The sequence below is a fragment of the Humulus lupulus genome, chromosome 1 (assembly GCF_963169125.1).
Source record: "Humulus lupulus chromosome 1, drHumLupu1.1, whole genome shotgun sequence".
Classification (NCBI taxonomy): domain Eukaryota; kingdom Viridiplantae; phylum Streptophyta; class Magnoliopsida; order Rosales; family Cannabaceae; genus Humulus; species Humulus lupulus.
This window is the reverse complement of record NC_084793.1, coordinates 87,006,931-87,079,019: the sequence shown is the minus strand read 5'-3', so window position 1 is coordinate 87,079,019 and position 72,089 is coordinate 87,006,931. Positions and strand designations below refer to the sequence as shown.

The following is a 72,089-nucleotide window of genomic DNA, read 5'->3' as shown; positions in this document are numbered from 1 at the left end:
TTACGACTCTAGAGTCGGGAGGAAGGTTATGTTGGTGACCAATTACCATGCACCTGTCCTGATCAAACTTATGAAAGAACCACTATCAGCTAGCCCTGGTGACCCTATCGTCACATGGCTAGGAGGGAGCTGTACCCGTTATTGTGACTTTTGGCTGTTGTCACCTGTCTGCTTGGACTGTTGATCCTGAACAATTATTATGACTATTGTTGATATTATATCATGCTTTATTGTGTTTTCTTGCTGGGCCTTGGCTCATGGGTGCTATGTGGTGCAGGTAAAGGAAAAGAGAAGCTCACCCAACCTTGAGTGGAGAGCTTGGGCGATGTTGTGTACATACTGGGCCGCTTGACCACCACGGTCAATGAGTTCTCAGAGGGACTAGGGGTTTACCCTACTTTTGCCGCTTAGGTCGGCGGGAATTGTAAATTTGAAACTGTAGCGACCCTTTTGTATTACGAATTACTTGTAAACATTTTGAAAGGCTCATGAGCAGTTTATTTACTTAATGAAATGTATCCTTTCCTTTTTACTGGTCTTTCACCTTAACCTAATAATAACACTTAGATCACGTTTTTAACCAAAGGACTCGGGTAGCGAGTCAAATTTCTGGTAAACTGTTCACCGTAACTGTTCTGGGGTAGCCAGGGCGTTACAAAAAATTACAAACATAACTAGGAAAATTTGGAGGAGAACCCCCAAATTGTTCCTCTAAAATACATAGAAAATTAACCAAAAATAAGAAGAAGAAGAAGAAGAAGATAAAGAGAATGGAGTGGTCTTGAAATATGGTAAGTGTGTAGTGTAACCTCCTCTATAATGGTCTTCCAATCCCTTATTCATAGCAAAAAATAAAGAGTTAAAATAATCAATTTAAATTAATTAAATTTTAAATGAAGAATAATATGGCATAATTAGTGTATAAAGATGTCTTAAGCCATGTGAAGGTGAATTTTGGGGTGTAATGATAGATTTTGTAGTGAAATTAGTAGAAAAGTTTGGTAAAAAATGGCATTTTTCGACATTGTGGGACAAGGAAACATTGTTGGGCTCAAGAAAATTGGAGGCATGCATGGGTTTGGCAGCTGTTGACAGGCCTAGGAGCTGTTGTGCTTAGGCGTGGTTGGCCTGGTGGGAAGCAGCTGGCCTAGGAGCTGGGGCAGGCGCATGGGCCGAAGGCTGGGCAGGCCTAGGCGGGCTGGTGGGCGTAGGCCCAGGTGGCAGCTGGCTGAAGGGAGGCTAAGGCGGGGTCAGTGGGTGCCGGTCGTGGGTGCAAGTCAGGCGTCAGGCGCAGCTGGAGGCGCTGGCTGCGCCGGCTAGGCAGCTGGGGTATTGGCCTGGGCTTGTGGGCTTCAGCTCCTTGAGCTGAAGCTTTTCAGAAATACCATTTTTTTTTCTCTTTCTTTTCCTTGAAAATGTTACTTTATTTTCTACATTTTTCTTGTTTTTCAAGAGACCAAAAATACAACATATTTCCTATAAAATAAACATCAATTAAATTAAACTAAATATTTTCAATAATAAAATATACAACATAAGTTCCATGAAAATACTAATTAAAACTTAATTTACTTTAACAATTAAGCTCAATAAAAGTGCAATGTTTTTACTTCTAACTTAACAACATTAATTTAAAATAATTAAACTACAACATATTACAATAAAATATCTATAAAAACATATAAAAATCTAAAAAAATTACAATAAGACTAATAAATTCAAAAATTACTTAAAAACTTAATAAATTACTTAAAAATTCAAAGACTAAGCAACAATTAGCATAAAAAAAAGTGGTAAAATAACTCTATTTTGTAGAGTTATCACACCCCCAAACTAAAAGTTTTGCTAGTCCTCAAGCAAAAGAAAATTAAAACACTCAATTTTTTTTTATTGGTGATATCTTAAGTATTTCCTCAAAATTGCATAACGAAAATAGTTCCAAAAAATTATGAATACAGATTAAGCTTATCAAACAATCAATCTTGATTTCTAAAAAGATTTAAGCAATATTATTTTTCATATAAACTTATAAGAAATAGAAGTGTTCTATTATGAAAAATATTTATAAAAAAATCTTAGAAAACTTGGGCCAATAATTAAAAACAAAGCTTAAGAGCTATTCATATTTTTAAGAGAACTACAATTAAACTTAGTTAAGGTTTTTAGTTGGACATGAAAAATATCACCAACTTTTTTTTTTAACATTTTATAACAAATGAAAAACACACATAAACAAAAAGAAAAGCACTTTAAACAAAAAGAAAAACACACACACACACACTACCCCCAAACTCAAATGAAACATTATCCACAATGAGTAATAAAAATGGAAAAAGTTAAGAACTACTCCCTTCGATGTATGCTTCCTTGATTTGGCTCATTTGTTTTCTTCTCTTCTTTTTTTCTTTTTGGGCAAGAAGTTTTCTTCAAGCTTTTGAAAAACATGAAACAAAAACACACAACAAAAGTGAAATATAAAATGAAACATGAAAAGTATGGGTTGCCTCCCATAAAGCGCTTTAGTTTATAGTCTTTAACATGACTATATATTTTTTTCTTCTAACCTACACCCAATCAATGGTGTAGAATTTCATTTGTAGGATGAGTTATGAGTTTAATGCAAATTCTATAAATAATAATTGATAACATCACACCTACACAAAAATTAGAAATATGCAATTTTGATAAAATATCAATGAAATGAGAAAATTGCACATCTACGTCACACTCCTTTTCATTTTGAGTAAATATACAAAATTTTTCAATTATGGGTTCTTGAGATATAATAATATCTTTTTCATTTTCCTCATGAGCCTCGAAAATTATTTCATCCAACTCTTTTGTTTCATTTGGCAGTTGGATGTTTATTACAAGTTCTTCAACAAATTCATTTTCTTTTTCACCTTTAATTTGACTGTGTTGGATTGAGAATTAGTTGGTTGGGATGAACTTGTTTTTCCGACTCTATCATAACAATTGCAAGTTGCTCTATTAGTGTCTCAATTTATGAGATTGACTGAGACAGGAATTGTAGGATTTGGTGGGTTGATTGCATGAACTGTTGTAGGGTATCCTTTAAAGATGGGTTCATTTCTTGTTGGATGGGATATGACAGATCGAATTGGGCATGACTTTGATTAGGCATGTTGAACTCATGCCCTTGATTCATTGGAGACTGGGTATGACTCCATGAAAGTTTGGATAGTAGGCGGGGGCAAATGGGCTATCAAAGGATTCCCCATATGAATGCATATCATTGGTTTCTCCATAATTTAAATTTACCTATGCATAATAGTAGTACTCAAAATTCCAACTATAATTAAAATTATCCATATGGTAAAAACTCAATGACGACTTCAAGAAATCTTTTTTGATATGAAAGACCAGTCAATACTGTAACCATAGAGCATAATAAGAGTTTCAAGAATTTTTTTTTTAATTTTTATTTTAAGTATTTTTTCACATTTACACAATAATATGATAAGACAAATAAAATAGGACAAAATATATAATGTTAGTTAAAATTGAACAAGAGTTGGGAGGCATAGCATGCCATCAACCATAACAAAAATAAAGTAAAAACTAGGAGGCAAAAATTTCCATCAACTAGTAAATATGCAGAAAAATATAATAACAAAATTAAATAAAGCAAATTACCACAAAAGTTAGAAGGCACAAGTGTCGTCAACTAACAAAAATATAGCAAAAATAAAAATATTACAAAAAAATTTAAAAAAATAAAGAATAAATTAGGAGGCATAACTATCGTCAACTAAAAAAATAGAAAGCATAAATATAAATAGATATATATATAAGTAAATTTTTTTAATGGGTTGTAGAACCGTCCAAAATTTTCTTCTTATCTTTTTTTTTTAGTTTTATATTTATATATATATGTATATGTATATTATAGTGCAAAAATTAAAATAACTAGTAGAATAATTCACTAATCTTGAAAAAAAATTCGTTTCTTTTCTTGCAACTCCCTGGCAACGGCGGCAAAAACTTGATGGACCCAAAAAAGGTATGTTTTAATTATTTATAACTCGCAAGTGTACGAATCATATATGAAGTATATTGTTCGTGTAAGCACGAGGTCAAACCCAAATGAGTTGTCTAAAATAAAAAAGAAACTATTTTAAACCAAAATTAAATAAATTCTAACCTAGCTCCAAAGATTGATAATATTTAATGTAAAGAAAATAAAATAAAAGATTGAAAATAAAGATATTTAAGAGAAGAAAAATAAACAAGGTAGAATTGTAAACAAGTTGTAATAGGAAGATTATTAAGATAATAGGATCCACAAAATATAAGCTTAATAATATTTATAATTATATTGGTTCCCAAGTTTTATTAATAGTCAAAATTAATCAAACTATCATTTCTTCAAACGAGATTTTCTATTTAAGCTCAAGTTATCATATAAATATAGGATTTATCTACACTTTTAAAATTATACTTTCAAAGTATTTAGTGTGAATCAATCTAATGAAACAAAAAAAAAAATCAAAGAACATTACTTATAAGGCAAAATATAATATTTTTATTCTAAGCTTGCATGTAACGTCCTGTAAAATCTCTTAACATAATTTGTGGTAAAACATACTCATTTTCTAAAATAAGGTAACCGAAAAACCCATATAAAAAAAACTTTTCAAAACATGCACTAGTTTGGAAGTATGTGAATACTTAAAATATCATTCAACAAGCCCAAAATAAAATATTAGTTATCATATGGGTTCAAATCCCCAAAACATAAATTCCCAAAAGGTTGGTCCACATGTACATCCTCACAGATAAGGTCCAGCGCCCACTGATCCACTTTGCCATTGAGCTTACCTACAACTCGAAACAACTAGGTAAGCGAAACACTTAGTAAGAAAAACTTAACAAACATAACCACATAAACAGAGTAAGAACTTAACTGTAGAGTCCAAGAACTTTACTTAGCTAATTGTTAGTAGTATTGTAGTATGTTTAGTGTTATCTTTGTTACTATGGATTTTTGGTTCAGACCGGGAGTTATTTGGACACTCATAGTAGTACTTATAGATTTTCTAAGTTTAACCTATAGTTTAGGAATATTAAGTATAACCTAAGGTTTGATTAATGTGACTGATATTAAGGATTATATTATTATATTATAAGGTTTAGACATCAACCAATAGGATTTTAAGCACATGTTATGAATGGTAATTAAGGATTAAGTATTTTTGAGGATTAAATTAAATAAGGGTAAAGTTTGAATGTATTAGGGTCAGTCAGCAGCCTTGAGTACGTTGAGGGCTTAGTCAAGGCTGTTTACTCCATTCAAACTTAGCTAAAAATGTGTAAATTCGTGTTTAAATATTCAGCGTATGCCGATATATCGCAGCTATAGGGGGCGATATATCGCAGCATGTAGATACGGAAAACACGAATCGATGCACGGTCGCCTCGGGAACAAAGGTCCAGGCGATATATCGCCTATAGGGGGCGATATATCGCCTCCACCAGCATGTTTTCAAATACTTTTGAATTCTTTTCCTTTCAGCCATTCAAACTCCTTCAACAGTCCAGCATCTTTTGAACGAGTCTTCAGCCTCTGCTGAACGATTATTCAAATGATTTTCACCTAAAAAGCCATTATTTTTATTCAAGTAAAATCAAGATATTTTCATTCCCAAACTCTATAAATAGGACCTAGTACCCAGCCATTATTCACCATTTGCTCTAAGTTCAGAAGCTGCTAGTGTTAAGTGAGTGTGAGAGTGTAAACACCTGGTTTGGGGAAAAACTATAAGCTTAAACATCATAAGCTTATCAAACACTTTGGGAAGTGAGTTCTATAGTATTTCGGTGGAGGTTAGATTGATCTTGCAAATATTTGAGGTAACCAAAACTCTAGTTCCTTTCTGTATTATGTTTCCTTTCTCTTAGTCTTCTACTCAATTTCCTAACCTCATTCTTATTTTGGTTAGGGAATCCAAGCTCTTAAGCATATAAGTCGGTAAGTATGTTTTCTATGGTTTAGTCTTTCCATCTCTTTCATTTCATCTCCTTTCTTTAGACTTACTCTTGTTCATTATGGTTTTAGGAGTGTTCCAAAAGTCCCAACTCAGTCCATAATCCCGGTAACTTTGGTAAGGAAAATAGGCTAGAATCAATATGTTATGTGCTTATGTATCTATATGTTTTATGTTATTAAAAGTGTTATGATATGTATGCATGTTGTAGGCTTGGGCATATGACCCATATGACTAACAAGAACCCAAATGGGTTATGGGCATATGACCTACTTAGCTAGTAGGACCCCACTAATCCCATGGGCATATTCTTGTTTAGTCTATGGGACCCCAAGTAATAATGGCCATTATAATAAGTGTATGTTATATGTATTATGTTAAGTCTTTATGTTTTTATGAAATTATGTATGTGACTTTGTCTTAGATTTTCCTTGCTGGGCATTAGGCTCACTCCTTTCTGTTTATGTGCAGGAAAATAAGCTTAGAGGCGGTAAGATTCGTGGCGCTTGGAGGATGTGTATCGATGATGAATGGAGTCAAGGGGCCGAGCGTTATTCGATTCGAGGACGTAGTTTCGGTTTTATGTCTTTTATATGTATTTTCCGCACTAATTATGTAATGTTTTATTATTTTAAATTATGTTTTTGTTTTAAAGACAATTGGATCCCATGTCCTTTTTGGTATTTACTTTGTAAGTAACTCTTATTTTTATAAGTTACTTAATAAAATTATGGTATTTTCGCAAATGTAAGTTCTTTAAGGATTTTATGTATAGTTTCGTTTATGGTCCAAATAGTCTAGATTACTGGGTCATTACATTAACTAACTATAACTAGGCAGATAATCAATGAAGAATAGGATTCTGATGAAACCGAACCCTAACATAAAATTTTAGAACGTGCGAATGTCCTGGCAAACTTATGGTCATGCCTTATAACCAAAATTTGTATCATGAAAGTACAATAGCACACAAAAAATCCCAGAGCATACATACAGTCTTAACTCGTAACATACATACTTACTTACTCAGTCGTATAATAACATACATACTTACTTAGTGTTCTGGAGGAACCTTCAACATAGCATATTGTAACATATCTTAGCATAGTATAACATTTCTTAGTACATCTTAACATATTATACCATAGCGTCAATGAGTGTAAACTAGTTACAGCGGTTACCCAGACTCCTGGAAGAATTCGGCATACTTTCTTAATCATAGAGATTTGATTCCAGAATCAACTTACTTGCGTGTCATAGAGTTTAACACGGCTCTTATGTCACGAGTGTTAAGTTGAACTTCTTACATATTGTGGTGGCCAACCGACCTTAATCACATAGTCATCGATGGTGAACCAGATTCTCACTTAGTTCCTCGATGGCTAGCCGGAGTTCATAGTTGTCGCAATAGCTAGCCGGATGGCTTACCTTAGTCATGAGTATGCGAACCCTCTAGGACCACGGTCTTGAGTAAACCTTCTAATACTAGTTCAAATTATTAGCTTATAACTTAGTTATCTAAACTAGTCATTTATGTGTTGTAGCCAAACATATCATAATTTGTCTTACCCGGATTCCTTAGCACTTGCTTGTGGAAACCTTCTATACAGAAGTGAGCCTTCACGCTTAGATAACACTGTAGTGAAATCACAAAGTGATTTGGATTAAACTATGTCATATTCTTATAGTTAATATTCCATGATAGCTACATTAGATAAAGTTCTCTTAGAGGCTCTATACTGCCATTTCTCTTATACACTTACAGTGTATAAGACCTCAGTCTGCTATAAATGAAATTACAGTTTCCTGAGAAAAATTGTCCTTACCGCAACATGCACTCCGTGTTGGGCATTTTAATATTCTATCTCTACAAGACTCTCTCAATTGTATTATGCGTATTTTGGTTACTTATAAAAGAAGTTTTCAATGACTCTTAATCTTAGAAAATCACCCACTTTCTACTCAAGTACGGAGTTTACCATTTTCCATTCTTTACCCAAAAATATTGTGTTTCGACCTTGTACAAATTATTATCCATTAATGACAATACTTTTTTATTTATGGTTTTATAAAACCTAACTCCTATTTTTACCATCTTTAAATCCATACCCTAGGATCTCTATTATGCCATTTTCAAAAAGAAAGGGTAATTAGACCCCGAGTTTAGATAATGGGAAAAATGAATTCTCAATAACCTTAAACTATGTTATTGAAATTGGGTTTTGATCATTGGTGGGTCCAATTAATTATGCATTCGGTTACATCGGTGAAATATTGGATACAGGCAGGAGGGTGCTCAATGGGTCCTATTATTCCTACTCGCGGGATTCGGCAAGGGGATCCATTATCCCCCTATTTATTTATTCTTTGTGCCGAAGGTTTATCTGCCCTTATTAATAATTTTGTTCGTAAACAATTGATACATGGGTGTCGTGTTGCTAGAGGCGCACCCAGTATATCCCATATGTTTTTTGCAGATGATAGCTATTTGTATTGTCGTGCGATGGACAATGAAGCTATTCAAGTCTTAAACCTCCTCAAGTGTTTTGAAGGTGCCTCAGGCCAAAAGATCAATCTCTCTAAATCCTCTATCTTTTTCAGCAAAAATACCAAGGAGGATGTAAAGCTTCAGATTTGTTCCATCTTGGGCATGACGGAGGCCGATCCTCATTGTCTATATTTGGGATTGCCTAACACGATGAGTCGTTCTAAATCTGCTGTGCTTAGTTTTCTCAAAGATAAATTGAGGAAAAGGATAGAAAATTGGAACGGGAGATTTTTATCTCGGGCAGAGAAAGAAATTCTTATAAAAACAATAGCTCAAGCGATTTTGAATTACGCTATGAGTGTCTTTTTGCTGCCTAAAGGAATGTGCCATGAGTTGGAGCAGCTAATGTGTAATTACTACTGGAAGTCAAACTCCAAGCAAAGCAGGGGAATAAATTGAATGAGATGGGATCGCTTATGTGAACCAAAAAAATTTGGCGGTCTGGCTTTCGACGGTTACATGATTTCAATATTGCTCTATTAGGAAAGCAAGGGTGGAAACTCCACGTTCGGAAAGATTCGTTGGTCAGCTGTGTGTTTAAAGCTCGCTACTATCCTAAGAGTTCCTTCCTTGGAGCGGAATTGGGGAATAATCCTAGTTTCATCTGGAGAAGTATTATTGAAGCTCAAGAATTGATTCGAAAGGGTGGTTCAATGGCTGTTGGTTCAGGAGCAAACATTAGTATTCTTGGTGACCCTTGGATTCCGGATCATGATCAACCCTTTGTTCTATCTGTACATCCAGGTCTACAGGGGAAATCTGTAAACAGTTTGATGCAATCTGAGGTAAAAGCATGGGATGCAGATGTAATCAAGGACATGTTTACGATACGTGAACAAAACTTAATACTGAATATCCCCTTGTTTGAATCTATCATGGAAGATTGTTGGCATTGGAAGGGTGAGCATTCGGGAATCTATTCAGTAAAGAGTGCATATCGAATTCTTCAAGAGTTGAAAGGGGTGGTTCACAGAGACAATAACTCTGGTTTATGGAGGGATTTATGGAACCTAAAAATTCCACCTAAAGTGAAGGACTTTATCGGGAGGGCTGTTTCTAATTGCCTCCCAACTCGGTTCCAACTTGGCCATCGCAAGATAACCCTCCCTTCTTCTTTATGTCCAAGATGCCTGCGCTATGCGGAAACCATTCCCCACTGTCTGGTGGGCTGCTCTTTTGCCATGGCTTGCTGGCGATTTGCCGGACTACCAGTTGTTGCAATCGGGGACAATTCTTTTGGTGGGTGGCTGCAAGACCGTTTTCAAGTTTGGGGGGACGATATGAGACATAGGGCGATTATGGTGAGATGGGCATTATGGCAGGTTAGAAATGAGAAAGTTTGGAAGAATACAAGTAGGTCTGTGAAAGAAGTTATCATGTTGGCTAGAAGTAATTTTGATCAATGGAGATCTGCTCAGGATAAAACTTTCATCCCCTCTCTGTTTTTTATTCATAAAGGGGAAGGGGATGAGCATTGGTCCGCACCAGAGGGAAACAAAATCAAAATCAACGTGGATGCAGGTGTCTTTCCTGATCTCAACAAGTTTGGCTATGGTTGGGTGGTTAGGGATGCATCAGCTACTCTTATTAGTACTCATACAGCTAGCAAAGTAGGAAGTATTGACCCTATTCTCATTGAGGTGATTGGAGTAAGGGAGGTTCTGAGTTGTATTAAAGCTACTGAGCTCACCAATGTAGTTGTAGAGACAGATAGTTTAGTCACAGTTCAGGCCTGCAGAAGTCAGGTTAAGATGCACTCTATGTTTGGTTTCTGTATTGATGAGTGTAGGGCACTAGTCTCTAGTTTACATAATGTTTCTTTATGTTTTGTTAAGCGATCCGCCAACCGTGTTTCTCACCATTTGGCTCGAGCCTCATGTTTGAATGCTGGTTGCAGTTATTCGTTAGCTGCGGCACCAAATAATTTGATTGATGTAATTTTGCTTGATATGATTTAATGAAATTGCTGATTACCATTCAAAAAAAAAAAAAAAACCTTAAACTAATTTGGGATTTGTTAGATATACAAAACTTTAACTATTTTTTAAAATAACTTAATTTCCAATTCCAAACCTAACTTTTTCACCATTCATTTTAACATGATAAAAATCCGGCTTTTAAGCTCATATTCAATGTTAGGTTCTCTAGAAATTTTCAAGATTGGATCAAGATGCCAAAAAGTTCAAAACTTCTGTTTGAAAACACTTTTTTTTATATATTTTTAAAAGTGTAAACTCAAGCACTCATCTAGAACTATGCGAACATACAAATTATTTCTACAAATAGAGTTATTAGGGTACAATATAACCCGTTGGAAGTCAGACCACGAAAACTTGGCAGCATGCATTTTTACACATTCTAACAAAACTAAATAGAACTAGCAAAACCTTAGCCACATGCATGCATGCAAATCAACAAATCAACCAAGCTAACCTTCAACCATAAAAAAAACTCAAAAAACCAACAAAACAACCTGTACAACCAGATCTATATCAATAGCCAAAAATACTCAAGAACCAACCAAAAATCTACCTTTGATGGTTCTAGCTTGGAGATAAGGTTCCTTTAGCCTGTCAAACTTCCTCCTTGTGTTCTATACACTCAAACTGAGCCCTAAGGTTCCACGTGTATTATTTTTTTAAAATAAATTAATAAATGTTGAGTAGAAGATGGAGATAAGTGGGAAATTGCCAAAACTCTAAAATCTTTACAATTGTTCTCACTAAAACATCAACAAGCTTCAAATTTTTGAGATCCTCGTAGAACCACCACTCTCGAATCCTATAACACAAGATCAAAGCCATGCATGGTTATTAGATCACATGCATGCAACATAATCCCTTGGGGTTTCATGTTTCAAGAGAAAGAGAGGAGAAAATTGGAGTAGGGTTCGAAACTTACCCTTCTTAGTGTGCTCTTGAGCTCCTCCCTCCTTCAATGGGGAAAGAGTGTCCTTGGCTCATGGAGAGAAAATGGAAACAAATGGATAGTAGATGGGGCTAGGGCTCGGTTTTATGGGAGAGGAAATAGAAGAGGTGTTTTTGTTTTCTTGAGAGAAAAGGAAATTTTACAAAAAAAAAAAAATTGATTAGCTCTGTAAGAGTGGAATGATTAGGGTTAAGCCAATGAGTGAGTGAGGCTCTTACACTTCCTAGGGTAGGTGTCCTAGGCTCTTGAGAACCCTAGGCACAGCCTTGACCCCCCCCCCCCCCCTTTTCTCTCTCTCCTCCCTTGGAAAAGACCTTAATGTCATTGCTCCTTTTAACTCACTTCTAATGCACTCAAAGGCCCTTTGGTAATTTCACTATCCAAATTTAACCAAATTTTTACCCTATATTTTTTAAATATCTTCAAGCTAAAATAAATTTTGTCACATAACACATAATTTTGGTAATTTTATCAAATTGACCAAAATGCCCTTAGAGGCTCGAGCAAGAAATTATCATTCTTAAGCCCGGTTGATTGAGATTCAAACCTCTATCAATTTTTCTTAAACTTATTGGCTCGGCTATAAAGTCCCAGCACCTGACAAAATTAATATTTAATGCCATAGTATTTCCTATTTAAATAAATCTGAGATTTTTACCCGATTTGGGTTTTTGACTTGGTCCACGACCAAAGCTCTTGGTTTCTAAAAAAACTGCACTTACCACAGCATGGATAGCATTCAAACATCACAACTTCTTGTAACATAAAATGTTCCCCTGACATAATACATAATATAGGGAATTAAAATACTCGAACTAGGGTTTACTCGGTGCCCTAAACGCAGTGCATTACATTCTACAATTTAAACAAGCTCATCATCGAAATTTAGAACAACAATGGGTATAACTCTCTCATCCGGTCTTTGGGTTCCCATGTTGCTTCTTCTACCTCGTGGTTACACTACTACACCTTAACCAAGGGTATAGTCTTATTACGCAGCACCTTATCCTTACGATCAAGAATCCTCACCGGTTTCTCCTCGTAGCACAAATTCGGATCCACCTCCAACTATTAGTAATTAAGGACATTGCTCGGGTCTTCAACAAATTTTTTCAGCATAGAAACATGGAAAACATGATGTACTCAAGCCAACGCAGGTGGGAGAGCTAATCAGTAGGCTACCACGCCGATTTTCTTCACTATCTCAAAAGGTTTCATATACCTTGGACATAATTTTCCTTTCTTACCAAAACACAGAGCTCCCATCAACGGAGCCACCTTCAGGAGCACCTTATCTCCAGCTTCAAATGCCAAGGGTCTTCGGCGTCAGTCTGCATAATTGCATTGTCGATCTATGGAGGTCTGCAGGCTCTCTCGAATCATCTTGATATCCTCGGTAACTTTGTCCATTTCCTCTGTACCCAAGAATTTTCTTTCACCGGCTCCATGCCAATGAATCGGGGATCGACACATTCGCACATACAGGGCTTCATACGAAACCATCTTAATAGAGTTGTGGTAGCTATTGTTGTAAGAAAATTCCATCAGTGGAAGTTCTTCGCTCCACGACCCCTAGAAGTCGAGTACACAAGCTCTCAGCATGTCTTCCAGGGTTTGGATCGTTCGCTCACTCTGGCCGTCTGTTTGGGGATGGAAAGTAGTGCCAAACTTAAGTTGAGTCCCCAAACCTTCTTGCATCCTTTTCCAAAATGCGGAGGTGAAATGTTCGTCTCGGTTTGAAATAATGGACTTAGGTACTCCATGTAGTTGTACAATCTCTGCTATGTATAAGTCTGCTAACTTATCCGCATAATAAGTTATCTTAATGGGTAGGAAACGTGCCGAATTGGTCAATCTATCAACAATAACCCATATCGTATCTTGACCTTTAGGAGTATTTGGTAGTCCAGTGGAAAAATCCAATGTGATCATCTCCTACTTCCACTCTGGAATCTTTAGCTGTTGCAGCAACTCGGCTGGTCGATAGTGCTCCACCTTGGTTTGTTGGCAGGTGAGGCAATAAGCCACATATTCTGCTACTTCCTTTTTCATCTTCGGTCATCAAAAATATTTCCTTAAATCCTGGTACATTTTTGTGGCATGGGGGTGCATTGCGTAAGGGTCATTGTGTGCTTCATAGAAGATTTGCTTCTTAATCTTTGCATCGTCGGGAACACAAATTCTACATTTAAATCGTAACACCCCATCTTTTGATGTGTGGAATCCCGATCGTATATCCTTCCTCACCTAATGTTTGAGTTGCCATACCAAAGTTCCAAAATTTGTCTTCCTTGAATGGCTTCCATAATGGTGGGTTGCACGAAAGATTTACTAATTTTCCAACAACTACCTCAAGATCCAACATAGAGATGTCACCTTGCAGTTCCAAGGGCATTTCTCTCACTGTCATCACATACACCATCGGTGGCCGACTCAAAGCATCTGCCACCTTATTGGCCTATCCGGGATGGTATAGAATGTCACAATCATAATCGTTAAATAATTCTAACCATCGGCGCTGCCTCATGTTCAATTCCTTTTAGGTGAAGAAATACTTGAGGCTCTTGTGGTCGGTGTAAATGTCGCAATATATCACATAGATATAATGCCTCCATATTTTTAATGCGAACACTACTGCAACCAACTCTTAGTCATGTGTCGGGAAGTTCTTTTCGTAACTCTTTAGTTGTCGGGACGCATAAGTTGTCACCTTGCCATGTTGCATCAGTACCACCCCCAATCCTTGTCCTGAGGCATCGCTGTAGATCGCATATCCCTCTGTCCCACTAGGGATAGTCAGCATTGGGGCAGTGGTCAATCTCATCTTTATTTCTTGGAAACTTCTCTCACATTGGTCAGTCCATACAAACTTAGCATTTTTTTGGGTAAGAGCGGTCATTGGAGTAGCTATTTTCGAGAACCCTTCTACAAACTGCCTATAATACACTGCTAATCCAAGAAAACTTCTCACTTCCTGAGCATTCTTCGGAGGTTTCCACTAACTTACTGCCTCTATCTTGGTAGGATCCACGAATATCCCTTCTCTTGACACCACATGGCCCAAGAAACTCACCTTTTCCAGCCAAAATTCACACTTGGAGAATTTGGCATAATTTTTTTGTTCCTTCAAACGCTGAAGAACCATCTCCATATGCACTGCATGTTCCTTCGGGTTCCTCGAGTATATCAAAATATCGTCAATAAACACGATGAAGAATTTATCCAGAAACTCGCTAAACACTCGGTTCATGAGGTCCATGAATGCGACGGGTGCATTGGTGATTCCGAAGGACATCACTACGAACTCGTAGTGACCATACCGTGTCCAAAATGTTTCTTAGGTATGTCTGAATCCTAAACTCTGAGTTGATGGTAACCTGATCGAAGACCTATCTTGAAGAATACCGATGCTCCCTGGAGTTGATCAAATAAATCATCGATCCTGGGAAGCGGGTACCGATTCTTAATTGTCACCGTGTATAGCTCCTGGTAGTCTATACACATTCTCATGGAGTTGTCTTTCTTCTTTACAAACAATACTAGGGCTCCCCACGTAGAATGACTTGGTCTTATGAAATTTTTATCCAACAGCTCCTGCAGTTGAGCCTGTAGCTCCTTCAATTCTGCTGGTGCCATCCGGTACGGAGCTTTCAAAATGGGGCCATCCCCAAAATAATTTCTATTTCGAACACCACTTCTCGCTCCAGCGATAGCCCGGGATGTTCATCGGGAAATACTTCAGAATATTTGCATATGATGGGTACTTCAGCTAGTTGTAATGTGCCCTCTTTATCCTTTTCCATGATGTGTGCCATATATCTCAAGTAACTGTCCCCTAACATCTTCCTGACCTTCATAGCAGAGATCATCGCAAATTTATTTTCCCTGGCTATGGCTTGGAACATAAACGGCTTTTCTCTTACCGGTTTGAAAACCACTCTCCTCTTCTTACAGTTCAGTATGGCACCTTACTTAGATAACCAGTCCATCCTTAATATTACATCATATTCGTGTAGGTCCAAAATAAACATGACTACTGTCAATTCTCGACCCTCTACCCAAACTGGTACGGCTCTTACCCATGACCGCACCAACATATCCTCGCCTGAAGGCAACGACACCCCACAGACACTAGGCATAAGTTCAGGCATTCTATATAATTTTTCAACAAAAGAGGCGGCTACAAAAGAATGTGATGCACCAGTGTACATTAATGCATATGCTGAGGTTTGGGCAATAGAGATCTGACCTGACACCATCTCAGATGGTCCAGCTTCTTTGTTACCTTGAGTAAGAGCGTAGACCCATCGCAGGGCTCCTATCTGCTTTTGTTGGTTGTTGCCACTCTTCCAGTTTAGACTTGGGCAATTCTTACGTAGGCGCCCTGGGTTTCCGCAGGCATAGCATGCCATCACCTTGCACTCACCCAGATGTCGATGGCCACACATATCACAAACATGCCAGTGCTCGAAATCGCGCCTGGGTTGTTTGTTGGAACCCCTAGTCCGACTGTCAGACGATCCCCCTTTTCTCTTGTTATTCACATTCCTACTCGGCCTTGAGCCTCCTTGAGTTCCAAAATCCCCTCTATTGCAGTTGGTCTTGGGGAAAAACCTTTCCATGGAGCCATTTCGGTTAGCTTGGGTCTAACCTGAATTGCCAAAGGTAAACTTTCTTTCTTCAAACTTTTGGGATTCCTTCCTTTCCATCTTGGACCATGACTCTTGGAGAAGCACTTCCTCCACTGCTTCTGCATATGTTTCCGAGCTTATCTTCTCGATGTCCATGAGTTTTCCGATCTCTCCTCGAAGCCCTCTCATAAACTTCCATAATTTAGTTGATTCAATATTAACCAGATCCAGTGTGAATCTGGATAGCTGATCAAACTTCCTGGTATATTCCTAGACACTCGAATTCCCTTGCTTCAAAGTCGTAAACTCTACCACCTTGTGGTCAATCACGGTACTACTGTAATACTTAAAGTTGAATAAGACTAGGAATTCTAGCCATTCCATTTTAGCCACATTATCACCCTTTTTTGTAGCATCCCACCAGATGCAGGCATCTTATCTCAACATATAAATTGTACAAACCACCTTTTCATGCTCAATAATTTCAATGAAATCAAAGATCCTTTCTAGTATGCTGATCCACTCTTCTGCCACCACTGGTTTAGCAGTACTTTCAAAGGTGGGTGGATTTTGGCGACCAAATCGTTCTAAGATGGGTTTCAATTGGACCACCCTCGATGTCACAACCTATGGTTTAACCTATGCCCCGCCATCCAGATTCTGGTTCATTACTTCAGCTCTGGTTCATTCTAGTTGTCCGACGGTGCTCCTGGGAGGCGTTGAAGTAATGTCTGAAACATCTTTGTTTTACGGGCATCAAAGTCCACCTGCCTCTTATGACCCTGCTCGATGTGAGCATTTTGAGCTTCTATATCCCTATGGAGCTCCTCCGTCTAAGCAGCAAGGTCAGGTCCTTGATTCACTCCCTAACCTCGACCTTGGCCCCTCACTCGGCCTTGACCTCTGCCCCGGCCTCTACCTCGACCTCGGTCTGCTGGAACTTGCGGGTTCTTAGCCAATTGCTCTACTTGATCCTATGCATTATTGGCTTGACGAACTGCCCTGGCTCTGGTATTAGGAGCCATGAAAATTTCCTACGTATATAGACAACGATGAGTGATTACTAAAAGTAACAATCTAGTAGCATCATTCGCATGCTACTCTTTACACAAGTGATCAACAACCAATCATAGAACTCAGCCATTAGAGAAAAGATTGCTTTTATATATATCAACCATAACATAAACAGTTAACGCAAAGTCTGAAAGGGTTTACAAAAGTGATTAGGAAGGGAATCTAACCCTAGTCGGGGCTCAGGGTTTCTAGCATAGGACCATTAATCAGAAGTAATACAAAGCAGATAGTCATAACAATCAGGGCTATAACTTAGCAATACAAAATGATCATGACAGATCATGCTATAAAGTTTTAGTTAGCAGAATAGTAAATACAAAAGAGAACCCTAGCTACGTGTGGGGTTTCTACATACGCCTGCTACAACTATACAACAGTCATGCAACCTAGTAGGTTTGCCAAGTCTTTACCAAAAAGTATAAACAAGACTTTCACAGCAAAATCTAATCTACCTTATCCATCAGCATAGCCAGCTCTATGTCGAAGCCCTCGTCCGGCTGCTCGAGATCCTCCTCTGGCTCTACCGCCTTGCCTCAAGGTATTCTATCAACCATGGAGATAGGCCAATCCATTTCCCAAACACTAGCTCAATCTCCATAAAGAAGTTATCCCAAGTGTCGCGAACTAGATGCAAACGTCTGCGATGAAACCATATCCATGTCAAGCCTCTCAGACAAGTGTCGACATATCACCATGTAATGCGTCCATTGCCAAATGACACGACGATGTCATTGATCGTACTCAAAGCATCGAGGATTCTCATTGTGAAATAACTTATAATAGTCAACCCTAGGTGTAGGGATCACAAGTAGGTTCTCTATCACAAGGTCATCTATCTCAGGTATATCAACCATAACCTACAATTTATAGAATTGAGGTAAATAAAAGAAAGCAAATGAAACAGATATGAAAAGACATAACTTACAGTGAGTGTCAGTTTATCTTGTAGAATGTGCATATGGGTTTGTCTACAGAATAAACTCAACTCGAGCTCTGACACCAACTGTAATGTCCCGTAGAATAAAATCTCTTAACATAATTTACGGTAAAACATACATGTTTTCTAAAAATAAGGTAACCGAAAAAATCCATATGAAAAAAAAAACTTTTCAAAACATGCAATAGTTTGGAAGTATGCACATAATTAAAAGTGAATTAGAGTGTCATATTTTTAAGTAATTCAACAAGCCCAAAATAAACTATTAGTTATCATATAGGTTCAAATCCTAAAAATATAAATTCTCAAAAGGTCGGTCCACATGTACATCCTCGCAAATAAATTCCAGTGATCACTGATCCACTTTGCCTTTGAGCTTACCTACAACACGAAATAACTAGGTCAGCGAAACGCTTAGTAAGAACAACTTAACAAACATAACCACATAAAAAGAGCAAGAACTTAACTAATTGTAACTAGGCAGATAATCAACCAAGAATAGGATTCTGATGAAACCGAATCCTAACATACAATTTAAGAACGTGCGAATGTCCTGGAAAACTTATGGTCATGCCTCATAACCAAAATTTGTATCCTGAAAGTACACCTGCACGCAGAAAATCCCAGAGCATACAAACAGTCTTTACTGGTAACATACATACTTAATTACTCAGTCGTACCATAACATACATAGTTACTTAGGGTTCTGGAGGAACCTTTAACATAGCTTAACATATTTTAGCATAGCTTAACATTTCTTAATACATCTTAACATATCATACCATAGCATCGAAGGGTGTAAACTAGTTACTCCAGTTACCCAGACTCCAGGAAGAATTCGGCATACTTTCTTAATCATAGAGATTTGATTCCAGATTAACTTACTTATGTGCCACAGAGTTTAACCATACTCTTATGTCACGAGTGTTAAGTCAGACTTCTTACATATTGTGGTGGCCAACCGACCTTAATCACATAGTCATCGGTGGTTAACCAGATTCTCACTTAGTTCCCCAGTGGCTAGCCGGAGTTCATAGTTCATGAGTATGCGAACCCTCTAGAACCATGGTTTTGAGTAAACCTTCTAAGACTAATTCAAATTATTAGCTTATAACTTAGTTATCTAAGCTAGTCATTAATTTGTTGTAGCCAAACATATCATAAGTTTTCTTATCCGAATTCCTTAGCGCTTGCTTGTGGAAACTTTCTATCCAGAAGCGAGCTTTCACACTTAGATAACACTGTAGTGAAACGATACAGTGACTCGGATTAAACTATGGCATATGCTTATAGTTAATAATCCACGATAGCTACATTAAATAAAGTTCTCTTAGAGGCTCTATACTAACATTTCTCTTATACACTTACAGTGTATAAGACCAGATTCCACTATAAATCAAATTACGGTTTCCTGAGAAAAATCGTCATTACCGCAACATGCACTCTGTGCTATGCATTTTAATATTTTATCTCTACAAGACTCTATCAATCATATTTCGCGTATTTTGGTTACTTATAAAAGAAGTTTTAAACAACTCTTAATCTTAGAAAACCACCCACTTTCTACTCAAGTATGGAGTTTACCGTTTTACATTCTTTACCCAAAAATACCATATTTTGACCTTTTACAAATTATTATCTATTAACGATAATATTTTTCAATTTACGGTTTTATAAAACCTAACTCGCATTTTTACCATCTTTAAATCCATAACCTAGGATCTCTATTACGTCATTTTCAAAAAGAAAGGGCAATTGGACCCTGAGTTTAAAAAATGGTAGAAATGAATTCTCAATAACCTTAAACTAATTTGGGATTTGTTAGATATCGAAAACTTGAACTATTTTTTAAAACAACTTCATTTCCAATTCTGAACGTACCTTTTCACTATTCATTTTAACGTGATAAAAATCTCTCTTTTAAGCTCATATTCAATGTTAGATTCTCTAACGACAACCCTTTAAAATCCCATTCACGTATTATGCGTCCTAATGATGGGAACTAGGCGGAAGCTCAAGTCAAAAATTCAATTTAGGTTGGAGAACTAACCTCCCAAAAGTCAATTTTTTTAAGGTTTGAAATTACTATTTTTCCACGTTTTTAGGTAACTTAGAAAAATTATTACTCTTAAACCGTGACATATTTTAATCCAAAATTTTCCCAAGACTTTAAAAAATTTCTCACCAAGTTTCAAAATTTTTAGGAAGGAAAAATCCATTGTGCCATTTTAAGAAATCTAGACAGTGCCTGCTGCCCATGAGTTTTTCTCAAATTTTTAGGGTTATTAGAAAAATTCTTTCTCTTACATAGTAGCCCATTTTTTTCTAAACTTTTACCAAGATCTTTAATAATATCTAAGTTATTTTCTCTCAAATTTTCATAATATTGAGGATAGGGAAACCCATTAAAAAATGTAAGACAATACGGGCAGTGTTTGCTGCCTAGAAATTTCAATTTCAGATTATTAGGGCAAACTTCGAAAAACCATTACACTTTAACCATTTTGCATTTTCGTCTGAAAAAATTATGTAACTCTTATACATATTTAAACTAATATTTTAACAAATTTCATGACTTTTGGCTTAGTAAAATGTGTTCAATATTCAAAACAATCTAGGCAGTGCATGCTGCCCAAAAAACTTTCCGATTGCATCATGATGCCAAAAAGTTCATAACTTCTGTTTGAAAACACATTTTTTCAATTTTAAAAAGGCTAAACTCAAGTACTCATCTAGAACTATCCAAAAAATCAAATTATATCTAGAAACAAAGGTAGTAGGGTATGATCTGAATCATTAGATTTCAAACCACAAAAACTTGGCAGCATGCATTTTTACACATTCTAACAAAACTAAACACAACTAGCAAAACCCTAGCCACATGCATGCATGCAAATCAACCAAGATAACCTTCAAACATAAAATAAACACCAAAAACCAACAAAATAACCTATACAGACAGATCTATATCAATAACCAAAAATACTCATGAACAAACTAAAAATCTACCTTTCATGGTTCTAGCATATAGATAAGGTTCCCTTAGCCTTTCAAACTTCCTCCTTGTGTTCTATATACTCAAACCGAGGGCCAAGGTTCCACATGCAAATTTTTTTTTTTTTAAAAGAAAAAATAAATGTTAGGGTAGAAGATGGAGATGAGTGGAAAATTGCCAAAACTCTAAAATCTTTACCTTTGTTCTCACTTAAACATCAACAATCTTCAAATCTTTGAGATCCTCCTAGAACCACCACTCTTGAAGCCTAGAACACAAGATCAAAGCCATGCATGGCTATTAGATCACATGCATGCAACATAATCCCTTAGGGTTTCGTGTTTGAAGATAAAGAAAGGAGAAAATTGGAGTAGGGTTCGAAACTTACCCTTCTTAGTGTGCTCTTGAGCTCCTCCCTCCCACTACAAGAGAAACCACTTTTCACAACACATGGTTATAAGACTATTGAAAAAGTATTATAAAATCTAGTTACAAAAAATGGGACATAAAATGCGGTATAGTGTAAAAGGCGGGTAGTGCATTTATTTAGAGGGAAACTGAAATTAAAATGGTATTAAAACATATATCTTTATTGCGCCAAAGTCGTAAAGAAAAAGCTTGGCACCCGGTTTGATCTGAAGGACAACTTTTTGCTGCGCCATGGGTACCCCGAAAACACAGTAAAGATATCATTGGGGTTTGGTTTAGCCATTGCACATGAATATGAAACCACATTTTTCTTCTTCTTCTTCTTGTGATTTCTTCATTTTCTTTCTCATTTTCTTGGTGACAAGAGTCCCCAAATCAAATCCGAATTAGGGCACAAAAACAAAGCAACAAAATTTTATAGTCAGTGACAGATCAAATTACTCCAATAAGTGATGGGTCTACTTAGGGCAAGCGTCAATCATCTTGGACTTCACAACAGTGGCTGCCCAAAAATTAATGCTGCCAAACGTCCGAATACATTCAGATATGATTCTCTTTTATTTTTTATTAATGAACATTTCTACAAGTCTTTATCATCTATAATCATTTTTAATTGATTTAAGTCTGAGAATTTGATGCTCCAAGTTTTTTTATTCTTTGTAATTTATACCATTTATCATCTTTTATCCATCCATACCTCCATTCATTATAATTCTTTAGTTTTTTCAATTAACTTACAACCAAAAGATTTGGTGATGATGAATCCTTCTCCTCCTCGACGCATAATGGGTCTTGGCAAGGTCCGACAGTGACGATGGCTTCTTCTTCTTCTTCTTCTTCACCTCGGCACGATGTGGACGACGACTTGGGTTTAGGGCTCGCACTTGGTAAGTTTCTCTATCGAATATGGATTTTTTTTCTTATCTAATGTGGTTGGTGTGAGGTCTCACTTTTGCAAGATCGTGGGTTGGGTTTGGATTGTGTTTTTTTATTCACGTGCAAGTTGCTAGTGGTGATTTGTGGTGGTGGTGGAGTGTAGGTTAAAAATGGAACGACGTGGCCCAGTGGCTCACGAAAATGGTGGAACATATCTATAGTTTTTTTCATTTTTTGGATTATATTGTTCATGCAAGTTTCTGTCCATATCTATTTATACTCAAGATATGACTTCAATTAAGTATTTGACCCCAAAAACTGTAGAGTCCAAGAACTTTACTTAGCTAATTATTTAGTAGTATTATAGTATGTATAGTATTATCTTTGTAACTGTGGATTTTTGGTTCAGGCCGGGAATTATTTGGACACTCATAGTAGTACTTATAGACTTTCTAAGTTTAACCTATAGTTTAAGAATATTAAGTATAACCTAAGGTTTGATTATATGACTGATATTAAGGATAATATTTGTTATACTATAAGGTTTAGATGAGGACCAATAAGATTTTAAGCACATGTTATGAATGGATGATTAAGAATTAAGTATTTTGAGGATTAAATTTAATAAGGAGTAAAGTTTGAATGTTATAAGGTCAGTCAACAGCTTTGAATACGTTGAGGGCTTAGTCAAGGCTATTTACTCCATTCAAACTTAGCTAAAAATGTGTAATTTCGTGTTTAAATATTCAGCGTGTGCCGATATATCGCAGCTATGGGGGGCGATATATCGCAGCACGTAGATACGGAAAACACGAAACGATGCACGGTCGCCTCGGGCATACTGGCCCAGGCGATATATCGCCTACAGGGGGCGATATATCGCCTCCTTCAGCATAATTCAAATGTTTTTGAATTCTTTTTCCTTTCAGCCATTCAACTTCTTCATAAGTTCAGCATCTTTTGAACGAGTCTTCAGCCTCTGCTGAACGATTATTCAAATTATTTTCACCTAAAAAGCTATTATTTTTATTCAAGTAAAATTAAGATTCCTTCATTCCCAAACTCTATAAATAGGACCTAGTACCCAGCCATTATTCACCTTTTACTCTAAGTTCAGAAGCTGCAAGTGCTAGGAGAGTGTGAGAGTTAAACACTTGGGTGGGGAAATCATAAGCTTAATCATCTTAAGCTTATCAAACACTTTGGGAAGTAAGATTTCATAGTATTTCGGTTCGAGGGTTAGATTGATCTACAAGTCCTCAAGGTATTCAACACACTCTAGTTCATTGGTTTTATGTTATGTTTCCCTTCTCTTAGTCTTCTACTCACTCTTCTAACCTCATTCTTATTTTGGTTAGGGAATCTAAGTTCTTGAGCCCATAAGTTTTGGTAAGTGTGACTTTCAATGGTTTAGTCTTTCCATTCCTTTCATTTCATCTCTTTTTCTTCATTAGACTCACCCTGTTATATATGGTTTTAGAAGTGTTCCAAAAAGTCCCAACGCTGTCCTCTTATCCCGGTAACTTTGGTAAGGAAAATAGGGTAGAATCAATATGTTATATGCTTATGTTATCTTATGTTTTATGTTATTAAATGTATTATGATATGTATGTATGTATATAGGCTTGGGCATATGATCCATATGACTAACAAGACCCCAAAAGATTATGGGCATATGACCTACTTAGCTAGTAGGACCCCACTAATCTAATGGGCATATGACTTGTTTAGTCTATGGGACCCCAAGTAACAATGGAAATTATAGTATGTGTATGTTATAAGTATTATGTTAAGTTTTTATGTTTCTTATGAAATTATGTTTATTACTATGTGTTAGATTTTCCTTGCTGGGCATTAGGCTCATTCCTTTTTGTTTTATGTGCAGGAAAATAGCTTTAGAGGCGATCAGGTTCGTGGATGCTTGGGATTGTGTATCGATGGTGAATGGAGTCAAGGAGCCGAGCGTTATTCGATTCGAGGATGTAGTTTTGTTTTATGTCTTTTTACATGTATTTTCCGCACTATTTATGTAATGTCTTTTTATCTTAAATTATGTTTTGTTTTTAAGACAATGGGATCCCATATCCTACTTATTTTATGAAAGTAATTCTATTTTCTACAAGTTGCCAATAAAGTATGGTATTTTTGCAAAAATGTAAGTTTTATGTATAGTTTCGTTAATGGTCCAAAAAGTCTAGAGTAGTGGGTCATTACAAAAACGCATTGGTTACAATTCGTATCAAAAAGCCTTTCCATCTCTCTCATTAGCCCAAGTTTCGATTCATCTTCAATCATGGTAATTAGTTATTCTCTACATGTTTGTTGTTATGTATATTTAGGAATAAAGTATCTATAGAGAAGGAGTTATCTATGAATGTAAATACTTGTTGTTCTTTTCATATTTTGTTTGTTTTTGAAGTTGTTAATTTGACTTGAGAGGATAACTTTATTTTACATTTTATTTTTTAGCACAACTTTGTTGTTTGGTTATACCCTGATACCTTTTTACCGCGCTATTGCTTTCTAATAATTCTTATTTTCTAGATTATTTGTGCAGTAAGGTTAGCTATAAATATGCCTTGTCAAGAAATATTTGTCTTTAATTATGCTTTTGTGTATAGCGTAGAAGATTCATTAAAATTTAAATACAACACTAATGAATTTATTGTAGTTTTAGCTGGTCATCTTTGCCTGAACATCCCTATCTGACTGAATTCTAGATGCTGTGATTCCAATAACTTGCTTCATATTATTGTGCCTATTTGCTCTTCAACATTATGGTATGCACCGAGTTAGATTCTTCTTTGCACCAATTGTGTTGACGTGGTTGCTATGCATCAGTACCCTTGGATTGTATAATATATTTCGCTGGAACCCACATGTTTATCAAGCTCTTTCCCCATATTACTTGTTCATGTTCTTGAAGAAGACAAGGATAAGTGGATGGATGTCTTTAGGTGGAATATTACTATGCATAACATGTAAAATAAGAGAACACACATAATATTTTGAGTCATTTTTCTTAGGAAAGAAAACAGAGCTCTTTGTATTGTTTTTTTTTTTTTTTTTGCATGTTTGATAAGTTATGAATGAACTTTATTAAGACATAAGTTGTTGTCAGATTTTTATGTGTTATTACATGCAACTAATGAATCCATGTGCTTTTGCAGGCTCAGAGGCTATGTTGGCTGATCTTGGACACTTCTCATATGCGGCCATTCAGGTAACTTTGAACATCATTATAACAGTACTTTATCATGTTTTAATCTCATTTTCAGTGGATGTCTAATCTAACAAGGGAATTTCAACTCCCAATGTATTTTACTACCGCAGATTGCTTTCACCTTTCTGGTTTATCCAGCACTTATTTTGGCATACATGGGCCAAGCTGCTTATTTATCACATCATCACCACTCCAAACATAGTATCAATTTTTATGTCTCAGTTCCTGGTAAGGGTCATTCTTCCCTTTTGTATGAAGTACTGTTATTAATTTCTAATTGGGCAGGCTTTAACAAGATGAAATAAATTAAAACTAAGATTCACCAGATTCTCCTAGCATTCGATAGATGATGTTAAAGAAAAGTAAACTTCACATCTCATTCTTTAATATTATTATTATTTCAAACTTATGTTGGGAATAGTGACTGGTATAAGTACTCGTTATGAAAGATATGATGTCTATAAAAAATTTTGAATGCAGAATGCGTAAGGTGGCCAGTTCTTGTTGTAGCTATTCTTGCTTCAGTTGTTGGAAGCCAAGCAATCATCAGTGGAACATTTTCTATCATAAACCTAAGCCAGTCAATTGGTTGCTTCCCAAGAGTCAAGGTCGTTCACACTTCTGACAAGATTCATGGTCAGATATATATTCCAGAGATCAATTGGATTCTCATGATCCTTTGCATTGCTGTAACAATTGGATTTAGAGACACTAAACACATGGGAAATGCATCAGGTAACTTGTACATCTTCACTAGTCTCGTACTGAAAATAGTTAAATTTATTTTCTTACCTCTGATAACTTTATCTGGGCCCAAGGAGTCCATTGTTATTGTGCAGCTAAGAGAAGAAAAATATTACTACTCTAGTTTCAAGTTGGGGCAGCACCCACTCGTGTTGGTTAGTCAATCTGTGAGAAGCAATTTGGTATTTGTAACTTGGTCTAAAAATGAAGTGCCAGATTAGTATATTATCTTTTTCTTTTTAATGAATATGCATCCATATTGGTACTCATAGGAACCTCAACCTTTTCAAATCCTTCATGTAATACATTAGAACTTTCGAATGATCATAATTTATAGCAATTTAGGGAATCTTGTGGTCACTTGATAAGTTGAAACAAAAGGTAATTTTAAGTGAACATTGTTGTATTTTAAAGTTCTTCATAAATGGATACAATGGAATAAGTTGAAGGTTTGGTTTTCTCTTGCCGAAATATGGAGAATTTTTGTTTAGTTGTTTATAGTTTTCATTGTTTTGGAGGATAACTGAATGTTCTGTGAAGCTAATGTTAAGTGCATTGGTTTTATGAAGGGGAGTTACAAAATAGAGTTGCTGAACTAGAAGAGATTAATTGCAAACTAGCGATTCTCAAAGCTCATAGAGATGCCGCAAAAGTGGCAGGCTTTCCTGTCTTAAATTTAGGGAGCAAGCATATTAGTAGTGACAAAGTCAGAGATAAAGTAAAAGATATACAAGATATGGAGACTGCTCTTAAAGAATTGATGGTGGCGTAATTACCTTTCTTTTGAACACTTACCTTTGTAAATTAATCTTTCGTAGAGGGTAATCCATTCTAACTGATTTGAACTCTGCAGGATCATGCTTCTTGCCGGCTTAAAGAAATAAAAGGTCTTCATGAAGAGAGAGTACATATATTGCAGCAGTTATCTAATTTGCCGGTCACTTTAATGTATAACTAGTCTTTTGTATGTGCTGGTTTTATTACTTTAAAATATCATTTCACTAATGCTAACTCTTCTCACAAATGGACAGAGCAAAGTGAAGAATGTAGCATGTATTTCCTCTTCCCAAGCCTACCTCTTAGTGAGAGATCAAATTGAAGAATCAAAACCTGAAGTTATTGAGTATCAGGCTTCGTATGAGAAACTTCAGGTTGTAACTGGTTGGTAGTTTATTTATGCCTTTTATCTGCCATTTTTTGCTATGATGTCATTCTGATGCTAACAATAATGTTGTCATTGGAGATTGTACGCTGAGAAGGATATTCTTGTCTTAAAGGAAAGGGAACTCAGTGTTAAAAGTGATGTCATTGATTTCCTTTGAAGATCTGCTGCAATTGAGAATTCAAAGATTTCAGATCATAGGATAGAAATACAGAAGCAGAACGATGAAAGAAAGATGATTGAAACAAAGGTGGAAGATGATTAAAGAGAACCTGGTTAGAAGAAACCTGAAGCTTTATTGCAAGCCAATGTCTCTCTTTATTCTTTAATTCTAATGGAAGAATTATTATTTCAAGAAGAAAATAAATCATTGCAGAATTTAAAGCCTTGGTGTCTTCCTTTCCTGTGGAAATGGAAAACATGCAAGACCAATTGTGAAAACATAAAGAAACTGCTTCAGATGTTCATTCTTTGAGGGCTGATGTGCAATCTCTTTATAGCATTCTTGACAGGAAGGTGAGCATGTTATTCATTTGGTGAAATTATTGGATGTTATCACTGGGATTGTGATGACTTTTGTTCATCAGGTGAAAGAGTGTGAAACTCTATTCGTTAGATTCACTGGTCAGGCTGCTGAGATACAGAAATTGCAAATCGTGGTATTTATTATGTTTTCAGATTTGTATCTTTTAGATGGTCACTAGGTGGAGACTGGCCATCACTATTAATCTTTGGTTAATTGTATAAATGTCATGTCACATTAAATTTATCCTTCTAAGTTCTAAGTATGTACAATGGAAACTGGTTCTATATTTTTATATTCATTGATTCTTTTCAGTTGCGCAAAAAATCTGCCAAGTCATGATGTTGTTTAAAACATCATCATTATGTTGTTGAATATTGACAAGGATTTATAAAGTTAACTTATGTCCCCTTCTATTGGCTGGAATTTGTATTTTAAACATGCTTTAGTAAAACTTTTTGAAGAGGAAGATATATACTCATATGATATTTACTCTGCTGTTTTTTGCTCAATTTGCATAGACTAATCTATGTTATCAATAAGGTATCAAGTTTGAGAAAATGACTCAACAAGTGTGAGCAAGAAGCATTAGCAAGGAGTATTGCAAAGTTAATTAACTTGATTATTAATTGCAAGAGGTACGGAAGTATGTTCTCTTAACTTTTTTATTAATATCATACAAATGTTCGAGGAGTTTGAATATCTTAAATATTCATTCGTAGAGAAGTAGGTTATGAGATTAAAGTTGTGTGCTGCGGTGATAACAGAAGGTTGAAAACTTGTGTGTCTTAGAGAAGTAGGTTCTGGAAAATTTGTTTGTGTGTTGCGGTGATATAAGGAAGAAAACTTATTGTGTGTTGTTTGAATTTTTTTACTTGGTATTGATCGATGGTTAGTTAAGCTTTTATATGAGAAATGATGCCAGATTTTATCTAGAATTATGTATTATCTTCTTACAAATAAATTGTGTTTGTTTGAATTGGTTAGATTATATTGATAGATATCTCGCCTGGGGTGTGAATAAGGGTAGTTTTCACGTCCCCGACCTTAGGGTTTGAATAATAAAACATTATACATATGAGTGGTGATTGGAAAAACGCATAATCTAATAATGCCTCCATGAGTTCTAAGTCAAATATAATTACCCAAAACATCATAAATATAATTACCCAAAACAACAGCTTGGTTTCCCTATTCCATCATCACTCTATCATCACCCTTTTTATCAATAAAAACTAGATTCCATTAGGCATTAGAGAGTCTGAAGGGATCTTAGCTTGGTACTCAGATTAGATGTCGTTGTTTCAGGAATCTTTTCTCCTTTTACCAATTATTGAAGGCCTTGTAAATCAAGTGTATGTTTAATCCTTGCATAAATCATTTGTTGTTTATGTAATTCAAGTTTAAATGAAGCCATATTTTTCCCTCCATATTTCTAATGAACTCTCTATTTTGTTCTCATTCTATAATTATATATCTTTTGGGTTGTCATTCCTTTTTCTTATTATTAATAGTGCCTTGACTAAGACATCTTTTTTTTCTTCCCTTAATTATTAGAAGGGCTCCTCATGAGTTCAAGATTTCATGCTTGGAGGTTGGCTTTTATTTGGTCCTATAACTTCTTATTTATTTATGTATAACAAGAATTATATATTTATTCAGTTGATTTCTTCTAGTATTCGTATAGCTTGCGAGTCTTCGATTTTTGGTTGTCCCATGTTGATTTTGTGTATAGCACTCCGAGGAGTCTTCAACTTTTTCTTATGTTCCTTTAAACAGTGGACCAAAAAAAAAGAGTGAAGATGATAGTTAATACACCTTTCAGGGTACTTAGGAATAACAATATCTCTGATTCAATTCCACCAAATATTGGAGAATACCAAAACTTGACTCAGTTGTAAGTTTTGATTATACCAATGGAGCTAACTTTTTAAGCTATTCTTTTTACTCCAATAGAACACTTCATCACGTGTTGTATTTTAAAAGCTTTTATCCTTTAATTACAACATTCTATTATTTTTCCTGGGATTTGAGTTTCAACAACTTATTTGGACAGATTCCAGACTCTCTTTTCAACTTGAGTTCACTCTCAAAGCTGTAATAAATGAAATATCCATTTAGTTGTATCACATACCTCCTTAATAGCTAGTCTTAAAGGTTATTGAAGTAAGTGTTTATGCTTTCCTTAATCAGGTTTCTTGGGAACAACAAAATAAATGGTACCTTGTCTAAACAAAAAGTTCATTCTCTTCTCAATATGTAAGTTCCTACTAATTAACTTGAACTACAGGGGTCTGACTTTCATTTATTTAATCGATCACCTAAAACAAAATCAAAAGTTCATGTGTACTTAGTTTATATTATTGTTACTCAATTTCCCTACTCATAATTGATGTTGTTGTTGTTGTTGTAATGTTATGCCTGCAGAGATGTGTCTTTCAACAATTTAGTAGGGAGTTTTCCTTCTTAGGTCAATAAACCAGATCTACACCTGTATTTCTTTTAATTCTCAAAAAACATTTTTCTTTTTTGATAAAAAACTCTCTAGCTTGATACTTTTGTTTACTTCCATAGGTTAGTAGTTTACTAGTTTTGTTGCTACTCTTCTTTTCATTCAATGAATAAGCTAAAATGGATACTAATTTTAATTAATTTTCTTTTGTTTTGGATAATATGAAGCAACTTAGTTGGGAACATCTTCAAAATTGAAAGCTCAAACAACAGGTTGGTTTTAATGCTTGATGCTTCTTTCTTTGCATGGTTTCTGTGCTATTAATAGTTGTGCTTGTCTTTTTTTTTCCAGTGGTATTCTTTCAGGATTGAAGTGCCTTCAATGAAATTTTTCCAAACATCAAGGCTTTCTGCTTCATCATTGAGGTATTATGGCATGGGACTTGAAAATGGCAACAACACAGTCAAACTCCTCTTTTCTGAGACAACTATTCTAGATCCTCTTTCATGGAAAAGTCTTGGGAGACGTGTTTTCGATATCCATATCCAGGTAAATATACATCACATTTTTGCAAATAAGCTTTAGCAGTGTCTTTTCTAATCATTTATGCTTCTTCAAATCTAGGGAAGTCTTGTTTTGAAAAATTTTGATATCAGAAAAGAGGCAGGCCATGTCTCTTTTCGCGTTGTGGAGAAAGTATTCACAGCTCAAGTATCAGAAAACTACCTTGAAGTTCATCTATTTTGGGCTGGGAAAGGGACTTGTTGCATACCAAAGCAAGGTACTTATGACCCTTCTATTTCAGCCATCAGTTCTACTGCAGGTAATGTGGAATTAAACAAAAATTTGATAAGTACTTGTTTTCCTCTCATGTATATAGATTTGTATCAAGTTTTGACTATAGTTTTGTACAGATTTTGAACTTACTATTAGTAACAAGCCTCCAAGCAGTAAAAAGAACAGGACTGGTCTAATTGTGGGGATTCTTGTTGGTGTTGTCATTTTAAGCTTTCTGATGATTTTCATGGTCTTCTATACTTTTTCAGAGAAGAAAGAAGTCTCAAATGATTGACAGTGATGGTAAAAATGCTACTATAACATGTTGCATAATCCTATAAATTTCAGAAATAGAATAGAAAACCATCATAATCTACTACATAAACATCAAGAGCCATGACATATAGTGCCTTGTTTTTCATTTTCAGGGTTCTTGGGAATGGATGTTAGATCTTTCACTTTCAATTATGCTGAACTAAAGACCATGACAAACAATTTCGATTCTGCTAATAAGTTAGGAGATGGTGGATTTGGACTTGTCTATAAGGTAAGTCATTGTTTTCATCACTTTCATTTTGTTTGCAAAAGTTTTCATAACACTTGAACAAGAAATGTTAGTACTTTTTAAGCATACAATTTGACAAAGTAGAAAAGTTTTTTTGGCTGTTTGTCACTATATGTTACTATGTCAAATTCATTATTTTCATTCCATTAAATCAACTCCATTCTCAACAGGGATCACTTGATGATGGAAGAGTGATAGCTGTGTAGCAACTATCTATGACTTCTCATCAAGGAAAGAGCCAGATTGTGGCTGAAATTGCCACAATATCTGTTGTCCAACACTGAAACTTGATTAAATTTCATGGATGTTGTATTGAGGGAGGCAAACAACTTCTTGTTTACGAGTATCTGGAAAACAAGAGTCTTGATCAAGCACTTTTTGGTATGAAAATAACACTCATGATACTTTTTGGTATGAAAATAACACCCATGGTGTTTTTGGTATGAATTAAGAGTCTTGATCAAGCACTTTAGGTATAGAAAAAGGTCTAGCTTATCTTCATGAAGAGTCACGGTTAAGAATCGTCCACAGAGATGTGAAGGCAAGCAACATTCTGCTAGACTCTAATCTGAATCCTAAAATATCAGATTTTGGTTTGACCAAGCTTTATAATGACAAAAAGACTCACATTAGTACTCATGTTGCTGGAACAATGTAAGATAATTTATCATTGAAGACATTTAGTCACCCTACTTCTATGCATGATCATGTAACAAAAAATAACCATGGATGATCATGATGATGCAATGGCTATCTTGCACCAGAATATGCCATGCGCGGACATCTTACAGAGAAAGCTGACGTGTTTGCTTTTGGTGTTGTGGCGCTAGAGACTATCAGTGGCAGGCCGAACTCTGCTCCTAATTTGGAAGAAGAACAAATATATCTTATAGAATGGGTACATAATTCCTTACTATTCAATCTATATGTTTTGGCTATGGATTCACAACACAACAACAAGGCCTAATTCTAACTAATTTGTGCTTCTCTAGGCTTGGCACATACAAGAACAAAACAATGGAGCTGATCTTGTGGATTCAAAGTTATCCGAATTTGATGAAGATGAAGTGAGAAGACTCATAAGAGTAGCTCTTTTATGCACTCAAACATCACCAACATCAAGGCCATCAATGTCTAAAGCTATGGCAATGCTTTTGAAATGACCCAACTACTCTAGACTTTTGGACCATTAATGAAAACTATACATACTAATCCTTAATAAAACTTACAAGTGAAAATACCATAACTTTATTAAGAAACTTGTAAAAATAAGAGTTAAACTTACATAAAATTTAGGTTAGCATATGGGATCCCATTGTTTTAAAAACAAAACAAAACATAATTTAAAATAAAAAGGGATTACATAACAAGTGCGGAAAAATACATGTAAAAACCATAAAAACAAAACAACATCCTCGAATCGTAACGCTCGGCTCTTGAATCCATTCGACCTCAATACACATTCTCCAAGCTTCCAAGAACCTTTCCCGCCACTAAGACTATTTTCCTGCACATATAAACAAAAAGGAATGAGCCTAATTCCTAGCAAGGAAAGTCTAACACATAGTTCATATACATAAATTTCATAAGAAACATAAAAACATAACATAACACTTATCTCATACACATACTATAATGGCCATTATTACTTGGGGTCCCATAGACTAAACAAGTCATATGCCCATTAGCTTAATGGGGTCCTACTAGCTAAGCAGGTCATATGCCCATAATCCATTTGGGACTTGTTAGTCATATGGGTCATATGCCCAAGCCTACAAACATACATAACATATTTCATAACATAAAAACATAAGATAACATATAAAAAAGCATATAACATATAAATTCTATCATATTTTCCTTACCAAAATTACCGGGATATGAGGACAGAGTTGGGACTTTGGAACACTCCTAAAAACCATTTATGAAAGGGTGAGTCTATTGAAGAAAAAGAGATGAAAGAGATGAAGGAACTTTACTTTTAAAAATATACTTACCAAAACCTTTTGCTCAAGAACTTAGATTTCCTAACCAAAATAAGAATAAGGTTAGAATGAGTAGAAGACTATGAGAACTTTTAAAGAAAAAGTACAGAAACGAACTAGAGTTTCGGATACCTTGAAGACTTATAAGACCGATCTAAACCTTGAACCGAAATACTATAAAATCTTACTTCCCAAGTGTTTTGATAAGCTTATGATGATCAAGCTTATGTTTCCCAACCCAAGTGTTTACACTCTCACACTCACCTAGCAACGTGTAGCCTCTGAACTTAGAGTAAAGATTAACAATGGCTGGGTACTAGGTCCTATTTATAGAGTTTAGGAATGAAGAGATCTTCATTTAACTTGAATAAAAATAATGGCTTTTTAAGTGAAAATAATTTGAATTATCGTTCAGCAGAGGCTGAAGACTCGTTCAAAAAGATGCTGGACTTATCAAGAGGTTGAAGGGTTGAATGGAAAACGATTTCAAAAACTTTCAAATTATGCTGAGAGGGGCGATATATCGCCCCCTATAGGCGATATATCGCCTGGGCCAGTATGCCCGAGGCAGTCGTGCATCGTTTCGGGTTTTTCGTATCATCGTGCTGCGATATATCGCCCCCTATAGCTACGATATATCGGCATACGCTGATTATTTGAACACGAAATTACACATTTTTAGCTTAATTTGAATTGAGTAAACAGCCTTGACTAAGCCCTCAAACATTTTCAAAGCTGCTGACTGACCTTAGAGCATTCAAATTTTACCCTTAATAAATTAAATCCTCAAAATACTTAATCATTAATAACCCATACATAACATGTGCTAAAATCCTATTGGTTCTTATCTAAACCTTATAGTATAATAAATATTATCCTCAATATCAGTCATATTAATCAAACCTTAGGTTAAAATAAATATTCCTACACTATAGGTTAAACTTAGAAAATCTACAAGTACTACTATGAGTGTCCAAATAAATCCCGGTCTAAACCAAAAATCCATAGTCAAAAAGATAATATTATAATACTACTATCTAACTTGCTAAGTAAAGTTCTTGGACTCTACAATTCTCCCCTACTAAAAATAATTTCGTCCTCGAAATTTACTTACCAAATAATTCCGGATACCGGCCTTGCATGTCCTCCTCCAACTCCCACGTTGCCTCTCGTTCAGAACTATTACTCTATAGGACTTTGACTATAGGAAAGCTCTTGGACCGTAACTGCTTCATCCCCCTATCTAGGATGCTAACCAGTCATTCCTCGTAACTTAAGTCTTTCTGGAGTGCTAATGTATCGTACTTGAGGATGTGAGATGGGTCTGACACATATTTGCATAACATCGAGATGTGGAACACGTTGTGACTATCGGCTAGTGCTGGCGGTAGGGCTAGTCTATACGCAACTGGTCCCACTTTGTCCAATATCTCAAAAGGACCTATAAATCGGGGACTAAGCTTGCCTTTCTTCCCAAACCGCTTGACACCTTTCATAGGAGATATCTTCAGGAAGACTTGATCTCCAACTTGGAATTCCACATCGCGTCGCTTGGCATCCGCATAGCTTTTTTTACAGCTTTGAGCAGCAAGCATACGCTGTCTAATAAGCGCTACTGCTTCTTGAGCTTGTCTAACAGCTTTGAGCCCTAGAAGCTGCCTTTCTCCTACCTCGTCCCAGTGCAACGGTGATTGACACCTTCTTCCATAAAGAAACTCATAAGGTGCCATCCCAATCGTTGACTAGTAGCTATTGTTGTAGGAAAACTCTATCAATGGCAAGTACTTGTTCCATGATCCTCCGAAATCAAGTATACACGCACGTAGCATATCTTCTAAAATCTGAATCGTACGCTCGGACTGCCCATCTGTCTGAGGATGGAAAGCTGTACTAAGACTTAACTTAGTACCCATAGCTTGCTGTAAAATCCCCCAAAATCTCGATGTAAACACTGATCCTCTATCTGACACTATTGTCTTGGGGATTCCATGCAACCGTACTATCTCTTGGATGTAGATGTCTGCATATTGTTCTGCCGTGTATGAAGTCTTAACAGGCAAGAAATGAGCCGACTTGGTTAGTCTATCTATTACTATCCAAGCAGAATCATGCTGCTTATTTGTCCTTGGCAAACCAGTCACGAAGTCCATAGCTATATCGTCCCACTTCCATTCTGGTACGCTAAGCGGTTGCAATAAACCTTCAGGCCACTGATGCTCTGCTTTCACTTGCTGGCATATAAGACACATAGATACATACTCCGCTATGTCCTTCTTCATCCCTGGCCACCAATAGATTGCCTTGATGTCATGAGTCATCTTGGTAGACCCTGGGTGAACTGAGTATGGGGTGCTGTACGCTTCTTCCATAATCATCTTCTTAATACTTTGATCATTTGGCACGCATACCCGATCCTTATATCTCAATAAACCTTGCCTAGAAATTGAGAAATCTGTAGCCTTGCTTTCTCTGACTGCATCCATATGTGTTGTTAGTGTGTCATCATGTCTCTGTCCAATCCGTATGTCCTCTAGCAGATTCGATTGGATAGACAAGTTAGCCAGCTTACCTACAACTACTTATATTCTGGCACTGATAAGCTCCTGCTGTAGCGGCTTTTCTATTCCGGATAAAGCTGCTAAATTTCCATAACTTTTCCTACTAAGCGCATTGGCAACTACGTTCACCTTTCCTGGGTGGTATAGGATTTTGCAGTCGTAATCCTTTACTAACTCCAACCACCTGCACTGCCTCATGTTGAGCTCCTTCTGCGTAAAGAAGTACTTTAAACTCTTGTGGTCCGTATAAATCTCGCACCGTTCTCCGTAAAGATAATGGCGCCAGATTTTTAACGCAAAGACCACCGCTGCCAACTCCATATCGTGAGTTGGATAGCGCTGCTCATACTCCTTCAATTGTTGTGAGGCGTAGGCTATCACCTTGTCATTTTGCATCAGCACGCATCCCAATCCTCGCTTTGATGCATTGCAGTAGACTACGAACTTATCGTTGGGTGTCAGTACACTGAGTACTGGTGCTGAGCAAAGCTTATCCTTGAGCAACTGGAAGCTTTCTTCACACTTATCATTCCAGTTAAATTTTTTTGTTTCTGAGTTAGGTTGGTGAGTAGAGTGGCTATCTTTGAAAAGCCCTCTACAAACTTCCTATAATAACCTGCTAACCCTAGAAAGCTTCTTACTTCAGATGCATTCTTTGGTCTGGGCCAATCCTTCACGGCCTCCACCTTTGATGGGTCTACTGCAACTCCGTCTTTCGATATAATGTGCCCGAGGAATGCCACTTGCGAAAGCCAAAATTTGCATTTCTTGAATTTTATGTAGAGTTGATGCTCCTTCAATCGCGTCAAAATCATCCTCGAATGCTCCTCATGCTCTACTTCATCCTTGGAGTATATTAAAATGTCGTCGATGAACACAACAACGAATTTATCTAGGTACTCCTTGAAGACCCTATTCATTAAGTCCATAAACGCGGCTGGTGCATTAGTAAGACCAAAGGACATAACCAAGAACTCATAATGTCCATAACGAGTCCTAAAGGATGTCTTAGGAATATCTTCTCCCTTTACCTTGAGCTGATGATACCCGGACCGTAAATCGATCTTTGAAAATACAGTCGCGCCTCAGAGTTGATCAAACAAATCGTCAATCCGAGGTAACGGGTACTTGTTCTTAATCGTTACTTTGTTCAGCTCACGATAGTCTATGCACATCCGCATACTTCCGTCCTTCTTCTCCACGAATAGTACCAGAGCTCCCCATGGTGAATGGCTTGGCCTAATAAAACCCAAGTCTAGGAGTTCTTGTAGTTGCGTCTTTAACTCCTTGAGTTCCGTAGGTGCCATCCGGTATGGTGCCTTAGAGATAGGCTCGGTGCCTGGTACTAATTCTATCGTGAAGTCTATTTCCCGAGTTGGCGGCAATCCTGGCAAGTCATCGGGAAATACCTCTGGAAATTCTTGTATGACACTGACATCTCCAACCTTAAGTGGTGTCTCCCTTTCCACATTCGTGATGCTGGCTAAGAGCGCTTGACATCCTTTCTCCATCATTCTTTGAGCTTTGAGAGATGATACTAACGGGGTGCGCAATCCTGAAGTTTGTCCCATGAAGCATAGTCTCTGGCCGTCAGGAGTCTCGAATATCACCTTCTTGCTTTTTCAGTCGATGGTTGCGCCATGCCGTGCTAGCCAATCCATGCCTAATATTACGTTGAAGTCCTTGATCACCAGTTCTATCAGGTCTCCTTCTAGTTCTATGTCCTTAATCTTGATCGGTACGCCTCGTACTATCCGTGATGATAGAACTACTTTGCCCGAAGGCAACTCGGTTACAAACCTAGTTCTATATCTTTCACAAGGTTTGTCTAGTTTTTCTATCATTCCTAACGAGATATATGAATGAGTGGCTCCCAAATCAAATAATACAGAACATAAGTTATTGAGGATAGAAACCTGACCTGTGACTACCTTGTTGCTAGCATCAGCCTCTCCTTGGGTTAAAGTAAAAACCCTAGCAGGAACCATCTTTTCGTCCTTCATCCCTTCTGGCTTCTGCTGAGGACAATCTCTTTTACGATGCCCTTCCTGACCACAATTAAAACATTCCTTGGTGTTTGCGCGGCATTCTCCAGGATGCTTCTTCTGACACTTAGCACATGGCGGGTATTCCACGTAGCCCAGCCTATTTCCCACATTATTCGTACATACCCTCTTATCGCTGTCGAATTTCTCGTTATCCAGATGCCGTCTTTTCTGGCCGTTACCGTTGTTGCTGGACTGATTGTTGCTGTTATGGTTATTGCTCCGACTGGTCTGAGGTTGATTCTACTGTCTAGGTTCAGGCTTCCCGGCTTCCTCTTTACTTACATTAGCCTGCAACCTCTCTACTTCTATTGCCGTCTCAAGAACATCGGCATATGTAGTGTTTCCCGGGTTTGCTAACCTAACCCCCATCTCGATCTTCGGTCGAAGTCCTCTAACAAATTTGTTCACCCTCAGAAAATCAGCTGGAACCATCTCCGATGCGAACTTTGCTAAGCGGTCGAACTGACGAGCATACTCCGCCACTGATAAAGTACCCTGCTTCAAGTTAGCAAACTCCTCAACTCTCGTAGCAAGTACAGCCGAATTGTAGTACTTCTTGTGGAAGAGCTCCACAAATCGAGTCCATGTCATGGTGGCAACATCATGCGATTGCTGGACCAAGTCCCACCATATCCTGGCATCCTTCTTGAGCAAAGACGAGATGCAGGATATGCGGTCCGCATTATTGAGATTCATATGCGTCAGAATCGGCTCCACATTCCTTAGCCACTCTTCTGCCTCAAAGGGGTTTGTAGTCCCTTCGAAGTTTGGAGCGTGCTGCTTGCGGAACCTCTCATACACTGGCTCCATGTTTGGTACTGGATATGGCGCGTAGTTCGTCACTGGCCATCCCCCATATGGACCAACTTGTTGGGGTGCTGGGGTCATTTGCTGTGGCTGCGGCTGCGACGGAGGCTGAGACTGAGTTTGAGCCTGTTCGCGTTGTTGCTGCAAAAGTTCCTCGACTTGCTATCGCAGTCTAGCGATCTCCGCAGTGTTGTCAGCTGGCGGTGCCGGCGCGTTGCGGCGAGCAGTAGCACGCACTCCCCTTCTGCGAACTGGAGGGGCTTCATTGGCGCGTTGCGGCGGGCAGTAGCACGCACTCCCCTTCTGCGAACTGGAGGGGCTTCATTGGTTGCTAGGACGGCATTGGAGGCATTTCCATTGGTGCGTACAGATCTTCGGAGCGACATCGTAGCAGAGTTCTAACAGTTGAAAGAAACATGTTAGAACTTTATCTAATAGGCTCTAAGGCAAAAACTTATTCTAAAACAAACATATCTCGGACCTATTTATTATGACTTCTTATGAAAAAAAATATAAGTCTTTATTTATTATTTAGAGTGGGTTTCTACACTTAGAAAAACAAGTCTACTTCATTTTCTAAGTGTGTTTCTAATCATCCTATATGACTTAATTCTCAGGCTCGAAACTTATCTTTGTTCCAAAGTTAACCATATTGAGGGAGGGCTGGGATCAGTAAAATCGTTCCCATTACTATGGCCCCCTAACTCTCAATAAGGAAACTTGGTTCATTGATTTGTATCCACCCTCACCGAACTTAGTCATTATTCATTTTATTTAGTATTTATTATGATTGCAAAAATAAAATCAAACTCATACATGATAATAAAATAACATGTTATTTATTTGGAAAAAGAGTTTTTCACTTATTACAATCATAAAATAAAGAAAGAAATAAAACAAACAATGAAAACTACTATTCTAAAAATCGGGATCTTCCACATCCGATCCTTCATCTAGCATATCGTCATCTATCTCCTCATAATCATCGTTATCATGTGCATCAAAATGTCCTCTAGGAAGGTTTGTGAAAATCCTATGTTTTTGCTCATTTGTAAACTGAAATTCTGATTTTGCAGTGAACCTAATTAAGAGGAAGTAATATCGCATCGCTAATGGCAGTTCGTCCTCATCATTCATGGTTTCCCATATTTCTTCTAAGGTTGCTATTACAGGATGGAAATCTTTAAATAGCCTAATTATTAATACATATTGTTCCGTTGATCTCATCATTATTTGCTTAGACTCTTGAAGGTGACCTATCTCTTTGTGGAACAAAAGCAGTCTTCGTGTGATTCTTTCTAATGCTCATACGGTGTTTCTTGGCTCCCTTATTCTTTTTAAATCCTTAATGGCTCGAATATCCTAATAGGTTAAAGCTCCGTTCATACTTCACTGAAAACATAAACACTAAAGTTGTTAGCAGTCCACATAAGCAAAATAACTTATAACTTAAATACTTACTTAGTGGTCAGATTCGGAGCTTTTGAGTGTGTATTGAGGAGAACTTCATGCGAAGGAACAATTTCTCTGATACCAACTGAAATGACCCAACTACTCTAGACTTTTGGACCATTAACGAAAACTATACATACTAATCCTTAATAAAACTTACAAGTGAAAATACCATAACTTTATTAAGAAACTTGTAAAAATAAGAGTTAAACTTACAAAAAATTTAGGTTAGGATATGGGATCACATTGTTTTAAAAACAAAACAAAACATAATTTAAAATAAAAAGGGATTACATAACAAGTGCGGAAAAATACATGTAAGAACCATAAAAACAAAACTACATCCTCGAATCGTAACGCTCGGCTCTTGAATCCATTCGACCTCAATACACATTCTCCAAGCTTCCAAGAACCTTTCCCGCCACTAAGACTATTTTCCTGCACATATAAACAAAAAGGAATGAGCCTAATTCCCAGCAAGGAAAGTCTAACACATAGTTCATATACATAAATTTCATAAGAAACATAAAAACATAACATAACACTTATATCATACACATACTATAATGGCCATTATTTCTTGGGGTCCCATAGACTAAACAAGCCATATGCCCATTAGATTAGTGGGGTCCTACTAGCTAAGCAGGTCATATGCCCATAATCCATTTGGGGCTTGTTAGTCATATGGGCCATATGCCCAAGCCTACAAACATACATAACATAACATAACATATTTCATAACATAAAAACATAAGATAACATATAAAAAAGCATATAACATATAAATTTTATCCAATTTTCCTTACCAAAATTACCGGGATATGAGGACAGAGTTGGGACTTTGGAACACTCCTAAAAACCATTTATGAAAGGGTGAGTCTATTGAAGAAAAAGAGATGAAAGAGATGAAGGAACTTTACTTTTAAAAATATACTTACCAAAACCTTTTGCTCAAGAACTTAGATTTCCTAACCAAAATATGAATAAGGTTAAAATGAGTAGAAGACAATGAGAACTTTTAAAGAAAAAGTACAGAAACGAACTATAGTTTCGGATACCTTGAAGACTTATAAGACCGATCTAAACCTTGAACCGAAATACTATAAAATCTTACTTCCCAAGTGTTTTGATAAGCTTATGATGATCAAGCTTATGTTTCCCAACCCAAGTGTTTACACTCTCACACTCACCTAGCAACTTGCAGCCTCTGAATTAGAGTAAAGATGAACAATGGCTGGGTACTAGGTCCTATTTATAGAGTTTAGGAATGAAGAGATCTTCATTTAACTTGAATAAAAATAATGGCTTTTTAAGTGAAAATAATTTGAATTATCGTTCAGCAGAGGCTGAAGACTCGTTCAAAAAGATGCTGGACTTATCAAGAGGTTGAAGGGTTGAATGGAAAACGATTTCAAAAAATTTCAAATTATGCTGAGAGGGGCGATATATTGTCCCCTATAGGCGATATATCGCCTGGGCCAGTATGCCCGAGGCAGTCGTGCATCGTTTCGGGTTTTTCGTATCATCGTGCTGCGATATATCGCCCCCTATAGCTGCGATATATCGGCATACGCTGATTATTTGAACACGAAATTACACATTTTTAGCTTAATTTGAATTGAGTAAACAGCCTTGACTAAGCCCTCAAACATTTTCAAAGCTGCTGACTGACCTTAGAGCATTCAAATTTTACCCTTAATAAATTAAATCCTCAAAATACTTAATCATTAATAACCCATACATAACATGTGCTAAAATCCTATTGGTTCTTATCTAAACCTTATAGTATAATAAATATTATCCTCAATATCAGTCATATTAATCAAACCTTAGGTTAAAATAAATATTCCTACACTATAGGTTAAACTTAGAAAATCTACAAGTACTACTATGAGTGTCCAAATAAATCTCGGTCTGAACCAAAAATCCACAGTCAAAAAGATAATACTATAATACTACTATCTAACTAGCTAAGTAAAGTTCTTGGACTCTACAGCTTTCAGGAGATATGGAAGTAAGCACTCAAATCTCAAGGCCTGGTCACTTGGCTGACTGGAGTTTGGATATTCTAAGTAGCATATTAAGTGATGTTGCAACTATAGGAACTGATTCTACCTACTATGATTTGCCTACTAGTACAAGCATGGTGGGGGATGCAATGCCATCGCCTGCCAAAGGTTCCACTCATCCAATTCTTCAAAGCTATAAGTCCAAAGGCTTTGGTGTGCTGACATTTGGAAGATCATGAATTCCTACGTTTACTTTTGAATATGCAACTGTTTAAGACTATTTTGTTGACTATTGTGAGAATATTTTGTTTATGTTAATTGGGCAGTGTTGAATATCTTAAAACTTTTGGATTGTTTTTAAGATAATCTTGAATGTATTTTGACACAATTATTTGGTTGTGTGTTATGAACCATATAATTGGTACTCAAAAATATATTTGTACAATGTTAAGGGTGTCTTAAGTATATTAATTGAAGCGAGTTTGAATTAAAGCAATAAAAAATTATTATAATGTATACGTTTATATAATAATAATTCAAGCTTATCCAAATATTGGAATAATACAAAAAATGCGTTATTGTATCTTTTACAATAACACTAGTTTATAAGCATAAAATTATGTTATGCAAACTATTTTCTATAATGCAGAAATTGTGTTATTATAAAATGTATCATAACACTACTTTATAAGTACAAGAAAGTGTTATATAATCTATTTATAAACAGCATAATGAAATACTTATCTTACTAATAAAATAACACAACAAAAGTGTTATCGTAGGCTATACCATAACACATGTCTATAACTATGGAAAAGTGCTATGCAAAGTGCTCCGACCAACTATAACACCCTTTCCTTAACGCATCAAAAAGTGTTATGGTATATATTTGATAATACTTTTTCGGTCTTATTGAAAGTATTTTTTCTGGTAGTGTCCTTCAAAGTGAAAGAGTGTCCTTGGCTCATGGAGAGAAAATGGTAGCAAATGGAGAGTAGATGGGGCTAGGGATCGGTTTTAGGGGAGAGGAAATAGAAGAGATGTTTTTGTTTTCCTGAGAGAAAATGAAATTTTACAGAAAAAAAAAATGATTAGTTGTGTAAGAGTGAAATGATTAGGGTTAAGCCAATGAGTGGGTGAGGCTCTTACACTTCCTAGAGTATGTGTCCTAGGCTCTTGAGAACCCTAGGCACAGCCTTGACCGAACCCCCTTCTCTCTCTCCTCCCTTGGAAAAGACCTTAGTGCCCTTGCTCATTTTAACTCACTTCTAATGCACTCAAGGGCCCTTTGGAAATTTCACTCCCCAAATTTAACCAAATTTTTACCCTATAGTTTTTAAATATCTCCAAGCTAAAATAAAATAAATGTGACCAAAACTAAATTTTCACATAACACATAATTTTCGTAATTTATCAAATTGACCAAAATTCCCTTAGAGGCTCGAGCAAGAAATTCTCATTCTTAAGCCCGATTGATTGAGATTCAAAGCTCAATCAATTTTTCTTAAACTTAATGGTTCGACTATAAAGTCCCAGTGCCAGAAAAAATTAATATTTTTATGCCATAGTATTTTCTATTTAAATAAATCCGAGAATTTTACCCGATTAGGATTTTTGACCCGGTCCACGACCAAAGGTCTCGATTTCTAAAAAAAACTGCACTTGCCACAACAAGGCTAGCATTCAAACATCACAAATTCTTGTAACATAAAATGTTCCCCTGATACTATATAATACATGAAATTAAAATACTCGAACTACGATTTACCAGATGCCTTAAACGCGGGGCGTTACATTGGATGTGCTCAATTTAATGACACACATTAATCAAAGAATATTATGATTTTTCACAAATGAAGAACAAAGTGTAAATATCTTCCAACAATAAAAAATACAAGATATTAAATATGAAAGAAGATATTTGAAGAAGAAAATTCAAAGACTTTATTGCACAAAATGAGAAATCAACATACAAAATAAACATTATCTAGTTACATATTGTTTCATAATCACCATGATCATCTTAAAAAGATTAGAAACTCATAACTAGAATAGAAAATACAAACCAAATATTACAAACATAACTAGGAAAATTTGGAGGAGAATCTAACTCCGTGGATACTCCAAGAACGTTACTGTGAACTTTTAACCATGCTTAACTCAATAATCGAGTTCTTTGGTTAAAAACGTGCATCTAGGTGTTATTAATAGGTTAAGGTGAAAAACCAATCAAAAGGAAATGATATATTTTATTTAAAAGATAAAACTGTTCATGGGCCCATAAAAACATTTATAAGTTATTTACAATCCAAAATGGTCATTACAGTATAAAATTTACAACCTGCCGACCTAAACGGCAAAAATAGGGTAAACCCCCTAGTTCCACCAAGAAACTCCTTCGCCATGGTGGTCAAGCAGCCAAATATGTACACATCGCCACCTAAGCTCTCCACTCAAGGCTGGGTGAGCTTTTCTTTCCCTTTACCTGCACCACATAGCACCCATGAGCCAAAGCCCAGCAAGAATACTCAATACTGGATGAATATAATATCAAACGATGATCTTAATAATCATCCAGGACTTATAGCCCTAAATACGTGAGTGGCAAATGTAAAAGTCACTAATGTGAGATTCCGCACCCTTTACAAATAAGTGATCAGGTCACTAGCTTAAACAAGATAAGTGACTGATGAGTGAGTCACTACTGTAAACCAAGTGAATGGCCATGGAGTCACTACTATGGGTTTCGTACCCTTAGCCATGTGACGTAATGGTCACCTGGGCCTTCTGGCCCTAGCTCTGAGTAACTAGTCATAGAACAAGGCAAGCGCTTTTAGTTTTCATCAAACTTGGGGTCGGTCTGGCATTAATCCTCATGATGAGTTATTCAATGTAGATGTCGATCAGGTCTAATCTTTTATCGGCTCTGCGTTCATGATGCTTATGCCGCTCCTAACTCATAGGTCAGTAACATACGACCAGTGCTCAAAACTACTGTCGAACTTGACTAGTAAATCACAGCTTCACAGCTAGTTCTGACACCATTGCTGATTCTGACAAGTAAGTCAGTTCCATTAACAAGTAAGCAAGATTTGCTAAGCATTTAATATGCAATCAATGTCCACATTTAAACACTCAACATGCCTCAATAATAACCATGCATGTCACATATGGGGTGTAGTTTTCCTACCTCTGGTTTGAGTGAGAAATAGTAAAAGAACGACCCTTGAGAACGATCGACCTTTTGATTCCTTAGCGGTTACCTATTCATAACAAATTATAACCTTCATTAATGAAAATCAACAATAATAGGGTCTTGACCTAAACCTCACTCCTGGGACCCCGAGTTGTACCCAAACGGTGAGTAGATTCGATCCTGAGCCTTAAGGATTGAAACCCTTAGCCAAAAACCCTTAAAAATGCCCAAAACCAAAATCTGAAGGAGCAAGGTAGCGTTGTAGCGCTACCCACCTAGTGCCTCAGCGCCTAGCACTGTAGCGCCCCCTTGTGGGCGCTATAGCATTACACACAGCCAGGAATGCCCCTGAATCTTTCCCCTTCGACTCCACCATTTCCAACCTGAACCAAAAGCTTCCAAACATCATTTCAAGTCCCAATTGAACCCAAAAACCATCTACACATGTCCTAGGCATCACAACCCAAGTAACCCTAGCCAAAAGCTCCCATCAATTCCCCTTAACCAATCTAGAAAACCAAGCTGAAAACTAGACCAAAAACAGAGCAAAGCTAGAGTTTTAATTGCTAGAAACTTACCTCAAGTTCAGATTAGGACCCTCTTCAATGGTGTAACAGAATCCTAAGCCCTCAAGATCCACTTCCCTAGCTTGAATCCTCAAGAACAACTCAAAAATTCAAAAGAAAAAGGGAGAAGAAAAGAGGTACGGGAGGAATGAGTTTATGCTCTTTTTTCCAACCTTCTATAGCCTTCAATGGCTTAAATATATGGTGAAAAGACCCTTTTTCCCCTAGGTCATTTAAGGTTTTCTAAAGACTCACAAGGGTAAAATCGTCCTTTTCCACCTATTTCATTAATCATAATTAACACCCTCTAATTCCTACTATTCTTGATATTCTCAAATACCAATAATTCATATCTCGTTACCCTTTTATTCCCAACAACACTCTAATCACCAAATTACCCCGAGACTCACCCCGAGCCCCGAACTTAATCCCGTTACGACTAAACCACTAATATGCACTCAAAGATCGTCTCATGCTGAATGGCTTGAACAAATCCACATTATAATGTGGCCTCAACAATAGATCACCGACATGCATACAAATATACAATTACGCCCTCAACGGGCCAAATTACCAAAATACCCCTGTGATGAAATGTGGACCCACTTGCATGCATTTAACATCATATTATAATATAATTGACATAAACATGCATATAATAGTTTTATGGCATAATAAAACAGTTATGGCCCTCCTGGCCTACTAATCCAACCATTAAACCGCATTAAGGATTTTGGGGCATTACAACTATCCCCTCCTTACAGAAATTTCGTCCTCGAAATTTACTTGAACAGCTCGGGATACTGATTCTGCATATCTGACTCCAGTTCCCAGGTCGCTTCCTCGACCTTGTTGTTCCTCCACAATACCTTAACCAAAGGTATCGTCTTATTCCTGAGGACCTTGTCCTTTCTGTCAAGTATTTGGACTAGTTGTTCCTCATAAGAGAGATCTACCTCAAGCTCCAGATCTTCATAGCTCAAAACATGAGTCACATCAGATACGTACCACCGAAGAGGTTAACATGAAACACGTTATGCACGTCCGACAATGCCGGAGGTAAGGCCAACCTGTAAGCCACCTGACCAATCCTCTCCAGGATCTCAAATGGACCTACAAATCTAGGGCTCAGCTTGCCCTTCTTCCCAAACCTTCTCACCCCATTCCATGGCGAGACTCTAAGGAAAAAGTAGTCTCCCACTTGGAACTCCACGTTCCTGCACTTGGGATCTATATAACTCTTCTGTCTACTCTGAGAAGTGAGCATCCAAGCTCTAATCTTCTCAATGGCCTCACTGGTCCTCCGAACTGCCTTAGGACCCAAATATCTCCTTTCTCCTGTCTCATCCCAATGAATGGGAGATCTGCACTTCCTACCATACAACATCTCATAAGGTGCAACTCCAATGGTAAACTAATAACTGTTGTTGTAGGAAAACTTTATCAAAGGTAGATACTTACTCCAGGATCCACATAAGTCCAGCATACATGCTCGCAACATGTCTCCTAATATCTAAATTGTCCTCTCAGATTGCCCATCTATCTGAGGATGATAAGAAGTACTGAACTTCAATTGTGTTCCCATGGCCTTCTGTAAACTCCCCCAGAACTTGGAAGTAAAAGTAGGGTCCCGATCTGACAAGATCGACCTCGGCGCTCCATGGAGGCGCACGATCTCTTTCACATAGAGATCTGCGTAATGATCAACTGTATATTTAGTCCTCACTTACAAGAAGTGAGCTGACTTGGTATAGCGATCCACTATAACCCAAATAGAATCATGCTGACCAACAGTCCTGGGTAATCCGACCACGAAATCCATCGTGATGTCCTCCCATTTCCACTCCGGGATATCCAGAGGCTGCAATAACCCTGTCGGCCTCTGATGCTCATGTAACGACCCAACTACTCTAGACTTTTGGACCATTAACGAAAACTATACATAAACACTAATTCTTAATAACACTTACAAGTGATAAGATCATAACTTTATTAAAACTTTGAAAAAGACAAAGGTCAAAATTACATAAAATTGAAGTTAGGATATGGGATCCCATTGTTTTAAAACCAAAACATGACATAATGATAATTTAAAAAGAGATTACATAATAAAATGCGGAAAAATACATAAAAAAACCATAAGAACAAAAACTACATCCTCGAATCGAAACTCTCGGCTCTTTGAATCCATTCCGCCTCAATACACATTCCCCAAGCTGCCACGAACCTTACCCGCCACTAAAACTATTTTCCTGCACATATAAACAAAAAGGAGTGAGCCTAATGCCCAGCAAGGAAAATCTAACATATAGCCATATACATAAATTTCATAAGAAACATAAAAACATAACATAACACTTATCTCATACACATACTATAATGGCCATTATTACTTGGGGTCCCATAGACTAAACAAGTCATATGCCCATTAGATTAATGGGGTCCTACTAGCTAAGCAGGTCATATGCCCATAATCTATTTGGGGCTTGTTAGTTGTATAGGTCATATGCCCAAGTCTACAAGCATACTTAACATAACATATTACATAACATAAAATCATAAGATAACATATAAAATCATATAACACATAAATCCTATCCTATTTTCCTTACCAAAATAACCAGGATATGGGAACTGATTTGGGACCTTGGAACACTCCTAAAAACCATTTATAATATGGTGAGTATATTGAAGAAAAGGGATGAAAGTGAAAAAGGGACTATGCTATCAAAATATACTTACCAAAAACCTTGTGCTTAAGAACTTGGATTTCCTAACCAAGAATAAGAATAAGGTTAGAATGAGTAGAAGACTATGAGAATTTTTAAAGAACATAATACAAAAATGGACTAGAGTTTGGGATACCTTGAGTACTTCTATGATCAATCTAAACCTTGAATCGAAATGTGTATAAACCTTACTTCCCCAAGTGTTTGGTAAGCTTATAGTGATCAAGCTTATAATTCCCAACCCAAGTGTTTACACTCTCACACTCACCTAGCAACTTGCATCCTCTGAACTTAGAGTAATAGATGAATAAATGGTTGGGTACTAGGTCCTATTTATAGAGTTTAGGAATGAAAAGATCTTCATTTAACTTGAATAAAAATAATGGCTTTTTAAGAGAAAATAATTTGAATTATCGTTCAGCAAAGGCTGAAGACCCGTTCAAAAAGATGCTGGACTCATCAAGAGGTTGAAGGTTTGAATGGAGAACGTTTTTGAAAACTTTCAAAATATGCTGAGAGGGGCGATATATCGCCTGGGCCAGTATGCCCGAGGAAATTGTGCAACATTTCGTGTTTTTCGTATCTTCGTGCTGCGATATATCGACATACGCTGATTATTTAAACACGAAATTACACATTTTTAGCTTAATTTAAATTGAGTAAACAGCCTTGACTAAGCCCTCTAACGTTTTCAAAGCTGCTGACTGACCTTAGAGTATTCAAATTTTAACCTTAATAAATTTAATCCTCAAAATACTTAATCATTAATAAATCCATACATAACATGTGCTATTATCTAATTGGTTCTTATCTAAACATTATAGTATAATAAATATTATCCTCAATATCACTCATAATAATCAAACCTTAGGTTAAAATTAATATTCCTAAACTATAGGTTAAACTTAGAAAATCTACAAGTACTACTATGAGTGTCCAAATAAATCCTGGTCTGAACCAAAAATCCACAGTCATAAAGATAATACTATTATTACTATTATACTACTATCTAACTTAGTTAAGTAAAGTTCTTGGACTCTACAGCTCAACCTTGACCGGTTGACATGTCAAGCACTTAGCCACATACTCTACTACATCCTTCTTCATCCCCGGCCACCAATACAACGATCTCACATCCTGATACATCTTCATGGTGCCTGGATGCAAAGAGTAAGGTGTAGTATGAGATTCATCCAGAATCTCTCGCCTCATAGCAGTGTCTAATGGAACACATATCCAACCCTTGTATCTCAACAAGCCCAAATCAGACACTATATAATCTCTGGATGCTCCAGCCAAAACATCCTCTCTGATCTTGATTAGTTGTGGATCACCCAACTGACCATCCTTGATTCTCTCCAACAGTGTAGACTGTAGCGTAATATTGGCCAACTGGCCCACCTGCAACTCTATACCAGCTTTGGTCATATCATCTGCTAACTCTCTGGCTATCAACCTCGCACTATAAATCTGCCCTGAACCCTTCCGGCTTAAAACATCAGCTACCACGTTGGCTTTTCCTGGATGATACAAAATCTCACAATCATAATCTTTTACTAACTCCAGCCAACGCCTTTGTCTCATATTCAAATCTTTCTGTGTGAAGAGGTATTTCAGGCTCTTGTGGTCTGTATAGATCTCATACTTCTCCCCATAAAGATAATGCCTCCATACCTTTAAAGCAAAGACCATAGCCGCTAACTCTAAATCATGAGTGGGATATCTCTTTTCATACTCCTTCAATTGATGTGAGGCATAAGCAATCACCTTCCCTGACTACATCAAAACACAGCCCAAACCCTGATGTGAAGCATCGCAATAAATCACAAACTTCTCCTGATCTGTTGGAAGACTAAAAACTGGAGCTGTAATCAATCTTTGCTTTAGTTCCTGGAAGCTATTCTCACACCTGTCTAACCACACAAACTTCTGATTCTTGCGTGTCAGCTCAATCAATGAAGTAGCAATCTTTGAGAACCCTTCCACAAAACGCCTATAATAACCTGCCAATGCAAGGAAACTTCTAACCTCAGAAGCATTCTTTGGCCTTCGCCAATCTCTGACTGCCTCGATCTTTGTTGGATCTACCTTAATCCCCTTCGTACTAACAATGTGCCCAAGAAAAGATGCCTGAGATAACCAGAACTCACATTTCTTGAACTTTGCAAACATTTTGTGTTCTCTTAGTCTCTATAGAACCAATCTTAGATGCTGCTCATGCTCTGACTCTGACTGAGAATAAACTAGGATATCATCGATGAATACGATCACAAGCTGGTCCAAATAATCCTTGAACACTCTGTTCATCAGATCCATAAAAGCAGCTGGGGCATTAGTCAATCCAAAAGACATGTCTAAGAACTCATAATGCCCATACCTGGTGCGAAAAGCAGTCTTCGGTATGTCTCCCTCCTTGACTCTCAACTGATGAGAACCAGAACGAAGGTCTATCTTTGAGAATACCTTTTTACCTTGTAATTGATCAAACAAATCATCTATCCTTGGCAGAGGATACTTGTTCTTGATTGTTAACTTATTCAGTTCTCTGTAATCAATACATATCCTCAAAGAACCATCTTTCTTCTTCACAAATAGAACTGGCGCTCCCCAAGGTGAGAAATTAGGTCTGATAAAACCCAAATCTAACAGCTCTTGCAACTATACATTCAATTCTTTTAACTCAGCTGGGGCCATTCTGTAAGGTGCTCTAGACACTGGCTCCGTCCCTGGTGCCAGTTCTATCACTAACTCAATCTCTCTGTGTGGTGGCAACCCTGGAAAATCTTCTGGAAACACATCCAGGAATTCATAGACTAATCTGGTCTCTTTTGGTCTCACTGGCACGACTTGAGTGGTGTCACCCACACTGGCTAAGAACCCAATGCAACCTCCTTGCAATAGATCTCTAGCCCTCAAAACAGAAATCATAGGTATACGGGGTCCATGCACAGTGCCAACAAACACAAAAGGATACTCACCTTTAGGCCCAAAGGTGACCATCTTCCTTCTGCAATCAATGGTTGCCTCATACTTCACTAACCAGTCCATACCAAGTATCATATCGAAGTCAGTCATGACTAACTCTATCAAGTCCGGTGACAACTCTCTACCCTCCACTGTCACTGGCAAGATCTGACCCATCTTCTGGACACTACTAACTCCCCAGTGGGTAATAAAGTTCCAAACCCCACAGCATAATAATCACATGGTCTACACCGTCTATCAATAATTCTACTAGAAACAAAAGAATGTGTAGCACCAGAATCAATCAAAACATTATAAGGGGTTCTAGCACTAAGAAGTTGACCAGTAACTACTGAGGGAGAAGCCTCAGCTTCTGCTTGTGTCAATGCGAACACTCGAGCTGGGGCCGAGCTATCCGCTTTTCTGGGTTTATCCTTTCTTGCCTTAGGGCAATCTTTCTTAAGATGGCCCACTACTCCACACAAAAAGCAGGCCCTTGCCCTACATCCTCCGAAATGATTCCTCTTGCATCTAGGGCATTCAGGATAAGTCTTCTAGGCCTCACTACCACTCTGGCGGCCCATTGAAATACCACGGGGTCGCCTGTCAGGACCTGGAGCTAGGAAGGTGTCAAGAACCTTCCACTTCTGATCACTGGGGCCTCCACCCCTACCAGAACCCATAAATGGAGAACCTGTTCTCCTGAACTCCTTTCTGGCTGGATTGTCTCGCCAGATCTTATTCTCTGCACTCTCAGTTGTGAGTGCCTTCTCGACCACCTATGCATAGGTGGTAACCCCTGCCACAGTGGTAATGCGAACATCCTGGGCTAATCTAGGTTGTAGCCCCTGGAGAAACCTCTCCCTTCTGGTCCCGTCAGTGGGTACCAGCTCCATAGCAAACTTTGCCAATAGATCAAACTTCAGGGCATACTCAGTCACTGATAAACTCCCCTGATGTAACCTGATGAATTCTTCAGCTTTTGCCGCTCTGATGGCATCATTGTAGTACTTCTCGTTAAATAGAGTCTGAAACTCTTCCTAACTCAGGGCATTAATATTTTTGGTCTGGGATATAACTTCCCACCAAATTCGGGCATCTTTTCGAAACATATACGTGGCATAGGCCACCCTCTAATTACCAGTCATCCTCATGAAATCCAGGATGGTGGTAATCATGCTCATCCACTGCTCAGCTTTAGCAGGATCTACACTGCCCTCAAAAATTGGAGGTTGCTACTTTCTGAACCTTTCATAAAGAGGCTCCCATTTGTTACCAACCTCAGGCAGCTGCTAGCACCGATACAGAATGTGCCTCAGGTACACTGGCTACTGTAGGAACCTAGTGTTGTCTCAGGAGGTGGAGTTCTTCTCCCTGCCTCAATATTGTAGTCTGCAACTCATTAAATAACTGCTGCCAGTTCTCAGGAGCTGGCTGTGGAATCTGACCCTAGTCATTCTTTTGACCCTAATTATTATTCAAGCCTTGATCACCCTGGCCAGCTGATGAATCTGTCTGTCCTGGAATCATTCTTATTAACTTAAATTATGTTGCAATAGTCAATACGGCCAGTCAGGTAGTGATAACTAAACCTCTTACCGCCTCATGGTCCAAGAACAAGCAGATTATTATCATATTCCACAGTTATACAAGTATACAGATGGATACATGATCATAGCATTTAGCATTTAACATGTATCAAGTAATAGTTCACAATGAAAAATACTACTAAGCATGCTTTGGCAATATCAGTACTAATAAGCACGTTCTTGCTAATGATGCAATATTCAAGGCACATCCTTATCAAGGTATCTCATGTTTATAGGTAAAGCATTTATACTATATTTAAGCAATTAAATACATAACTACATAAATAGTTACCAAACAATGAGTCGAGCTTGACTTCAGTGACGAGTGTACATGCCCAGCCAGTCTACAGGAACCCTAAACCTTGGCACGCTCTGATACCAAGTTGTAACACCCTGGTTACTCCAAGACTGTTACTGTGAACTTTGAACCGTGCTTAACTAGCTAATCAAGTTCTTTGGTTATAAACGTGCATCTACGTGTTATTAATAGGTTAAGGTGAAAAACCAATCAAAAGGAAAGGCTATATTTTATTTAAAACATAAAACTGTTCATGGGCCCATAAATACGTTTATAAGTTATTTACAATCCAAAATGGTCATTACAGTATAAAATTTACAACCCGCCGACCTAAGCGACAAAAATAGGGTAAACCCCCTAATTCCTCCGAGAAACTCCTTGGCCGTGGTGGTCAAGCGGCCAAATATGTACACATCGCCACCTAAGCTCTCCACTCAAGGCTGGGTGAGCTTTTCTTTCCCTTTACCTGCACCACATAGCACCCATGAGCCAAAGCCCAGCAAGAAAACTAAATACTGCATGAATATAATATAAAACGATGATCTTAATAATCATCCAGGACTTATAGCCCTAAATAAATGAGTGGAAAATGTAAAATGCACTAATGTGGGATTCCGCACCCTTTACAAATAAGTGATCAGGTCACTAGCTTAAACAAGATAAGTGACTGCTGAGCGAGTCACCAATGTAAACCAAGTGAATGACCATGGAGTCACTACTGTGGGTTCCGTACCCTTAGCCATGAGACGTAACGGTCACCTGGGCCTTCTGGCCCTAGCTCTGAGTAACTAGTCATAGAACTAGGCAAGCGCTTTTACTTTTCATCGAACTTGGGGTCGGTCCAGCATTATGCTCATGATGAGTCATTCAATGCAGATGTCGATCAGATCTAATCTTTTATCGGCTCTGCGTTCATGATGCTTATGCTGCTGCTGACTCATAGGTCAGTAACATACGACCAGTGCTCAAAACCACTGTCGAACTTGAATAGTAAGTCACAGCTTCACAGCTAGTTCTGACACCATTGTCGATTTTGACTAGTAAGTCAGTGCCATTCACAAGTAAGCAAGATTTTCTAAGCATTTAATATTCAATCAATGCCCACATCTAAACACTCAACATGCCTCAATAATAACCATGCATGTCACATATGGGGTGCAGTTTTCTTACCTCTGGTTCGAGCGAGAAATAGTAAAAGAATGACCCTTGAGAACGATCGACCTTTTGATTCCTTAGCGGTTACCTAGTCATAACCAATTATAACCTTCATTAAAGAAAATCAACAATAATAGGGTCTTGACCTAAACCTCACTCCTGGGACCCCGAGTTGTACCCAAACGGTGAGTAGATTCGATCCCGAGCCTTAAGGATTGAAACCACGAGCCAAAAACCCTTAAAAATGCCCAAACCCAAAATTTGAAGGAGCAGGGTAGCGCTACCCACCTAGCGCCCCAGCGCCCAAGAAAGACCCAAAAGCCTCCCTGGGTAGCGTTGTAGCGCCCCCTTGTGGGCGCTATAGCACTACACACAGCCAGGAATGCCCCTGAATCTTTCCCCTTCGACTCCACCATTTCCAACCTAAACCAAAAGCTTCCAAACCTCATTTTAAGTCCCAATTGAACCCAAAAACCATCTACACATGTCCTAGGCATCACAACCCAAGTAACCCTAGCCAAAAACTCCCATCAATTTCCCCTCAACCAATCTAGAAAACCAAGCTGAAAACTAGACCAAAAATAGAGCAAAGCTAGAGTTTTAATGGCTAGAAACTTACCTTAAGCTTAGATTAGGACCCTATTCAATGGTGGAACACAATCCTAAGCCCTCAAGATCCACTTCCATATCTTGAATCCTCAAGAACAGCTCAAAAATTCAAAAGAAAAAGGGAGAAGAAAAGAGGTACGGGAGGAATGAGTTTATGCTCTGTTTTGCCAACCTTCTACAGCCTTCAATGGCTTAAATATATGGTGAAAAGACCCTTTTGCCCCTAGGTCATTTAAGGTTTTCTAAATACTCCCAAGGGTAAAACCGTCATTTTCCACCTATTTTGTTAATCATAATTAACACCCTCTAATTCCTGCTATTCTCGATATTCTCAAATACCAATAATTCATATCCCGTTACCCTTTTATTCACAGCAACACTCTAATCACCAAATTACCCCGAGACTCACCCCGAGCCCCGAACTTAATCTCGTTATTACTAAACTGCTAATATGCACTCAAAGATTTTTTCATACCGAATGGCTCGAACAAATCCACATTATAATATGGCCTCAACAATAGATCATCGACATGCATACAAATATACAATTACGCCCTCAACGGGCCAAATTACCAAAATACCTCTGTGATGAAATGTGGACCCACTTGCATGCATTTAACATCATATTATAATATAATTGACATAAACATGCATATAATAGTTTAATGGAATAATAAAACAGTTATGGCCCTCCTGGCCTACTAATCCAACCATTAAACTGCATTAAGGATTTTGGGGCATTACAGAGAACCCCCAAATTTTTCCTCTAAAAATACATAGAAAATTAATGAAAAAAAATAAGAAGAAGATAAAGAGAAAGGAGTGGTCTAAAAATATGGTAAGTGTGTAGTGTAACCTCCTCTAAAATGGTCTTCCAATCCCTTATTTATAGCCAAAAATAAAGAGTTAAAATAATCAATTTAAATTTATTAAATTAAATTTTAATTGAAGAATAATATTGCACAATTAGTGTATAAAGATGTCTTGAGCCATGTGAAGGTGAATTTTGGGGTGTAATGATGGATTTTGTAGTTAAATATGTTGGGTAAAAATGGCAATTTTGGACATTGTGGGACAATGAGACATTGTTGGGCTCAAGAAAATTGGAGGCATGCATGGGTTTGGCAGCTGTTGGCAGGCCTAGGAGCTTCTAGGTTGAGGAGTGGTGGACCTAGAGGGAAGCAGCTTGCCTGGGAGCTAGGGCAAGCGCATGGGTCGAAGGCTGGGCAGGCCCAGGCGTGCTGGTGGGCGCCGGCCCAGGTGGTAGCTGGCTAAAGGGAGGCTCGGGCAGGCTCTGGGGTGTGGGTCAGGCATCAGGGGCAGCTGGAGGCGTGGGCTGGGCCGGCTGGGCAGCTGGGGCGTGGGCCTGGGCTCGTGAGCTGAAGCTTTTCGAAAATGTCATTTGTTTTCTCTTTCTTTTCCTTGAAAATGTCACTTTATTTTCTTCATTTTTCTTGCTTTTCAAGAGCCCAAAAATACAACATATTTCCTATAAAATAAACATAAATTAAATTAAAACTAAATATTTTCAATAATAAAATATACAACACAAGTTCCATGAAAATAATAATTAAAACTTAATTTACTTTAATAATTAAGCTCAATAAAAGTGCAATTTTTTACTTCTAACTTAACAACACTAATTTCAAATAATTAAACTACAACATATTACAATAAAATATTTATAAAAATATATAAAAATCTAAAAGATTACAATAAGACTAATAAATTGAAAATTACTTAAAAACTTAATAAATTACTTAAAAACTCAAATAATAAGCAACAATTAGCATAAAAAAATATGGTAAAATAACTCTACTTTGTAGAGTTATCAATAACATGTAGAGTGGAGTTACAATTCTCAGGAAATGATGATCATAAGTTTTGTAACTCTCCCAAATATTCACCAATTGATGTGTAAAAGGAGTTACACATCTTGGATTTGATTTTCATTAGCTATAATATTTTATAGCTATTGTGTGCATGTTTTTAACTCCCAAATATGTGAATGGATGTTACAAAACATATGGGAATGAATTGGGATGAAATGCAAAAAAAAGAGGCTGGACAGATGCTATGAGCTTTGGCCCCCACTGTGTGCCATCACAGTGCCCACGTGTACTACTAGCAAAAAACAAGTCTTTGCATTTTTTAACGTTGCAAACATTTTTGTAACTTCCAATTGTTAGAGAATGTGTAATATTCAATGGAAATATGGAAAGCCAAAATACAACTCTATGCAAAATACAATGGACAAGGTGTTTGATAAAAGTAATGTTACAACTCAATTGCACAAAATACAAATAAATAGAAAGATGTAGAAGAGGAAAATCACAAACTCAAAACAATAATAATACAAGTAAATAAGAACCAGAAGAAAAAAATAATGAACACAAACTCTCACACAGTCAAAGTGTAGATTAATGGGATGGACATAACATACTAACGCGCTCGTGGCTCATGGACACGCTCTAAAACATCTTTGGTCAGCCCATCGGGCCACGACAACTAATTCTCTCTCATTGGATATCTAGGCCCAATAGGCCCATTTTGACTCATAAAATGTCACATACCCTTTTCATTGTTGTCAGATGATGATACATGGGTGTTTAGAGAGAAGGAGAAGAGTAGTGCCCATAGTCACTCCGAGCTAGAAACAGCCCTTAACTACTTGGACTTGCTCTTGAACATTTTTGACCAAGTTCTGGGCATCTGCTGAACCGAAAAATTCAAAATATATTCAATTTATATTCATTTATTGATTAATTTTAAAAGGGGTTAGTATCACTCCTTGAATTCTATAAATAGGATCTAATACTCAACCATTTCATTTATCATTCAAGCATTCTTCAGATGCTCCAAGCTGCTAAATTTATTATAGAGAGAAAACACAAGGGTTTGGGATATAAAAGATTTTCAATCTAAGCTTTACAAACACTTGGGAAGTAAGATAGAGTGACATTTCGGTATTAAGGTGTAGATCGAAGTTCTAGTCTATCAATGTATTCTTATCCTCAGGTTTAATCCATCATATTTCTTTTATTCCCTTCCATTTTCTTTCAGATCCTAACTTATTGTTATGGCTTTTTGGTTAGGTGTTTAAGTTTCTTGAAACTTAAGGATTTCGATAAGTTTCTACTTTGATGGTCTAGTTCTCTTTTTCATCTCCTTTTCTTTAGAAACTCATGATTCTTACAGTTGGTTTTTAGGAGTTTTCCAATCCCATTCTTGTCTCTGTTAGGAACGAGTTTCCTAATACGCAGCGGAAAGGTGGTGGGGTTGGCCCAGTATACAACAAAAATTTTGTAACATATTTAAACTACCTTTAAATATGCGGATCCATTAATATACATACATTAATCATAAGCAAGATAAGGATAGAATTCATACCTCTTGAAGCCTATCAAGTGTCTTTGCTATCATTTCGTATTTAAAACGATCTTCCTATCTAAGCTGCTCCTAGCACTCACACCAAGATCTTCCAAAGCGTTCTCTACACCTCAAGAAGTGTGTGGGCACTTAGAGAATGAAGGATAGTTTATTTGTGATTCTACTTGATGTACTCAACACATGAGATCAAGAGAATAGGCCTAAGAATTGGTTCTTTATTTTTCAGGGAGAGAAAACTATCGTTCTATTTTTCACAGAGCGAATCTTCTAAGTTGTCTCAGATCTCTGAATATTTTCTGATTAGTCATACTTAAAAGAAAATTTTCAAATTTAAAAAATAAATCTGTAACCAACTTACAATTTACTTTTTAATTAATTAATTATTCTATTAATGAAAAAATCCAAAAACCATTTTTTTTAATTATTCATTAAGTAATTAAATAAAAATGAAAAACCTATCCCTGAAAATAGCCGTACACGCCACACACAATCAATGGTTTGTGTGTGCACGTGTAGCATCCCTATCTTTAGGGATGTTGGTTTTTCAATTTTTATTTAATTATTTATTCAAACTACTTTGTCAGATAAGATCTAACAACCTGATAATTAATTCAAATTTGAATTCAAATTTAAATTAATTATATTTTTAACTAATTATCAAATATAATTAATTATTTGAATAAATATTAATCTTTTAAATTCAAATCCAATTTGAACTTATCAGATTATTATCTCCCACTCAAATAAAGATATTTAATTAATTCTACTAATTAATTAAATCCAATATTTTCAAAAATAAATATTTAATTTATTATAATTTCAAAAATTATAATTAATTAATTATTTAATTAAATTTCGAAATTAATTTAATTATTTAATATAATTTCGAAAATTATACAATAATTAAATATTAATTAATTTTATTAACTACAACTAATTTGTAATTAATTAATTAATCACTATTATCATATAATTACATATTTGGCCTGAAGAACAAATTTCTTCTTAAATGTGTCTTTAAACTATTTTTCCCTTGATATCAACTCTTACCTTGAATAGTGTTGATAGAGCCGTTATGGGGACCTATGGACCTATAATTCCAAGCTCCAATAAATTTGAGATTATTCATTAAACTCTTTAATTAAATAATCTTAATTTATTAATCTCATGATCATTCCACTATAAATATGAGACTGGACTCTTGTAATTATAGACATTTCATTTACTGAGTACTTCATAATTATAAAGCGTCCATTGATATAATCATTTCATACAACTTGACCCTCTAATAATGGTTCATAATTAATCGGGAATAAAATTACAGTTTTACCCTTTTAATTATCTCTTGTTTCCTTAGGTACCATTGACTTTACTAGTGAAGGTTAATTCATAACTAAATTATGAATTTGAGCTCAATAACCTTTCAGTCCCAAAAGTCAACCCTTAAGAGAACCATCATTCAATCTCTTGCGAGAAGGCATAGATTCCATATCTGGATACTATGTCCCCAGCCATATACATTAATGAGTTCCCAAAACAAAAGCTTCTAGCCTGATCATTCTGACAGACCCTAACAAGTGAATCAAAGAACTCATATAACATTGTTGACCCTGATTTTGGCCAACTGACACGGAGTCAAATATGCTTGATGTGGACAAATACGTTGAAATGAATGTGATGACAAAAATAATAAAACACACAGGAATTTATAGTGGTTCGGCCCCAGGATCTAGTAATGACCTACGTCCACTTGATCTTTTATTGATGTAGGATTCAAATGAGTGATCAAAGAACTAGGGTTCAATGAGTTTCACAAACCTCTGAAGAACAAAAGAATATATTGAAAGTGATAGTTCTAATACACTCGTAAAACTCTAATCTCCAATAATTTGAAAGCCCAAAGTCCCTTCCTTGAGCTATCTTTCTCTATTTATAGGCTCAAGGGGGATTACATTAATTTGTTACAGATATTATTTCCTAAATAATCGGATACTTAGGAAATCATGGGAGACAATCTCGGGATTGACTAAGATCTTTATAAAATTATCTCAAAATACGTGGAATGCGCGACCATACTGATCACAGGGAAATCTCAACCGCCTTTTGCTTGCAATATTTTTACTAGTCGATACCCTAGCAGAATTCCACCAGGTGTCAGCTACGTGTCCAGAAATCACTTGTCACGTCATTCGTGCCTGTTTTTTGGATAACAAACATAAACAGGAGTTCATAGTAACTTTAGGATTAAGATCTATTTGTATATAATCATCAGTTGATATATTTAATCAATACTTCGAAACGGTATTTAACTAAGTATTAATAAACATATCTGGTCCATTTCTATTTATTCTCTAATATATAAAGCACCTCCACTAAAGTGTCCTACCACACTAGTGATCCGGATCTAGATCACATGTATTCATAATACTAGTGGACCATACTTGCAGTAATTAATCTAAAGATTCCATAACTTTATTTTACTAAGCATGATGTTCCTCCTTCTCTCTGCCATGGCGTGGTGACGTAAGGTGGTGCAAAAGCTTGTACAGCCAGATGCTTGGCAGGAGCTCCCTTCATCCACTGAAAATCCGTCTGTCTTGCCTCCGTCTGGATTGGATTGCGAGAATGATGCTGTTGAGACTATGCCCTCAGAGACCCCTGTGAAATCAGGTAAGGAGGCATTTGATCCTTCTCAGGTAAACCAGTCTACTCCTGAAGTAAGATCCTCTTCGTGGGCGGAGGAGGTAGAGACCCAGTCTTTTCAAGAAGCTGCGAAGGCAACCTGGTCCTGATTTAAGGAATCGCTACCTCTACAGGGGGGTACAAAATTGTAATTCAAGGAACCTCTTCATAAGGATGGTCAAAAAATTTCTCAGCTGGACATTGAGGAAATTGCAGTAAAAGCTTCATTCTGGAAATCTGCATTGATTTGTGTGGTCATTGGAGCCAACCCGCCCTTACCTGTTTTTGAAGGTTTTATCAATCGAATCTGGGGGAAACTTGGGATTGAATGAGTGGCAAGAATGAATTCAGGTTTTACTATGGTCAAATTCAGAGATGAGGCTACTTGTGACTTGGTTCTAGAATCAGGGGTAGTTCATTTTGACAAGAAGCCGGTTATCTTACGGCCATGGACAACTGATATCGACTCTTTGAAATCGATTAAATCAGTACCAGTTTGGATCAGACTTCCCAATCTAGGGTTTACAGTACTGGGGAACCAATTGTGTTGAGTGCATTGGTTAGCACAATTGGGAAACCAATAATGATTGATAAGATTACCAAAGACATGTCGAAGATAAATTTTGCTCGGATTCTAGTAGACATGGAGATATCAGAATCTCTACCTAAATACATTAGCTATATCAATGAGAGAGGTCAAGTAGTGGACCAATTGATTGACTATGAGTGATTGCCTACGAAGTGTTCTCAGTGTAAAAAGCTAGGGCATACAGCTTCTTCTTGCAAATTTGTGGAAGGAGTGGTTTGGAGAAAGAAGGAGGTCATGACAGCTCCTGTAGATGGATGTGCTGTTCATAAAGAATCTGATAGTCTTCCGAATCCAGTCCAGGCAATTTCAGCTCAGACTCAATCAAAGGAGGCAGTGGAATCCCACCATGTGAAACTTCCAAAGGATCAAGGATGGGCATACCCGAAAAAACTAGGTACTCAGAAATCGAAAAATCCAGCAACAGCTCATAATACAAGTAATACTTTCAGTGTTCTCCAAGAACAGAAGCAGTTTCTCACTGACCCTTCCTTGTTATTGAACTTAAATGGACAACTTCAACATTTTGAGCTGGAATGTTAGAGGTTTAAACAAGAGGAATAAGCAGTTGTCTATTTTAGATATCTGCAAGTTGAATAAGATTGGCATTGGGGCTCTTTTAGAAACTAAAATAAAAGGTGAGTGAATTGAGGATGTTATGAGTTCAAGTTTTATGGGATGGGATTTTTATAGTAGTTTGAGCTTGGAAGGAAGAATTCTTTTAATTTGGAAGGCTAGCTGGGTCAAAATAGAAGTAATAAAGGATCATGCTCAATTTCTTCACTGTAAGATTCAGATTTGGGATACAGGCCAGTCCTTTTGTCTCACAGTAGTGTATGGCTCTAACCAGCAGGAGGCTAGGAGAGTTCTTTGGTCTGAATTATCTGCTCTAACCTTCCATGTTAAGCCATGGTTAATAGTTGGAGATTTCAACGCTGTCTTTGACTCAGCAAACCGAATGGGGGGTAAGGCCATATCTCTTAAAGAGCTAGAGGATGCTAGACAATGGCTTGATCTCGGTATAGTGGAAGAAATGAAGATAATGGGTTCTTTTTATAGTTGGTCGAACAATCAAGATGGGAACAATCATATTTTTTCCAAGTTAGACAGAGTATTTTTTAATGAGGATTGGCTCGACTCTTTTCCTAATGTCAGTGCCATAACAAATTGGGAGGTAGTTTCAGATCATTGTGTTATAGTTTTGAAGCATATTCCAGTCCAGAATAAGGGAATGCGTCCATTTCGGTTCTACAATATGTGGACTAGCCATCCTAAATTCAAGATAAATGTTATGAATAGCTGGAATAAACCTTTAAAATCTGAGGGTTGCGGTCTGGAGAAGATTTCTAGGAAATTGCATCGGCTTAAGTTTGAGTTGAAGAGATTCAATTGGAGGGTTGTTGGAGACATTGTCAAAAATTATGAGGAAGCAAGAATACTTACCAGCAAGCTAAAGTTAGTCTTTTTTCTGACCCGACTAATCAGGCCTTGAGTGTTGCTGAGAGATCCTCTTATCTGGAGTTTAAGAAACAAGAGGCAGCTTATGCTAGTTTGCTATACCAGAAGAGTAAGATAGATTGGGTCCGATTTGGTGATGAAAACTCAGCCATGTTCTATGCTAGTATGAAGAAAAGGAAAGCCAATAACAGAATTGTTTCTTTTGTTTCCAAAAATGGCAGAGTTGAAGCGAATTACCCAAAGGTGATTAATCATTTTATTCATCACTTTCAGTCTTTCTTGGGCTGTTCTAGTGCAGCTTCTGGACATATTGAATCTTCAGTTGTGAACTTAGGTCCGCTTCTGAGTCTAGATGACCAAAATAATATGATTAAGCCTTTCTTTTCTCAAGATGTCAAATCAGCCATGTTCAGTATTAAGGTTGTTAAAAGTCCTGGTCCAGATGGTTTTGGAGTTGGTTTTTTCAGAAGTTTATGGTCTGTCATAGGGAAAGAGGTGTCCATTGCAGTGCTTGAATTCTTTGACACAGGTCATATCCCGAAGGCTTTGAATAATACCATTTTAACTCTTATTCCTAAAGTTAGTCAACCATCAAATGCCTCAGAGTATAGACCAATTGCTTGCTGTAATACTCTGAACAAATGCATCTCTAAAATGCTTTGTAGCAGATTTACATGTATTCTGCCTAAGTTGGTTAATCAAAATCAAGGGGCTTTCGTTAAGAATAGATCTCTTTCCCATAATGTCCTTATTCTTCAAGATCTTCTTAAGGGTTATAATCGCAAACGAAGTTCTCCTCGTTGCTTAATGAAGATAGATATCAGCAAAGCCTATGATTCCATTGATTGGGATTTTTTAGAGAACCTGCTGAATGCTTACAAGTTTCCTGACAGATTTATTAGGTGGATTATGATATGTCTAAGAGGCTCCTCATATTGCATTCTCATGAATGGTCAGCTCCAAGGTAGTTTTAAGGGTGGTAAAGGGCTTCATCAAGGTGTCCCCATCTCTCCCCTTCTCTTTGTTCTAGTCATGGAATATCTTACGCGAGCATTTCATGGGGCTAGTAAGGACAAGAAATTCAGGTTCCATCTGTTATGTAAATCATTAAATTTAACTAATCTTTGCTTTGCGGACGATTTGCTTCTTGTTTGTAAAGCTCATGCTAGTTCTATTCAGATTATTCAACAGACTTTTGGATCCTTCTCAGCTGCTTCTGGTCTGTACATCAATAATTCCAAGTCCCGCATATTTTTTGGGGGTATCTCTAATACTGAGAAGGAGTATCTGCTGAGTCTTTCTAAGATGACAGAAGGGAGTTTTCCTTTAGTTTATCTTGGCATGCCTTTGAGACCTACAAAATGGAAAGCTTTGGACTGTGATCTCATTATTTTGAAAATTAGGCAAAGATTACATGGTTGGGCTAGTCGTAACTTGTCTTATGCTGGTCGTGTGCAACTTATTCAGTCAGTCTTAATGGGGATAAGGAACTATTGGATGAGCATCTTTCTTCTTCCTCAAAAGGTCATCAAAGAAATTGACTGTCTTTGCAGGAATTTTTTATGGGGTGGTAAAGGCACTAGAAGTAAGATTCATCTTGCCTCTTGGGATCTTGTTTGCAGACCTAAATCTTATGGTGGTTTAGGCTTTAAAGAGGGATCTCTCTGGAATAAAATCAATCTTGCTAGATTCATTTGGGCTATCTCTTCTAAGCAGGACATCCTTTGGGTTAAATGGGTTAATTGTATCTATTTAAAAGGAGTCCAGATTTGGGATTATGTGTTACATAAAGATGCTAACTGGTACTGGAAAAAGTTGATTAAGATGAGCAAATCTCTGTTTTACTCGATCTTGAATGAAGTTGTCACACAAGGGAAATTCCAGCTGAGTAAACTATACTTAATGTCTATTCCTGGTACCCCTATTAATAGTATGAAGGTTGTTTGGTGCAAACATTCAGTGCCCAAACATAGGTTCATCCTTTGGCAGGTTACCAACCAAAAGCTTCTCACTAGGGACCTATTGCAGCATTGTCACATACCTATTCTATCTCTGTACTGTCCGGTCTGTGAGGTTGAGCTGGAATGCCACTCTCACCTATTTTTTGGCTGTATACTGTCCAAAAGCGTGCTTCAAGCTGTAGCTGTCTGGCTGGGTGGTTTAATTTGGCCTGAAAAGTTCCAGGACTGGAGCAATTGGCTGAATGAATCCAGGAATGGTGGCTTGGCTCGGGTAGTCTCAGCCACTTTGGCTGCAACTGTGTACTATCTTTGGCTTAATAGAAATAAATGCTGGTTTGAAAGTTGCTGCTATTCTGTGTACCATATCGATTTTCTTATTAAAGAATCGGTCAAAGCTAGAGTTCTTAGCCTAAGTTTTAGTGCTAAAAAGCTGACTTTGAGGGAGAAATTAATGATTCATTTTTTCTCTAGTTTGTAATTGAGGGGGAGTGAATTGCTCCGACCTTTTGTTTGTATCAGTTAGGTTGATCAATAAAATTTTCCTTTTCTTGATCAAAAAAAAAAACTTTATTTTACTGCGAACTATTCAAGTTCATTTATCTCAAACACAATCCTCTCGTACCAATACGTGTTTGAGATCACATATATGAACTTAGGAATTTTCCTGATATTTACATAATATTATCACAGAATAATATAGTCCATAAAATATATGCATAACAAATTCAATTTATTTATTTATTTCATAAAACAATGTCTACTACATATGCTTTCAGGGCACATTTCCAACAGTCTCCATCATCCCGGGTTTTTTTTATGGAAAATAGGTTAGAGAATATGTGTTATGATATGTTTATATGCTATGATATGTTATGTGCTATGTATATATGTATGAATGTGTTTTTAGTCACTTGGGGCTTATAGTTGCTTAGATAGCAAACCCCAGGATTTTTATCATTATCGTGGTTTAGAGTTATGATTTACCCTACCTTGATTAGTAGACTGAGGACCTAGATGGATTATCATATACTACCTTGTGATCTAACCTACCTCGATTAATAGACTGAGGACCTAGATGGTTTTATCACATGCCACAGTAATGAGTTAATGGCCATTAATATTGTAGTCCTATATGATATACGTTTTTACGTCATATGTTTTATGATATAGTTTATGATTTATGATATATCTTTTTAGTAGATTTTCTTTGTTGGGCATTAGGCTTATTCCTTTTATTTTTAGATGGTTGAGGAAAATGAGCTTGGAAGGCGGGATGGATTCGTGGTAGCTTTGCATGTGTATTAGGGAAGGATTGATTGAATGGACTGCTGGAAGATCGAGGATAATGTTGTTTCAAGTCTTTTAATTTATGTTCTTATGTATTTCCGCACTTAGTTTTTAAACAATTAATTAAATTGTATGTTTATGTTTTTTTAACAATGGGATCCCATACCATATTTTGTATCCTGTACTATATTTTGGATTTTTAATAAAGTTCTATTGTTTCTCGAGTGTATTCCAAAATAGTAGTTATGTTTAGTAGTTTTTAATGGTCCGAGGTCTAGAATCAGTCGGGGCATTACAATTTGGATGCTTATGTACTCACCTATCGTGAGTCTAAGCTAACAATTTTTTTTAATTTCATTGACTATTTTAATCTCATACAAGGTCAATCTTGAATTGCTTTCCATAATTTTGTTATATATGCCATTTGTGATTTTGTGAATCATGTTATTGTAATATTTGTGCATATAGTATTGATAATTTTGGTAATAAATTTTTTTACGAGTAATTAGATGCGCATTTGACCTTATTTGATGATTATGAGATTAAAATTATAGATTGAATGTGTTATACTTACCTATCGTAAGCTTTCACTTGTCAATTATTGAACATTGTGATTTAATATTATTTTTTCTGCCATGTCAATCACAATTAATACCAAGATCCATACAATTCATCCTGTCGATGTTTTATTGTTGGGTAGGATGCTTAGATGGTGAAGGAAACACATTAGATGTCAAGAAATTGCATAATTTTTCTATCATGTCGGTAGTAGATTGATGCAATTGGTTGTGACACTTGACACTTAGTGTGGTTGTCTTTACTTGCGTATGAGTCATATGGTTTGTTAGAATGACTCTAGCATGATATGATCTTTTCTACTGATAGATCATTGAGAGAGCTAAGGAAATGAGCACATAGCATAATCTTTGTTCTTACACGCTTATTGCTATTGCTCTTGGATATTTCCTTTAGATTCAAGCAATCTTAAAATCTCTACCATTTTGATTATCGGACAGGACAATAATTTATATGTTTTTGACATATCGATCTCTCATTAGAAAAATGGACTAGGCCTTAGAACTGATTAATCTTGATGTCATAGTTGATTTTTAAAAAGATGCCAAGTTACTCCTTAATCAGTGGGAGTATTGAGATGGATGTCAATTGGCTATAGTGAGGTATATATGTGTCAATCGATCCTACTATGATATTTTTTATGAGGATGAGATTGCTTACGCATTTCCCGATGTATTTGAAGTGAAATTCTTATATTTTACAATAATGATGAGTTCAGAAGACTAGTGTTTTGGTTTTATGCTTTGAAATAGTTTTGCTGGAACTAGTGAGTCATTTGTAATGATTTCCTTATAATTGAGGCTCAAGATATGACATGGATCATAAGTGGACAAATTTTGGATGAATATGACAATGGATGTGTGATGGTCATCGTCTATTCCGAGGTGATAATCGTGTTAATTGTGGATGTTTGTAAACTCAATGAATCTGAATTCAATGGGATAATGCATGTTTACTCAATATCATATCGTTGTTGCTATCGACTTTTGAGGATAGTTAAGCTATGCCCTTTGGGATATATTGATTTATTAAATTCTAAAAGGATTGAAAGTTTCCACATAGTGACATTGTTCTTTTAGTCACAACTTTGGAGGAAAGGTAGAAAAGATTAGAGAGCATTGTGCTTTGACTTATTCAAGGTTAGTACACATGTTCGTTATGAAATGACCATCAATGACTGTCAAAGTTAGTGATAATGGATTTGTTACTCGTTTGTCCATAAAGATTGATCTATAATACCATATATGAGTTTTGAGAGAGATGAAAAATATGATTATTACTTTTCTTTTATGAGATCTCTCTAGCATGGCTATCTTGGGCATAGTCTTCTCAAAGTTTTGACCCATTAAGGTTTTAAAAAAAAAAGGTTTTTGTGTCTTAGAAAGCATCAAAGTGGAAAACACCTAAAGTGATTAATTCAAACATACATAATGATATGTAGTCACTTCTTATATGTATTGTTCAACTAAGTGACAAGTACAAAACGAGATGTATATATAATCTCAATTGTTGTCCTACATGCATGTTGTTTTAATGGTTGTTATTATATTTGAATATCTCCCAGGCCAAATCATGTGTAATATATGTATCCTATCAATATGATGTTATACATGATTTATATGATTGCTTATTGATAATGGAGATTAGTATGGTGTTTGATGATAATATTGGTCCAAGTGGGAGAGATATTGAAATTTTGTATGGACTAATATAATCACAAACATAATTCCATATTCACAACCATGTTAGGTGCGTTGAAGAGACAATATGGGTCAAGCTTTCAAAAAGATTTAGATTAAGTCCTTCATTCCTAATAGCCTCATATAGGTTGCGATTGAATATGATTTCACTTTTATGACTTTTTTGGGAGTATTATAACTATGAGGCAACATAGGACCTTGTGTTTGGAAATCTCGAAGTTTAATCATGTAAGAGAAAGTGATTACTTCAGAGATTACTTTTGAGAGTGATAAGTTTTATACACCTATCTCTTCTAGCCACCGTCGATAACAATCAAATAAAGCTGTCCAAGTTGGAGTTTTATGCTGGTGTTAGTGAGGGTTCAAAAGATTGGGTAATTGTTCTTTATTTAGCTTCTGTTGTTACTATTGTTGACCCTTAGCCAGAATATGATAAGAAACTTCATATAAAGGATCAAAATAGTTTTACAGAATTGCTGTTCTAAGTAGGAAATAAGGTTGATGGCATGTACCTCTAAATTATTAATCGGGAGTCATTAGTAGTTCTTAAGGTGAATTAAAGCCTATAGCTAGTCAATATTCTGATAGAAGGGACTTATTCATTTTGCACTATTATTTAAGGATGACTTGGAAATCAATGTTCAAGGATGTGAGAACCAAATTCTTATTTAATAATATCATATGGCTCAATTAAGCCTTGAGATGGTGACCGACAAAGACACCTGAGTTCAATGGATTGAATCCATTGTATAGAAAGGAATCAAGATAGTGACTATTAAATTCTCAAAAAGGTCAATTTGAAACATTAACGTTAGTCAATATTATGTGATAGATCAGAGGGAATAATGATACTGATCTATTCAAGAGAAAAATAAATCGTTATTAGATAATCACTACCAAATGAAGAATCCTTGAGAAACCTCATGTAACGACCCAAAATCACTAATATGGCTTAAGGGCCTTGATTAGTGTGTCAGGAGGGCATAATTGGTTTTATGTGTAAATTTATAGATTTAATGCATGATTACTTGATAAGCATGCTTGTATGATTATATGAATATAAATGTGATTAAATGTTATATTTGTGAGAACCACATTATTATGTGGGTAAATCTGCAGCAGGCGACTTGAGGCGATCTTAGGGAGCTAGATAGCGAGAAAGTCACAACGAGGCCTAATGTTTGACTTTGGACAAGTCAAGGGGTATTTCAGGTATCGGGTGGTTATTTAGATTACCGGGTTATGAAAATAAATAATTGGAGATATATTTTAAGGTTAGGAAGTCTAGGTGGGAATATTGGGGAAATTTACCATTTTTCCCTCGGGGACATTTCCGGTACCCTGAGCTTTGGGATTAGCTTAATTGCCTAAGGATAGACTTAAGGAGCTGTAGAAAACAGTAGGACATAATAAACCGACTCTCACCTCTTTCTCCCTTTCTCTCTCAAAGGAAACTCTTGGAATCTAAAGGAATTCAGCTGAAAGCTCTGTGATTTAGGCTTGGGTCTTGAGGGATTAACTCAATTTTAGCAAAGGAATTCAACCAAGACTAAATTCAACCAGGACTAAGTTAAAGATTGATTCTCATTTTCTGTTGTTGAAATTATGTGATTTTGGTTGTGTTCTAATTGGTTTTTGGATTTTGGATTTGAAGACTAAATTGAGGCTGAAACCTTGGAAGTTAGGCCAGAAAACTCTTGGAGGATTGGTTCTACAGCTGAGGTAAGCTCTAATTTAAGGTTTAAAGGTTGATTTATAGTATTTACATGGCTGAGTTTTGAGTTCTTGAGTTAGAAAGTTTCAGTGATTGAAGTGGGTTTTTGATGGGTTTCTAGTCTAGGTTTCAGCTAGGTTGTGTTATTGGAATATTGTGGGAAGTTTTTGGGTAATTGATTTGTGGAATTGGGGTAGTTTTGGGTGAGTTTGCATGAGGTGTGAGAGTCATAAATGGAGGTTTTTCTGAGTTCGAAGGGGTCGGGCCGCGGCATAGTTCTTGGTGAGTCACGACCCTTCGAGGCTAATGGGTGCTGAGGAAGGAGGGCGGGCCGCGGCATGGTCTGAGTAGGGCCGCGGCCCTTACCTGTTTTTGTGCATTGGGAGGCCTCTGGTTGGGGCCATGCTGCGGCATGGGTGGCTAATGCCGCGACCCTTAAGGGATTTTGGGATTTTGAGATTCTGGGCTTGGGAATTTAACCTAGGGTGCTCGGGATTGAATCTTTTACCATGTTTGGTGAAGTTCAATGTTCCGAAGACTAGAACTTTGTCTAGAAGCTCATTTAAGATTGTTGATGGTATCCTTTATCTTGGTTGTGACTAGGTGCTAAGCTAGGGCTCGGGGATCGGATCGCGCTCAAGGAGCATCGCTCGTAACTAGTTCACTTGGAAGCTAAAGGTAAGAAAACTGCACCCGGTTGTGTATTTGTAATGGGACTAAGAGTTCCCTAATATGTATGCATTGAAAAGGATGGTATTATGACATGTAAATAGTAAACCAACGGCCTAAGAGTGCCAAAGGTTACACTTGCGCACAGGGCGCAGCTCGGCCACTAGTAGCCGAGGCAGGTTATTATGCACTGAGCTCGGTTTAAGCGGGCCAGAGTCAGTGGGGTAAA

General features: G+C 36.8%; 2 protein-coding genes and 1 pseudogene across 2 annotated transcripts; all 3 read left to right on the top strand.

Moving 5' to 3' along the window:
* Window positions 1–8,511: 8,511 nt before the first annotated feature.
* On the top strand, window positions 8,512–10,514 carry LOC133817861 (uncharacterized). The gene is made up of 2 exons (XM_062250482.1): window positions 8,512–8,560; window positions 9,040–10,514. Exons 1-2 carry the CDS (start codon window positions 8,512–8,514, stop codon window positions 10,512–10,514), a joined length of 1,524 nt encoding a protein of 507 aa, XP_062106466.1.
* Window positions 10,515–25,057: 14,543 nt separating this feature from the next.
* On the top strand, window positions 25,058–28,420 carry LOC133817850 (uncharacterized). The gene is made up of 10 exons (XM_062250474.1): window positions 25,058–25,649; window positions 25,760–25,877; window positions 26,130–26,575; window positions 26,731–26,749; window positions 26,963–27,156; window positions 27,247–27,330; window positions 27,425–27,554; window positions 28,016–28,071; window positions 28,143–28,214; window positions 28,394–28,420. Exons 1-10 carry the CDS (start codon window positions 25,554–25,556, stop codon window positions 28,418–28,420), a joined length of 1,242 nt encoding a protein of 413 aa, XP_062106458.1. The 5' UTR covers window positions 25,058–25,553.
* A 1,460-nt stretch (window positions 28,421–29,880) lies between these two features.
* Window positions 29,881–62,241, top strand: LOC133817841 (probable LRR receptor-like serine/threonine-protein kinase At1g56140; annotated as a pseudogene).
* The last annotated feature ends 9,848 nt before the right edge of the window (window positions 62,242–72,089 follow it).

Bases quoted from the DNA above. Each gene is read 5' to 3' on its own strand.
- LOC133817861 (XM_062250482.1), top strand. From the start codon at position 8,512: ATGGACAATGAAGCTATTCAAGTCTTAAACCTCCTCAAGTGTTTTGAA. The intron at 8,561-9,039 runs GTGCCTCAGGCC...TTGCTCTATTAG, and splicing joins CCTCCTCAAGTGTTTTGAAG to GAAAGCAAGGGTGGAAACTC.
- LOC133817850 (XM_062250474.1), top strand. From the start codon at position 25,554: ATGTGTTATTACATGCAACTAATGAATCCATGTGCTTTTGCAGGCTCA. The intron at 27,331-27,424 runs GTCACTTTAATG...ACAAATGGACAG, and splicing joins AGCAGTTATCTAATTTGCCG to AGCAAAGTGAAGAATGTAGC. The intron at 28,215-28,393 runs GTATTTATTATG...GATTCTTTTCAG, and splicing joins TACAGAAATTGCAAATCGTG to TTGCGCAAAAAATCTGCCAA.